We start from the raw sequence: 72,089 nt of genomic DNA on the forward strand, positions 1-72,089 counted from the left end.
TTGACTGCATATTTTCCCTTTCCCAGCTACCTCGCCTCGGAGACGAGCAGCATCGTGATCCGCACATAAGCCAAACAATACAACGAATGCAATCTTCACCGCACGACGCCTATGTACGCAGTTATGAGATAGCACCTTATATCGGCACATTTGTCACCCAGTGGTCCCAATCTACAACTGGTCGTGTCAAAGCACCCATGCTTATCCACCCTCCGCGAGCTTCATGTCATACCATCAAGCAGCATTCTTGTGTTTCTCACACGTATGACCGTGTGTGCCCCCGCTTCTACTGGCTTGGCCTATGCACGTTCTGTGTGACTTTTTGTCAACGGAACTTGCGCTGAAACTTTACTGTGTCGCATGAGGTTGGGCGTGGCATTTACGAATTCTTACTCTCGTCTCCTTGGAATGGCGAGCACTTCGGCATGCACCATCTGCGCCTGCGAGGAAACGCTTGAACACATTCTATGTCATTGCCCAGCATACCAGACCGAACGACGTATTATGGAATCCAAGCTCTGTCAGCCGGATTCACGGCCGCTTACAGAAGAGAAGATCCTGGGACCTTGGCCAATGGCTTCCCATACGCGCAAAGCCGCGAAAGCCCTCTTGTACTTTTTAAGGACCACCAGACTTCACGACCGCTTGTGAAAGAACTGTGCGAGACCATGCTGTGTAGTTTCGAGCTGACTATTCATGCTTCTCTTTCTTACTCCTCTTCTTTTCTATCTCTTTCCGTTCTATTATTTACCCTTTCCCCCACCCCAAGTGTAGGGTAGCCAACCAAGCCAAGCTTGGTTAACCTCCCTGCCTTTCCTGTCTATTTATCTCTCTCTCTCTCTCTTGTCAACTGCTTCAAAGTTTAGAAGCGCCGTAAAAAGCCACTGAGATGTCCTGCGGACTATCTTCAGCCTGTCGACATTCCATCGGAGCATTACTTTCGAGTTGTTTCGCCTCTTCTTGGCCCCTCTCCAACATCCACTACAGGCAAGAAGTGGGGCCCCATTGCGACTGATTGCGCCAACCGCTACTCACTGAACCGAGCCCTGCCAACCAGATGTGCTATGGACGACGCTAATTTTTTGCTTCGAGACCTTATTCTAGTGTGCGGTGCCCCATGGCAATAGCTGACAGACCAAGGTCATACCTTTCTGCTCCACCAAACATAAGCTGATGACCTCGTACCACCCCCCACACACCAACAGGCTTACGTGGAGCTTAAGTTCGCAGACATGTTCTAGAAATACGTGTCAACAGATCATCATGATTGGGACCTTGCACTGACATACGTGACCTTAACGTACAACTCCTCCCGGCACAACATTGCTGGCTACTACATTTTCTACCTTTCATTTTGACACGAACCAACGTTGCCACTGAATACGCCTCTTCCGCCTTCTGCAGAGTCGACCACCGAATACACCCGCGATACTACTGCTCGCTCTGACCACGCCCATCAGCTTACCCGCATCATATTGACGCTTCACAAAAAAAGTCACAGCTTTTGCCGCAAAGGGGAAGGAATGAACATATTAGCAACAATTTGGAGAGTCATGCGTAGAATGGCCAGCAGATCTAAACGTGCCCCGCGTTTCTCACGCACAAATGACCAACAAAACATACTCTCAGGTATGTTTTGTTGGTCATTCGCCGATATTCGCCGATACACGCAAATAGGCGTCTAAGCTGTTACTTCGCTGTATCTGAAAAGCGCGCCCTTTTCGCAAACGTAGACTGTGCAACAATCGCGGTGACGTATATGCGGTCGGTAACTAAAACAGAACCGTTCCGGTGAAAGCCTAAGGCCAGCCAAGACGTACGATCCTATCTACCGTGAGATAAGGACGCGTGAGAAGCGTTGACCTCCGTTGGAGATGAGAGCGTGGCCGCCACGTCGTGACAATGCTGCTACGCGCACTCATTGTGCCTTGTTGCTGGTAATGCTGAAAATACAATAGTCCCCCCCCCCCCCCCCCGAGATGCCCGTGTGCAGCGGTACGGGGTAGATATAGATAGCTTGCCGTTTAAACGTTGGAGGACGTGCTCCTCAGTGGCTCATGTAGAATTCCAGAAAATTTTGCAAAAATCTTATCAAACGGCTGACTATTATTTCTTGTGCAGTACAGAACATAGAAAACGTACCGAATTTCAGCTGCAAAAAAAATGTTACAAACCGTGTATCGGCGAATATTGACAAATTGCAAACACCCCAGCATAGAGGTTTCGATACCATTTCATTCGCGTGGTCTGTCAAAAAGTGTGCATTTTTCGTACATCTATCCAGTGGTACATTTAGGTATTCACTCAGTTCAGCGCTACGCAGCAGTTTCTGAAAGAGAGTAGGTGTGTGCCGCCAGCAGCCATGCCGTAATTCAAATCTATTGTTTCTATTCAATAAACGTTCAGTTTTATCACAAAACCTCTGCGTGATCTCCAGTGCTGTTCTCACACTCTCCTTGTCAGTGCATTAAATGCAACATCATCAGCATAGCAAAACACTCCAACTTCACAGAATTGCAACTGGAAACCTCTTACTTGATCATTATATTCTTTTTCCTACGCAGGGGCTTTAAAAATAAAGTGAACAGCAATGGTGACATAGGCCATCCCTCATTTAAAATGAATGCGTTGTGCGAGTTCCCCATTTACAACCAAACTGGTGTTACAGCTTTGATATGTCATTCGAACCCCTTTACATAAAAGAGAACCGAGGCCAGTATGTTCCAGTATATTGAAAAGTGTGACATTACCAAATTTGAAGGCTTTTAAAAAATCTACTCGTACCATCGATGCACTTCCTGAATGGGCATCGCAGCATTCTACAATACTCCTCGCTACATGTATATTTGTAAATACACTTCTACCTTTGATTCCACAGGTCTGATGTGACCCTACTAAATGCTTAGTTACACTTTGCATCCTACTAGCCAAGACCTTCATAAAAATGTCATATACCACATTTGGAACGGTAAAGGTTTATATCGTTTCACTGTTTTACGCTGTGTTTTATCAGCAGACTTCGTAATCAGCACCATGTGTGCGCACGAAAAAGATGGTGATAAGCGTCCTCTTCAAAAAGCTTCAACAGATACCTGTTGCAGAATTAGAGCATAGTGCGGTTTAAATGCGTTATAAAAGGCAGCTATTGAGCCGTTAGAATCCGGAGATTTCCCGGGTTTCAGGTCGTCTACAGCTTTCTCCGCTTGATTCACCATAATTTCTTTTTTTAACAAATCTGTTTGTTCTCTTTGCAGTTGTGGTACTTCAGGTAAGAAATTTTACTGAAAGTTCGTATTGCAGAGTTTGCGCAAAGCGAAGAGCTTTCTATAGACGGTTTCAAGACTGCAAGCTTTGTGCCCCCCAAAAACTTCCGGTCACATCAATTAAATAAGGTTTGTTCATCATCATCATCATCACCTCATTTACCAGCTCACTATGTCAAAACTGAAAGGAAGTTTTCACGTTTTTTCAACGGTAAGAAAACTCTCTTATTAGTTTTTCAGATAAAATGAACGTCCGTATTGTTCAAAGCGATCTGTTGCAGTTATTATATAGCTGAAAAGAACGTTATTTTAAAATAAATTTTAAATATAATAGAAAGGAAATGTAGAAAATCAGCGGGCTATTTTTTCACACTCTTATTCCCCACCTTTGATATTCTGGCACATTTGTGGACAAAATCGCACAGCCGTGGTGGTCTAGTGGCTAAGGTACTCGACTGCTGACCCGCAGGTCGCGGATTCAAATCCTGGCTGAGGCGGCTGCATTTCCGATGGAGGCGGAACTGTTGTAGGCCCATGCGCTCAGATTTGGGTGCACGTTAAAGAACCCCAGGTAGTCGAAATTTCTGGAGCCCTCCACTACGGCGTCTTTCATAATCTTATGGTGGTTTTGGGACGTTAAACCCCACATATCAATCAGGTGGACAAAATCGGAAGTCATCAAGGGTCTCTGTTTGTAAACAGAGAAAGGGTCTTTAGTAATCTGGAACGCTAGTTTAATTGCATTCCCGTTCCTCACTACAACACCAACATACTCTATTTCACCTATTTCATTGCTACGCGCATAAGTCTTCTCGTCTGAGAGGGCAAGTTTGTTTGGCACCTCTCCTAGAAGAAATTTTTTAGATCGAGCCGAAATTTCGCCCCGTTGTATTTTTTGTATTCTATAGCTTCCAATTTTGCATTGGTTTCTCTCATTTCGTTTATGGACAACCCAGGACTACTTGTTTCTTCAAGTATTATTATGTATAGGTGGAATCGCAAGCAATTTTGTTCCTTACGCCTCTGAAACTTTAATTGGCTTGCTCTTTCTGTTGATTTGATTTTAAAGCATCGTTTGAAGCTTTCCCATTTTTTCGAGCTTGTTCCTGTTCTCTTTGAGTTACCGAATGTCTTATTTTACCCTTTAAAAGTTCAATTATTTCTTATTGCCTTAGAGGCTTTCAATAAACTTCTAAAGCTCCTATTCTACTTTCTTATCAGTCTTGACTCTATATGGAACATGACCAAACTATTATCACTACTATATTTCTTTCACAATGTAGTTTCAGTAACTGAATGCTAGGTCTGAGGTGACGTAAGCTTGTTCAAGCTAAGTGGAACTGCTTACGAGATTAGCAAGATTGTTTAAGTCGTGCAATATATGAGGTTGTGTTACCGGAAGATATACCAGAATTTGTTGTCTCCACCATGAACAACGGTCCGTATAAAGTATCCTGCTTCCTATGCGAGGTGGTCTCTTCCTATAGGTTCCCAATAAAATTTCTACGGAATACCTAAAGCGTGCTCAAAGAGCTCCCACAAAAGGACCTGGTAGACACAGTTTTTTCGACTCTGCTTTACAGAACAATTTATAGGGCGCGATTGGGTAGCAATGTCCTGATACGCGACAAAACGATGTTAGTTCCTGGTGTTTATAAAGTTTTTCTTCAAACTACACACAGGTACACTACCTGTAAAAACATGGCTTGAAGAACGAGGTATGTTTGTGCCGCGGGGAGTGAACTGTAAATTATGCAACAAAGCAGAAGCATTAAAACAAGTTTTCATTGACTCCTGGGACGCTGTGTTTCATTAGGATATTCTGCAGAGAACTTTGAAGAAGGAGCTACGAATTGACGCCCGCGGTATTCGTTTTCTGCCTGTTCAAGGAAATTGTCTCCCGTATGACCTCTTCATGCTTATAGGTCTTCGTATCATATGGATGTCACGTATAGATGTACCAAATGCTGACCTTCAAGCGCCATCGGTTAACGCCATTGTATTGAACAGGTTACAAAGCTAACAGAAGGGCTGGAACACAGAGGGGAAAGCGATGGAATACTTTGTATAATAGACATATTGAAAGCGTTCAAAGTGCATAGGTAAATACAGCCAGCCTTCGCACGCTGGTGGGTCATGTGTGGCATAATCATAAAACTGTATCAACACTGCAATAAAGAAAAAAATGCTTCTCAGTGTCTCAGTGGTCAACGCCTTGCACTCACGTTTCAGAGGATTCAAGTTCGATTCCGCGCACCAAAGTCTTTATTGAGCTTTTTTTTCTTTTTTGCGTTTTCATATATATTGATACGTAAGTATATACGATGCGTAACGGCGACGCTGACGTCGACGCCACAGCCGGTGACAAAATCAAGCCGAGAGTGTTCATGTAATTGGTATGGTAATAAAAACAAAAGCACCATTACAACAAGCGACGCTGCGAAGAACTATTTTGAGTGGATTGCCTCGTTGTTCTCTGGTCCCCAACGCGACGTGCCCGCCTTTCTAAGAAGCTACTGTCTAGTTTCACGGGTTCAAGCCACGTGATTTGAAAAGTAACAGACGTTACGTACGAAACCGTGTTGACAAACTCCACAGCCTCGTCACCTATGCTAACTCATGGCCTTGTCAAGGTATCGAGGCTCAAGCTCTACCACACTCATACTGTGGCCCCCTAGACGCACCAGGTCGTTTATTTTACTACAGGGGGTAGTTTTGCATGATTTTCAATGACATTCTAAACATATAGTGCGACATATTGTAAAGAGGCGCTTAGAAGGACGTTGAAAAAATAGGTGTTTTGGTGTGAGCTCTATTGTGGCTTGCAACTTATTGTTACTGCCAAGTAACATTTCATCGATGGTGCATCTTGGAAATGGCTCGTCTTGAAGCTCACTAATGCTTTCGTTAATAGCTTTCTTTATTGCATGATTGATTAGGCGTGAAGTAAAATTAAGAAACTTTGGGTGCCTGCTGCTGAATATATTATAAAATATAGTGCTGCTGCTTATGACAGACTATCCATGCATCGGTTTAACTGGTGCCTTGAACAAGAATTGCTTTAGTTTGGTGAGTAGCAACTGATGCTTGCCGAATGAGCGTTACTTGTGGAGGCAATGGACATGTTATTTCATAACATAAGCACGTACGGCTTCTATCCACTTTCCTAAACAAACCTGGAGAGCTTGAAAGGTTCGTTCATGTGTAGATGCGAGAAAACTATCGAGGCTGATACAAGGACGTCGAAGGTGGCATCAGGCACCTGACCACACGGGTCATATTGTGCGTGCAGGGAGCGTGTTGTCATACTCCCTATTTGATCGAATAGTGGCCCACTTTTGCTTCGCTTAGCAGAGAACATTATTTATCTCTCCTTTGCGAAGGCATGTGATAATTTTCCAGCAAAAAAAAAACAAGACGCCGCATTCAGCACAGCATGTCAATATATTCTAGGCACTGTAAATTGATTTCACTATTTATTTACCAATATTATTTTGAAATCTATCTTCATAAAGAAATTCAGTATATCTCCGGAATACTACCATGATAGTTTTGTTTCGTTATACAACCCATACCGGTCACAAGCACAATGCATGCTGCCGTAATAGAAACCTTAAACCAGGTATCGTTCCACATAGCTCCAAGTGCACTCCAACAGAGCATAATTTGCTGGCCAAGACGGACTGCCTCGAGGGATGCCAACACATGTAACGCTGTTGTGCTTATTTATACAAATTTAATTGATATATTTTATGCGCATATCCGCATGCCCACCGTCAAAGGTGATTTACAAGCTTTCCAGCGGATGTCGCAGCAGTTCTCTGCGAGCTGTGACCCTGACACAACAGACACCCCAGAAGGCATTCTAGGCCAGCTTATCTGCCGCATATTAAATGCGCTTCCATATGGCAGGCGTCTTGTTAAAGAAATTTTACAGCTTGCAGAGAATTCTTAAATCTAGCCAAAGGTGATGCGACCAAACCACAATTGTTAGGGAGTGGAAGCTCCTGAGAAAGAACAATTTCGAGTAATGGAGTGCCGTTATATTGGGCTTCGTTATCAGTATTCAACTGCTTAAGGCAACATCATTTTTTTTGTGCTCGCAGGCGCCAACATTTCGCCAGACTGTGTTTGCAGGGAAACAAAACATACCGAAGATGGTATGCTGTACAAGATTTACCTCGATTGCATGCGATGGTGCTCCGTCTGACAACTCTCCACGTAGTTTACAAATTTTCTGAACGTTCGCGGATGTTGGTAAAATCTGTTATTTGTTATTATGTGAAACTTCTCGAATTGTAAATCGTAAAAGCATGAAAAAAATTCCCCCAAGCCCTTTTACTCTAAATAACGAAAGTATGAAAATAAATACTCAAAGTGCTAACGTTTCAGTTATACTGGCAAAATGGCGCGATTTTATAAAATTTAATTAAGTTCAGTTTACGTGACGCTGTTACAAAACATAATATTCACCCTGTTTTTCCCGACAAAATTGTGGATTGGATTTACATTGTTTTGTGCGAAAGGAATACGAGCCACTCAGATTAGCGCACGTCTCTCAATTAACGGAATGAAAGAAGTCAGACAAAGATGAAAAACATATTTTCGTAACGTTGTTGTCATGTTTGTTTATTCTGCCTCAGGAACTTAAACACGCATCCTTGGCTCATATGTGAACAACAGCAGAACAGCGATAACTGCTGCCTACCAAAAATTGCATTTCTGAGGTGGATTCATGCGGGTTTCTTCACTGCACCCAAATGCCTCCGAGAACTCAGGCATGTTCCTCAGAGGTACGATGCAGCGAGAACGGAATCGTTCATAGTGTTTGCCTATGATGCCATGCTCAGCGCACCACTTCACACAGTGGTTGATGAAGAACAGTTGATCCGACGTCATGTTGAAACCCACCAGCTTGACGCTCTTGTACTTCTCGGGCAATGAAGCAAACGCCTCGTACGCTGTCCTGGTTCCCACAAAATCAGCTATGTTTTCGGAGTCCACTGTGTCGTCTAAAACATTTTGCTGAGTTGTGGTGAGCTGCGAACAATGGTCAGGTATTGATTACCATCGGTAGAGCGAAAGCTGATTCAAGTATATAAACGAAATGTAAGAAAACAACTGCCAATTTTACTTAAATAAATGACCATCTGTACAGTTATGCGGGATCACTTCTTACTTTCTGACTGCATTTTACATTTATTCTGATGAGCTTTGTTGACTTTAACTGCCTAGACGTAGCGATCCTCGTTGCGTAGGAATAATTAGGTAACATTTCAGATCCTACTGCTTTAGACTATTGGCCGTAAAACAGGTGAGCGCTACCATCATGGGCTCCTTGCTCGGAGTTTTTCAGTGTTTCTGTATCGCAATGTAAATTTGTAAGACCATGAAACACCGTATGCAACTAACCCAAGCGTTTTCATGCGTATGCGTCTACTGTTACACAGCTCATTTAGTCGTTAAAGCTTGAAAACTCAAAGGGAAGCAATTTCATTGTGGTGGTACTCAGACACTACCATAAAACAGTTTATAGCCAGCATCAATTTCTATAAAAAGCTGTTCGTGTAATAAATCACTGGAGGATAAGTGCCAAAAACGGATTAAAAGTATTCGACCGCGAAATAAGACTCAGACAAAGAGAGCGTGAACGACAGCAGAAATACTATAAAATAAACCCTTATCTGGCAAAGTCGAACATTTACACTCCCACCACGTTACCCGCTTTACATGTGAACCGTTTTATTAGCAATCCCAAAAGAATTAACAAGGCTGTTTGGTGGCAGTATATAGCGGTGTTTTACAGTAACACATATATATATTTGGGAGGGAAATAACATGCAAGTGCATTGCCTTTCAGCACACTCATCGCTGTAAACTGCGCAAAGTTAGTCGTGTGTAAGAAACAAGAGAAAAATGGCAGATCCCACGTACAGTGAGAATCGATGATATGCGAAGGACGAAATTGAAATGTTGATATATATCACAGAAAATTAGCACAACGTTACGAGTTGGAAGTAAATTATGCCGTACATGACTTTCTTGTCATGACTAACATGTTTGGAGGTGTCGGTTACCTTTGTCATCTATTCAAGTCACGTGATACCAAATTTAGTATATGTAGAGCTACCGAAATGGCCATGAGCCCCCTAGGAGCGTGGTATGTTGTCATACACTTGCATGACACGCGTGTCAGTATTATCATGTTTGCACCAGTCATATATTTCGTCATCCATTGACGTCAAGTAACATTAAATGTGGTATATGTAAAGCTAGCGAAACGGCCGCGAGAGCATTATGAAGGGCCCAATACACTCCAATGTAGCGTCGACTTGCGCGCACGCTGGGCACAGCGACGCTACTTCAGCAAACCCGAGAACTCTTTAGTCTCACGCCAGCCACGACCACCGTCCGTCGGTGCGGCCCGATGGCAAAGGGCACGAAATGCAACATGCTACATTTTCGCCAATGCATTACCCAGACAACACCGCGTCTCCCTCTTTTCGTGACGGAGGGACGCTGGGCGCGCTGAAACACACATTTTTCAAAGCAAGGCAGCGCGGCGTGCCTGCGAGTATAAGGCTGGACCGACGCCTGGCGGGGCAATGCCGGCGGGCACGCGCACCGAGTCATGTCGAAATATATTGCTGCCTTCACTGTGGCATGTAGTCATGCTCTCACATGGCACGCATCTCATGATTATTATGTTTGCACCAGTGACATACCTTAGTCATTCACTAGCGTCACACTATACCAAATTTGACATATGTGCAGCTGGTGAAACGGCCGTGAGAGCTTAATCAGTGTTGCATGTAGACGTGTTGTTACATGACAGGCATGTCGTGATTGTCATGTTTGGTTGTGTCATTTACCTATGTCGTTCGTTCGCGTCACGTAATATCGTTTGGTACATGTGATGCTAGTGAAATGGCCACGAGCGCATCATGAGCGTAGCATGCAGTCATGTTGTTACATGACACGCATGTCATGTTTATCATTTTTGCACCAGTATCATACCTTCGTGATCCATTCACCTCTAGTAATACCAAATTAGGCATAAGTAAAGCTAGCGAAACAGCCATCAGTGCATCATGAGTGTGGCATGTAGTCATGTTGTTACATGACACGCATGTCATGTTTATCATGTTTGCACCAGTCACATACCTTCGTCATCCATTCACGTTCCGTAATACGAAACTTGGTCTAAGTGAAGTTAGCAAAATGGCTGCCAGCGCATCATGAGTGTGGCATGTAGTCATGATTTTACATGACACGCACCCTATGATTATAATGTTTGCACCAGTCACATACGTTCGTCATCCATTTACATACTGTAATACCAAATTTGGTACAAGTGAAGCTAGCGAGACGGCAGCCAGCACATCATGAGTGTGGCGTGTAGTCATCTTGCTACATGACACGCATCTCATGATTATAATGTTTGCACTAGTCACATACTTTCGTTGTTCATTCACTATTGTGATACCAAATTTGGTATATGTGACGTAAGCGTTACGGCCGCGAGCGCATCATGAGCGCGGCATGTCGTCATGTTGTTAAATGACACACTTGTTATGATTTTCATGTTAGGGCCTGTCGCTTTTGTTCGCCTTGCAATCATGCAATACCATACCAGTTTTGCAACATCTCATGTGAGCGAAACCCCTGCAAGAGCTGCAGGACTAAAAAATGTAAATCTTGACATTCATGACACATATGTCATCATTGTCATGTTATGACTAGTCAAAATACGTTCTTCATACAGTCATGTTATGCCATACCAAGCTTGATATAGACACCATCATCGAAATGGCCAGGAGAACTAGAATTCGTAGATAGATAGATAGATAGATAGATAGATAGATAGATAGATAGATAGATAGATAGATAGATAGATAGATAGATAGATAGATAGATAGATAGATACGCGCTAAGCCACCGAAGTTCGCTAAAAATGCTGCGCATTTATTATCTCTTCTGATCCTTCTTTTCACTTGTCATCTGCTTTGCTTGCTTCGACATGTTGCTAGCTGGTGCACAGATGACGGCTTCGCTAAGCGAAGTTCTAATGTGCGCACGTAATGGCCACACCTTGGGCTGAAACTGTCATGCAGTTAAAGTCTCGAGGCTGCAAAACTAATCGACTTGGGCAATTCACAGTGGCAACGGCACGTCGGCCTTTGCGCCTCCTGGTACAAAGTTTGCGTTAACTGTTGGTTGCGCGCGCTACTCAGGTGGAAATCCCAGGACCAGCAGGGACGACCACATGATTGACATCGGCTACTAGAGAAGTGGCAGCCGTCCCAGCTGCTCACAAGAAAATTGTCTGCTCTCGAATGTAAGGTAATGCTCCTTGAGTTATATTCGGGTGCTCACTGCATTGTTTGGACGGTCATGAATGTGTAGACATGCTCACCCAACCTTTCAACAGGCAATCTATATCCTGGTGAACCCCAAGTTGCAACGCTGCGCACAAGGCTCTAAGTAGTGAAGACCAGTATGTACTATCGTGAGCAATACGACTTCGAACACGCGACCACATGGCTAATAGCCTCAAAACTGAGACAGCGTTATACGTGGATGGCGCTGACGAAAGATGAGGGGAAAGAAGGGCGCTCTTCCGCTTACTGTCGGCAGTCTCGTTTCGGTAATGTTGCCGCAAAACGGCTGCCGAATGCATGTCATTGGCTGCGAAGAATGATAACGCAATACAAAAGAATTTCCACAAAAACAAAAATAGGAATAGGCCTGGCGTATTAAAATTTCCAGTGAGCATCCCCTATATATATTACAAGCATGGCCTGTGCTTAATGGCAGGGTACGTAACAGGGGACATCTCGGCTGCTACATATTCTGATGAGTCACTGCGTCAGGCAGGGTGCTTTGAAGTGAAATCATATCTCGGCTAGCGGTCACCGACAAGCTCCCTCTTTGCAGCAACGATATCGAGGCGGGAGTGGGCCAACAGCTAGCGGAAGCGCAGAGCCCATTCCACATTGTTTCCGATAGCAGCTGATGCAAATCAGCCGATGTAGGGTTCGAGGCTATTCGACGCGTGTTCGAGTGTTCGAACTCATATAGCTTACGATACTACAGTTAAGACAGTTTAGCGTATGAATCAGGATCACGATTCCCAACATCAGAAGAGTCATCTACTCACAACAGATTTATGCGACCTTCGCAAGCAGAGTGCTTTTTCCGTGTAGTCCTTTCTGAAGTCTTCCGTCCAATAACTAATCTTAATGTTATTAAGATCAAACGCACGCATGAACTCGTGGCCAATCACCTGTAATAATAACAAGACAGTGTCAGTGCACATCAATAGCGGCACATAAAATGTAATGTGTACAAGATACGTTGACCAGTCAGCAAAGAAAAAGCTTTCGCTCACAGTACAACTTATACCAAGTTATTTGAGTTCACGTAAAAGAACCCTAGGTGGTCGTAATTTGCGGAGCCCTTCACTACGGCGTCTCCTATACTCATATGGTGGTTTTAGGACATTACATGCCACATATAATTGGCCTATAACGAGATGTGGCGAAGGAAACAAAAGTGCATGAGTAAAGATTATTGTAGTGACCATGACACGAATTTACTGTGAACGCCAACTACACCTTCACGCTTGTACGCTAGTTGATAATCCGCTTGCAAATTCATGTCAATTTGCTTTGGCAGGAACGCATGCAATGCACAGCGACGACCGAACCTTAAGTAAACATCTTTGGCGCCTTACTGCGCATAGCCGCAATGATTAGAGTGCTAGTGGCAGAGTCATGGTAATGAACATGTAACGTTTCTTACATAGCAAGCGGAGCATATAGGCAGCACAGCATGACTGCATGCCATATTGGATTCGCTCGCAGGATTTCAAGCTGGACGGTTGTGCCCTCGCGATCTCCGACATCAGCGTAGCTCCCGCCGACTGGTTCGCCCTCCGCGGTCTCCTGACGCCGTGCAGCTCTCACATTGTGGCACCCCGCCCTTGGACTGCTTCGACCGGATCCCCACTTTCCTATCTCTTTCTTTTTTCTCTCGCTTGGCTGTCTTCTTCTCCGTCTATTTTCTTCTATTTTTTTATCCCTCCTTCCCCCCACCCCTATAAAGCACTGCGCCGTGTCGCCTGAAGGCAGACAGAAATTAGGTGCCTTTTTCCTTTTCATTCTAACCACTACCACCACCACCATATTGGCGAGCGCAGATCATACGTGTGCAACAAAAACCGACAGTTAATGAAAATTAGTGGATGCAAGTCCCGCGGTAGTGGATACTGAGCCACGTACTGGTACCACTGTTCCGTGCAAACACTCGGTCGAACAAGCCTTCTAAACAGTCGCTATATTCCCAGCTAACCTTAATCACGACAGGTAGAAATTCGCCCACCATAGTGATCATTAACTAAGAGAATGCAGATTAAAGCATTGTGTTCCATTACACAAGTCCAGTAGGATCATTGAATGGGTACCTATTTCATTGGCATAATTTCCATTTCAATGAAGCTTCGTGTGTTCTAGAAGCATGAAAACGTAAATATATCAACTGGGACATTTGCTGTGAAGTCGTTAACTATGATGGCATTTGAAATGCCTAAACTATTGATCCTGTGACCGCTTAATGCTGTCGCTTCATCGCCTATATTGCAATGTTTTTAAATGAAAGCGACATTTCCAATATTACTTTATACGAGCTACAAGCAGCTATGCAAATTATAAAAAATAGCGCAAAAATACCGTTCCGACTTTGATGTACGATTGCGCAACTGTAAATTCTAACTCATTTCAGCCATAGGTAATAATCAAATCAAGTGACTTTTCCTCTACTTGCTTTGAAGTGCTTGAGCTATGCGTCTTCTATTTGTGCTACACTGTTCCGCATAAAAGAAGGAGGTGTACGTTTAAGAGTTGGTTTTGTTTGTGAAACATCATAATAAAAAGAACTAACACACAATGATACTAAAGAAAGTACAGCGAATAATACTGAAATATTCGAAGTAGTTGTAATATAAATATGAAGAAAGAAAAATGCACCATAAAATGACTAGCCCGGGGCCAGGGTCTAACCTGCGACCTTGAAATAGCGCGTCCGATGCTCTACCAACTAAGCTATCATGATAGTCATCCCTAGGTCCATATTATAGGGTAAATACTTGCCTATAAAAGTGGAAAAGTTAGTAGGCACCACCTGTTGCCATCATGACGACGGTGGACAACATCCGGTCAGGGGCGTAGCCAGGGTGGGGAGGGGCGCACAAGGCCCGTGCCCCCCCCCCATTCTTTAGCAATGGCATAAAGAGCAATAAATTGCCGTTTTGAGGAGGTGCCCTCCCAAAAATGAAGGTGTCCCCACCTCCCACTCTCGAAACAACTTCTGGCTACGCACCTGCTTCCATTCAATAACTGCTGGCGGCGCTGACTGATGCTCCCTTGTTTATATGCACGTTCACACATTAAAAAGTCGACAGGGGGGATAGCCGCCACAGTAGCTCAGGTGGTAGAGCAGCCCACACGTCATTCGAAGGTCGCAGGTTCAGCTCCTGCCCACAGCATGTTATATTTTTGTTCACTTTTCTTTCTTCACAATTTAATTTCAATTACTTACAATACTTCAATATTATCTCTTATACCTTCATCAGTGTCACTGTCTGTGAGTTCTCATTATTTATGCTTCTCTCCAAAACAAGCCCTTAAGCGTGCTTTTGCTCCCTTCATTTGTAGCGAGGGTCTGGATCTGGCTGACCTGGTGCCTTGAGACAGTATAAGAGGAATAATTAGTCAGCCGCCAGATCGTAGTAAGATCACATTCTATACGTGACGCCAATAGGCAAAATATAAAACATGGCTTATCACCTTTCACGCTTTTTTTAGTAATTGGCGTAACACGAAAGTAAAACGCCTTTTCTCACAGAGTGTTCATAGAGATATAAAATGCTACAGCAACAAATGGCGATGTCATGCAAAGAACAATAAGCAGCTCGAAACTTGCGGCGCACACATCAAGCAGAAAGCACGCCTGAAATTAGCATACACACTTCAAGACAAACTCGGACAAACTAATGTCCCAGCTCGACACTTAAAGCTCGCTGTTTAAATAGAAAGAAAGACGCACGAAGTGAATGCACAGTTTACGCTGGACGAGCGCGAACAACTGTAACAGTTTTTATAATTTGGTTTTGGAGCAGCACGCTTTTTTCGTAAGCGTGGGCGGTGGCAGGGAGCGAAATACTTTCATGCCATTTTTAAACACTGCGACTTCTAAGCAAACTTGCGGTGAAAGCACAGGAGGTACAAAGCACCCGAATCTTGAGATAGGCGTGCGTGTGAGTGAACCAACTAGAGAGCACCTGCACGCACTGTGACCACTCCATGTGGAGGTAGGCGCGCATAGACCGCGTGCTGCGCGGCAGGACTACCTTTGGAGCGCGAGTGCCTTCTGTGCGCCCGCAATGACATCTCGCTACTGATGACGAAACCGCGCTCTGATGACTCCCAGCTGCACATGATTCATAGATATGGCTCACCGTTCAGTGGTTTGCGAAGGTTCGCTCTGGGATTAGTGCTTAGCGTCGCGCGCTGATGAGCGCGAAGTTGCTGCTTCGGCGCCGCTTTCCAGAATAATTCCTTCTTGTACTTTCTGTATAATCTGTATGTACACTCTATGCGACCTCATATCCGAGACGTAAGTACATCAGTGGAGCCGTAGTGAGCACCGGCATAAAATATAACAGTCTTGTGGTAAAGGAGTCTCTCACACTTGCCATAATGGCAATAGTTGGTGCTGACTGATTCTTCCGCCTTTAAATGCACACATATACCATATAGAGTGGATGGGGAGATGGTAGCTCAGTTGGTAGATAATTGGACGCGTGTTCCAAAGTTGCAGGTTCGGTTCCTACCCATGGGAGGTTATCTTTTCGTCCGCCTTTTGTTATTCCTAATACATTACAACTACTTCCAACATTCGAATAAAATACCCTATGCTTTTCTTAGCAGCATTTTAGTTCCAAATAATAGTAATCCGTATGCGCTATTGTGCTTTCCAGCCTGGTGCGTGAGCCGCACTGCTCTTAGAACTCCGTACACAGCGATACAAAATTGACCGAGTAAAGCATACTGCTTTCTGAAACTAGTGTCACAAAAAATATGCGTCCTTACCATTCCAAGGCCACCATAATTGATTGCTAGTGGCACAAAAGGATATAGGACAGGACCACACAGAATTCCTGTTGGTATTATAAGTGTTTCCTCCTCCGGCGTGTAATAAGCGTTCACCTCGTCTTCTCTGTACAATGGAGTCGCCTTGTCGATCCAAAAATAGTGTGCGGAGTGAGAGAGGGCCTTTATCCACGTTGGGAAATATCTATCCAGTGGCACATTTGGGTACGGTTCTGCGGCGAACGATAAACGATTATTTCAGTAACATATACGTCCCGCCACGGCACACATATTGCATGAAAATTGGTGATTGTTGTCTCGTAAGAAATATTATCGCAGTGGAAAAATTGATATCAAAGGTTTCGCAGCACAAGAAGGAGCTATTATATGTAGTAGACTCTATCCGGCCAAGCTATTGGGGACGAATATACTGGCTGGTAGTCGGAGAACAGCGATTATTGTTTTCTGTTGTCGCGCGTGATCTGGTTCAGTGTGTGGCGGCACTGATATGTCATCGTTGGGTGAGTTTTCTCATTGCGAATAAATATGAATCGTAGTCTTCTTACAATGAAACCTAGTGGTAGTTTACGCTTTAACATCCATCGAGAACGTGGGTCGGCTACCAGAAAGCAGGAGGTTCATTGACCATTACACGACATGAACGAGAATGAGTGACGAGAGGTCACTACGAAGGTGTGTAAGAGATCTTGAAGTGAAGTACTTACACGTTTTTTTTATCTACTAGACGCCCAAATGTACTTTTTGCACCTTTTTGAAAAAAAAAACGGTAGCTCGCACACCGTCCATTTGTGTAACGTTCACTCTTTGTACGGCGTGATGACCAAATTGAAGAATTCGTGGGTCTAACGAACTAATTTTCCTCAATCAGCACTCCACTGTAGTGTTAATGATTCGTCAACGTGAACTGAACGTTCAACAAGATGATGTAGTGCTTAGTGTACTCAGCTACAGTGCCTAATCTTGTGGGTTTGATCCCGTAAGCTGCAGTGACATTACAACGAAGCGTAAATTCGAGAGGCTCGCGTGCCTGGCGGAGTCAATGCACGCTGAAGAAAACCACATGGTCGCAGTTTTTGGAGCCCTACATCAAAGCGTGCTGCATAGTCATATAGAGGTTTGGCGTGTAAGACCCCAATATCCTTCGTGTCATCGACCTGAAATAACACACAGGACTTTGAACTAAATTTCGTAAAACAAAGGGTTTGGCCTAAGTCAATATAGCCTTTTTTAACAAAATTACTTCCTTCAGGCATTCGCAGTTAGCACAATCACTTAGAACATCTAGTCGCCTTCATCAGGACCCTATGTTTGTGATGACGCGGCCCACTACGCTAAATTCAAGCAGCATATCACGCCAATATTCATGTGAAAAACATTTTGAAGGTTACTTAATGACATTTTATTGTCTAAATTACGCTGCGACTATGAGACATGCCGAAAGGGGAAACTTCCGAAAGGCTCATATTCAAGAAAAGTCCAGAGAATCGGGAAAAGTCCAGAGGAGCAAAAGCAAGAGTTTGCTGGTATGGCATTATGAGACAGCTTTTCCAGCTAGCTGAAGGTTTAAGAACTGCGAGCGTGTTTTAGGCAGCACTTTCTGTGTTTCTCCGATTCACTGCTCTTGCTTTCAGCGATTGAATTTTGGGATGCGGAGTATATACACCTCGCAAAAGTTATACATAAAACTTTCTCCTTGTTCGCTCGAGTCACAATAAAAGTTTACTCAAAAAGCCTCAGTGGTGAGCTTCAGCCATGTTTTTGGTCACCCTGTGGTGTGTGCGAATACGCACTTTATCGGGATTTTGCGAATGGTCTACATCACTTTTGGCACTCGCATTTGTATGTTTTTAGCATAAATAGTAAGGCTCTTGGGTTTTTCAATGATTAAATAAACCACCTCAGACAGAGTTTCTCCAACAGCAGGTAGCATGGTACACGTGATACACTGGTTGTTCCAGTTAGTGGGCTACCGTATAAATTTTGCGTGGCCCATTTTGGGGACTTCGCAGCAATTCTTGTTTTAACGGGAGGTATCGTCTATAAATGCTGCGGTGGTGAGCAGGAAAGCCGAAGTATCACATTATTTCACACAACACATATTTGCCGTCGGTACACAGTGACATCCAATTTGTAGCCTCTGGCCAAGTATTTTAGTTTCATGCATCTAGTTAGTCGCATGCATTTAGTTGCTGCACTGGTGCCTGAAATCAACAGCTGTTCTTCGTTATCCGTGCAGCGTGTGTTGTGCTCGTGACCAAACATCTATTTTCGCATAGCCAGCCACGCATTCCGGCACTGAGTGTCACGAAGAGCAGAAGGCCAGTGGGGCAGGACTCACCGACAGCCTGAAAACTTAAGCGCTGTGCAGCGCTGCAGGGGACGTGGACAAGTGAGCACGGGTTTTAGGGAGCAATAGAGCTGTTGTTGAAAGGGAGAATGAAAACAAAGGCCCCTGGTGGATGCCTTCTTTCCCCGAACCATGACAGCACGCTTCGCACCCCCTCCTTCTTGAGTCACTTCACAAAATTCTTCTTCGGTGACCTGCATGTGTGGAATGCTACTTTTCAAGTCGACTACCGTAGAGCCCGGCCTTGCTCTCTCGTACGTGTCAACCCTATCAGCTATGCACCGTGTCACCAAGTTTCGTCTTTTGTTAAACCACCAGTTGTTCTGTGGAGCCAGTTCCTCGCAGCGCGCGCGTCCACTCCTCGACTCCGCCCCTGGCGTGACGTGTCATCCGCGTCACTTGTCACTCTGCCGCGTCTTCCACGAGCGAAATTTTCCAACTCTGCCGATATTTACTACAGCGTCCAGTCGCCGCTGTAGAAACCTGTGTTAGGCTCGCGCGGCGGCTACTGCTCCGCTCTTGGAACACAATCGCTTGCATGTGAAACAGGCTTTACAGTTTTTGTCAAAGGATAGAATTTTGGCAAGAAAAATCACAGGAGGGCATGCCTTACATATAGCAGTCAGTTTCGCAGCCTTGTAAATCAGTGAAACAGCAAGTATCAGTCCATATCCTTAAAATTTTGATGTCGCACTTTAGTCTGTGAGCACTGTTCATCAGTTGTATTCACGCCAGTGGCTTTACCGAGGTCATCTGCATAGCTCGTGGCAGTCGTAGGCACCCGATTGCAAACGAAGACGTTATTACTGGAGCATTGTAATCGAAATAAGATGAAACGTTGGTTAGGACGGAACACATCACGACGAGCAAGCGGCTTTAACTCTGCTGCTCTCTCATTAATTTAATGTTACTTATCTGCAATTAACTAATGAATTGACTAAAGTAAACCTAATCAAAAAGCCTCAAGTAAGAACGTAGTACAGACAATGATTCAAGATTGAAATGTTTTCAGCACTTAACGGTACTTATCATTGACAATTCCTGCGAATGGGGACTCTTTGATGACAGCGCAGCGGCTCTGCCGGAGCAGATCATGAACCCTACACAGCGACACCCGTACATGACAGAAGCATTCTTCAAGAGTTTGTGTATAAATGGCTCGGCAGAGCACGCAGGCTCACAGACGCTTATATTCTGAGCAAAATCGCAGCGCTGCCGTGCCTGCACCAATACATCGTAGTTACGTTTCCACAACGCCGAAAACCAGTTGTATATAAAAGTGCTAACGGATGTCACGTTCCGTGCATGCCATATAAAGCGGGCAAATAAAGATGAACACTGACTGTATATCGCTTTGACGAACTCTCCATCCAATCGTCGTCCTGCACTTCCTACGTATGCCGTGATACCGTTCAACGTGTCGATAGCGTCGGCTGCAATCTCGCGGCTGACCCAGCTTGACGAGTTCAACTGATTCGCGAAGGCGTTGCGAATTCTAGACACCATGCGCTTCGTCTGGTGCACCATGCGAGGTGAAACCACTGTTAAAAAAGAAAAACGTCAGGGCACATGCTTACTCAAACCTTGACGACCAATATAGCACTGCATATTCTAGATTAATATTCTCGGAATAAATAGTAGCCAAATATAGGAATGTTCACCACTTTTAGGACAATCCGCCATACCTTGTTATGCTTTTGTCCTAATTAGGCATATGGCTGTGACTTTGGAGGAGATGGAGAGCCTGCTATTTTGTGCCTCACCGAGCACACAATTTATGAGGCCTAAGCCATCCGCTACTTCATGATGAGAAATTGAGTACCAAATTTGTCAGCAAACGGTTGCTACCTTGAACTGAGTCTAAAGCCAGCAGCATTCAACAGCAACCCATCTCCGTGGCAGGTATCTTCTTTTGGCTGTTAGAAAACACCTAGCGTTAGTATCTGTTCATATCATTATTTTGTTTACTTATTTGGTTTTATACAATACTGCAGACAGTAGTCCAAGCCGGGGAGGATGCACATGCACAGACACAAAAAAAAATATCAAGACTTTCTGCGTAGCAAAGCTGACAAAGATGGTAATGAATTCCACGCTGTGATTGGTCGAGGGAAGAATGAATATTTATAATAATTAGTTTTTGCGAATGCAGGTTTGACTCAATGGCTGTGCTTGTGACGTGAGCCTCGACCGATGAGTATTGGAAAGTAATCGTCAGAGTTTATTCCGAGCCCATTAGTATATACTGAAGATAAGAAGTATAAGCGTGCCTGTTTTCTTATTTCATATATTTGCTCTAATTCAGCAAACTGTAGCATATGTGATGATAATCCCGGCTGCGGCGGCTGCATTTCCGATGGAGGCGGAAATGTTGTAGGCCCGTGTGCTCAGATTTGGGTGCACGTTAAAGAACCCCAGGTGGTCTAAATTTCCGGAGCCCTCCACTACGGCGTCTCTCATAATCATATAGTGGTTTTGGGACGTTAAACCCCACATATCAATCAAAGCATATGTGATGATGAATAAAGGCGTCTGAAATGTTTGTAAATGTACTACACTGCTAACCTTTGATCTTTCTCAGAGTCTTTCTATGTTGATTTGTGTATAGGGAACCCAAACAGCACTGCCGTATTCTAAGAAGGTCTAATAATTGTTTTGTATGTCATCAACCTAAGAGAAAAGGAAGGATTCGCTCAACTTGAGTTTCAGCAAGCCTTTTTTTTGGGGGGGGGGGGGGCTATAGAGCATATAATATTTATATGGCTTGATCAGTTAAGACGAGAAGTCAACGTGATTCATAAATATTTGGATGCCTGAACTTCTGCGAGGGGGTTATCTTGTTGATTGATTGATTTGTGGGGTTTAACGTCCCAAAACCACCATATGATTATAAGAGGCGCCGTAGTGGAGGGCTCCGGAAATTTTGACCACCTGGGGTTCTTTAACCTGCACCCAAATCTGAGCACACGGGCCTACAACATTTCCGCCTCCATCGGAAATGCAGCCGCCACAGCCGGGATTCGAACCCGCGACCTGCGGGTCAGCAGCCGAGTACCTTAGCCACTAGACCACCGCGGCGGGGCAGGGGGTTATCTTGTAGACAGTAAGTAAGTTAACGTTTGTTCAATTTGTTATTGGTGTTCATGTGGACAGTTTTCTGAAGGTTTATTACTATTATTCATTTGTTGCGCAATTCTGCCAATTTATTTAAAGTGCTGGTAAAGGTGATTGGATTAAAGACAGAATTTACAGATGTAAACATAACGCAGTCATCTGCGAATAAATTCAAATGAACTGATTGGACCGGTACGTGTTGAATGACATCATTAAAGATGTTCAACAGGAGTGAGCCCAGGACGGTCCCCTTCGGATCTCCTGAGTACACATCTAAAAATCGCGAACTGGACTCGTCTACGTTTACGTACTGTTTTCTATTGGTAAGGTATGTATTAACCAAGTGAATAATGCGCGAAGGTAATCCAATTGCCCTAATTTTAAAGATAATAGCCTATTTGGGGACCTTCGATACAGAAATTATGGTCTGTCTGTCTGATATTTGTCTGTCTGTATGCCATTACCGGTACACTAAACGGCACCAAAGTGGCGAAATGATACTCCGAATGGCCGAGCCCATTCGCAGCGCCCACGAATATTTCTCTACATTCAACGTTCATTCTTGTGTGATTGTCAATTAAAAAGCAATTATTGCGCATATCTGAGGCACCATAAAAACACGTCAATATTCTGTATGTGTCTCGTACTGGAAAAAGCATACAAAATTATAAGGACCATAGAGTTTATCACGTTGCGCTGACTAGGCAACGCTTGCACGAAAAGGCAAGTGCTTGCAACGCTTTGCTTAGACGACACGGTGGTGGCACCTACCCGCCGCCATGCGTTGTACACCTTATCACCTCTAAGACACGTGCGCAGGGCATGCGCGCTTCGTTTTCCAAGATAACTGCCAGATAGCGCTCATGTTTCACGTGTGACGTGACTTGATGCGCTCGAGGCACTCTAACGCAGCGCCTCCAGAATACCATTCACCGATTTTCTTGTGCAGAGCATCAAATAAACGTTTTATTTACTCTCTTCAGGTGCAAGGCTGTCACCTTCCGACGACATTCGCAGTGTAACATGCAGATACGGGGCCAATTTTTTTATTAATAACTTTGAATACACCCCTCTGTCAAACTCCTTGGAAGTGTATTAAAGTATTAAATCAATCTGACCACCTTTGTCAAACACCTTAATAAATTCTTTAACTGTTGTGAATATTTGAGTCACTGTGGAATATCCATGCCTGAAACCGTGTTTTTCCTCGGGTATTACATTTTTTTGTGCTAAAAAGATCATTTATGTATTTTGCTAATATATGCTCAAGCATCTTACACGAACACGAAGTCAGGGAGATAGGACAAAGAACGTTTTTAAAAACTGCAACCCCTTTTGCGACGCGCCAGTCGTCAGGTAACGTGGCCGTATCGATAAACTTCTGAAAAAGTATTGCCAAAAGAGGAACAACCTGTACTGCATATCTTTTAAGGAACGCGTTTGGAATGTTATCCAGTTCTGCAGATTTTATAATGCCGAAGTGCAGGGGATGCTCAATCACGCCTTCAGTAGATATACTAACGGTGTTATTTTCATTATGCTGGGAATCTTCGGAAAGCGACTGTGTCATCGAAGAGCATGGTTTCGTAAAAACGCTTTGAAAAAAAAAAACATCTTGAATGACTCCGCTGTTTTTTTTATCGATAAGAACTTTTGCGAGAATCCTTTTGGGAAAAAACTGCCAAATTTTTGCGAAATTTTCAGTCGCAAAACGACCGAGCTTAACAGTAAAGTAGCGCTATCTCGATTCTTGTAGCTTCAGGTTTAGATCGAGAGTCAAATTAGATATAACAGTCCTGCCGTATTTTTGTTTTCTATAAGGTTTTATTTATTTTTAATAGAATAATTTCTCTAGTTATTTATGGTTTATCTCGACCGATTTTTTTCATTTTATCTGGGATAAGAGTTTCAATGCAGTGCTGACAGCAACTTTTGAGTTTAGTCCATAATGTGTTGACGTTGTCATCGCAGAAAGTAAAAAGGGTGTCTTCTAAATGGAGTATGAAGTTTGAGATATCAGCTGCATTGTAGGTTTTACCTTTTACCACTTTAGGACTACATAAACGAGAATAACCTCATCTTGAGGAGTTCCGGTTCTAGGGTGTAAAGTGGCCGCATATACGCAAAGATCTATCTTCATGTCGGAGAGGCAATAACGCTAACCACCGTGCGTTCACCATGCTCACCAATAAACTCATGAATATGACTTGACACATCTCGTACTTATGGCGACTTACAGAAACAAGTGACGAATAATTTCAATGCGGTTAGTATTTGTCTGATAGCCCGGTGATGGCAGGTGGGTGGTATTCCTTGCAAGGCATCGCCCCTTAACTGAGCGCCACTGTGTCCGCGTGATCACCACGACACGAGTGCGTCGGCAGAAACAGCTGATGCACAGCCGGCACTTGTCTCCTACATTGCTTCAAAATGTCGTGTAAGCGCAACATGCTGCAGCAGCTGTTTTCAAATATCTACTGAAGTGTCAAGCATTGGTTGCCCACACAACACTTCCCTAAACTGAGGGCCGAGCATTCCAGTGCAAGAAGACTATGCTGTTATCGCAAAAACATTACAAAAGCTTTCAATGAAGTATTCTTCTCCTAAACAGTTTTTTTACCGCGTATCATTTGCAAGTGAATACGCCACCGGTGAAAAGAGAGGTGGTCGACAAAAAAGTAATTGTATTAGTACTGTATTTAGAAGATGAACTGTAGAAGCTGAACGTGTCACTTAAAGTTGTCGTTGTGTATTTGTGTGGTACCGAAAGTCGTCGGGGTTTATCAATTAAAGCTGATGCTGTACGCTGAGTGATGCAAATACGTCATTATTTTCGCGCGAATTTTCATGCCTTATCCTCTATTTTACGTTATTAGGCTGGCCATATCCGTAAATACTAGTCATTATATCTGACTCCGGAGAGAACCACCACCATATTTGTTCACCAGAGTTTTGAATACTACTTCAAAAGACCAATGTATTATGTTACAGCCTCAATGCAGCGCCAATATATTCTCTAGCAATTAGAAACTATTTCCGTTTGCTTTTCTTTCACGCCGACCTCCCGCGACGTATACGCTCAACGTAACAATCGCATAGAAATAGCCGATAAGTTCGCAACACAGGAGGGTGCAACTTATCAGTTTAGAGTAAACGTCAAAGCAGGTGTGTGACCACTCGAAATTAGCAAACCTCTGGCACTACGGACACTTGGACGCCAACAATGTCAAAATTGAGGGTGAAAGGAAGAAGTTCGGAGAGAATAAAAGCGTGAGAAAGAGGGTCATTTGGGGGTCTTAGCCATCAAAATGGAATTATGGACTTTCAAACAGTAGAGGAAAGACCAGGCGAGCTACGATCCATGATAAGTTGATCGCTGATAAGCAGTCAAGTAGTATTGTACAGTGCTAAAAAAGTGCAACAAAACTCTCTACTTAGAGCTAGCATGACGATAGTTATAGCGCGAGAACAAAACGACAACACAGAGACAAGAAGGACACGAAAGACACGAGCGCTCGTGTCTTTCGTGTCCTTCTTGTCTCTGTGTCGTTGTTTTGTTCTCGCGCTATAACTATCGTCATGCCATACCAACTAGCCCAAGCCGCCACACTTCTAAGTTAGAGATAGCACAGCAGCCTAGCATAAAATGAGAACTTTTGATTCAAATGCAGATGCTGGAGTAATCCCAACCGTATCTTTACCAAAAACGCGTGATAAATAAATCGTTAAATAGAATAAAAAGAAGAGGTCTGCGGTTTGGCCTCCCTGGCGACCACCTGCTGTGGTATACACTTCCTCACCATAGCAGGGTATTGCACCCTGGTGAAGTTCTTGGTCACTACCTACATGACTACAGCAAATAACCCTTGGCCCTAAATCCGCAGCGGCTGCGAAGCAACTGTCAAAGGTGGTGGTCAGACCTGCCACGCAGTGGAGGGTGTTGAGAATCTGGGTACGGAACGGCAATCATTGGAATCTGAAATTGGTTACGTTCAGCTCTAGAACGCTCTCTATTGACACTAGTCACGCTGGGCTATTCGAAGAATTACAGTGTTAAATAGGATTTAATAAGGGCTCAAGAAACGTAGGAGGAAAAGTGAGAATTATACCGTAGGGGCGGGTTTTTTTTATACAGAAAAATACCGCTGGCCACACAGAGGAATGCTATAGGATCAGTAAGAGGGTGCCAAGTATCATACTTGAGTTTAACAAAAGGTACAAGCTCGAAATAGTAAAGGGCTATGCGTCTAAATCGAAACATGATGATCATTCGGTTGAATGCTTCTATGAAGACGTAGAGTGAGGCATTAATAAAGCAAATACGCAGTATACTATTCTGATGAGCGACTTTAATGTCAATGTAGGCAATAAAAAGGCCGGAGACTATGCAGTGGGGATTATGGCATCGACTCTGGAAATGACAGAGGGTAGGTTTAGCAGAGCTCACAAAACGTAATAATTTACGGATATTGAATACCTTCTTCAGGAGAAGGGCTAACAGTAGGTGAACATGGCGAAGCCCTAATGACAAGATTAAAAATGAAACAGATTTCATAATGTGTGTACACCCAGGCATTGTAAAGGAAGCAGAAGTAGTTGGCAAGATCCGATGCAGTGACGGTAGATTGATAATTGCACGTATTCACCATGAGCTAAAAGAGTAAAAGCATAAACTCTTGCGCAAGAAGCCAATCAATGTGCTCAAAGGAAAAATACATAAATTCACAGGTTCGCTTCAGAACAGATTTGAGGCTCTAAACGAGGTAACCGACGTTAGCGTTGACACAACGAACAATAAACATACTAGTATCATCGAAGCGTGTGCCATGGAAGTAGGAGGATCAGTCACTAGACACGACACTGGAAAACAATCTGAGGAGGCAAATATTTTATCAAGGAACAGCAAACCGTAAGAGCTTCAAACGCAACCGACTATATGAAGCTATTGCCGCTTTCAACGTTAATCAAAAGGCGCAAGCTAGCCGAAACCAGAACGTATAACATGAAGAGAACCGAGAGAGGTGTAAAAACCGACAGAAGCCTAAAAGCTGCGAAAGCAAATTTGTGCATAGGAAAAAATCACAAAGGTATGCATTAACAAAAACAACAATATCAAAACCAAGATGGATAGGAAAGTTGAGGTGGTAGAGGAGTTCCACAGAGAGCTGTACAAGTGCCAAAACTACCAGGATAATATCATAAGAAGCAATAATATCCCAGATGAATTCGACATTCTGCAAGTAGCAACAGGGTGAATAAGCAATGCATATAGGCAAAGCCGTTGGTGACGATAAGTCAACAACTAACCAGCTAAATGATGGCGGACAAAATGTGTAAGAAACACTGGTCATCTTATACACGAATTGTCTCTTGACGGGAAGGGTACCAGAATCTCGGAAGCATGCCAACGTTATTTTAATCTATGCGAAAGCAGACGCCATGGGCTTGAAAAACTACAAGCTGATTAGCTTAGTGTCCGCTTTCTACAAACTATTTACAAAAATAACAGCTAATTCAATTAGAGCGATATTGGAGTCAACTCATGCAAAATACCAAACAAAATTTCACACCGGCTACTCATCAACGGACCATATTCACTATAAATAAGGTAATACAGTAATCCGCGGAATACAACCAGCCCAATTACATAGCTTTCAAGTGTTTAGAAAAAATCTAACAATTCTGAGTACTTCGTATTCAACTATGGGAGAGCACTGAGCCGTCCCGCTAGAAGAAACTAAGCTTCCATAGATTACGAAAAGACAATTGAATAACTCGAGGCATCAGCAGTATTGTAGGCGCTACGGAATGAGGTCATCGATGAACCCTACATAAACATACTGGAAGAAATCTACAGTGCAGACACAGCAACCATAACTCTCTATAAGAAAAGCGACAAAATGCCAATAAAGAAGAATGTAAGGCAGGGAGGCACAATCTCTTTAATGCTATTCACCACGTGTTTACAGCAGGTTTTCAGAACCCTAGATTGCGAACAGTTGGGAATAAGAGTTAATGAAGATTATCTTAACTTGCAATTCACTGTTGACATGGCCTTGATGAGTGGTTCAGGTGATGAATTACCGCTCACAATTACGGAACTGAACACAGAAAGGAGAACAGTAGGTTTGAAAATATTATGCACAAAACTAAATTAATGTGCAAAAGTATTGGCAGAAAATAGTACTTTTCGATAGGTGGAGAGACAGTAGAAGTTGTTAAGAAGTATGTCTAACATTATCTGTAGCCACGGAACCTAACCATGAGAGCAAAATAACTTGAAGGATAAAGATGGGGAGGGTCACATTTAGCGAGAATTTCATAAATAAGAATGGCAAACTGACCCGACCATTAGAGAAAGGTATACAATAGCTGCATCTTGCTGGCACTTACCTACGATGCAGAAACGTGGAGCCTTACAAAGAGGGTTCAGCTTAAATTGAGGACGACGCAGCGAGCGTTATCAAAAATTGTAGGTGTAACTTCAAGAGACAGGAAATGGTAGAGTGGATCAGGGAACAAACCAGGGTTTAAGATATCATTGATAAAATCAACAAGAAGAAATTAACACGGGCCGGGCACGTTGCACGTAGGCAGGATAGCCGCAGGTCATTAAAGTAACGGACTGAATTCCTTGAGAAGGCAAACGCATGAAGGGGAGCTGAAGAGTTAGGTAGGAAGATGAAATAATCACTTCCCAGGTATAACGTTGCCGCAGAAAGCACGAGATCGGATTGATTGGAGGATCATAGAAGAGCGCTTTATCCTGCAGTGGGCGTATTCAGGCTCATGCTGATACTTTACATTGAGCACAATACAGAGCTCACCGCAGAGTCAAGGGCTCCCGGCAAACATCCAAGTAAAGGCCGCTGTCCCTACTTAGTTCGCCCTAAGCTTTGACATGAGCATAGGAAAAAATAAAGAAGAATCAATACATTGAATTCAAAAAAATTCTGAACAAACAGCTTACTAGTGTACACACAAGATTTACACACAAACAAAATTAAAAGTTTACATAACACATTCAAAGAACTGAAGGTCACTTTCGAAGAGATGCAATCAAGCGAAATTGGCTAAATATTCAAAACCTGTGGTACACAACATGCATGCGGATACACCAACATACACTGTACACTAATGCAGTCAAAATTCAAATTTACGAACGAATTAATTAATGGTCGAGGCAAGAACTTTGACTAATTAACTATGAATATCTATACCAAAGGTTAGTAATAAGTTCAATTTTTTTAATAGTCTGCTCTGCTCACCATGAATCTCCATTAATTTGCAAGGGCATCTATCACATTAGATATAGAAATTTGAAAAAAAAAGGCAGCATACAGTGACACAATTATGTGTATGTTGTTTAGGAAAAATTCAATGCAAATTGGCTGTTTGTGACTGCTTTTGATTCAGGAATAGAGGCTTATTCTACACAATATTTATGTCACCGCTTAAGATATTGCCTACGCTCGTTTGCGCAACATTTCTTCACACATTCCACTATTCTCAATATTTCATATAGGTGTCCAAATTTGAAAGCTTCGAAATCAGACATAAATGAAGTGCATAAAAAAGACAGCCTTCGCACAGCCACAGGAGATTAACGGTCTCCACGCGGACCCCCTTTCGATAAACAGGCCCTCATCTACAGGGTAAAATTGTGCACAGCTGTAGAACTTGTTTTTATGCATCGTCGGTCACGCCCCGTACAGGTTGTAACAAAATACTCGTGGGCAAGGCGATGCGAACATTTTGAGATGTTGAAGACTAGAAAAAAAAACAAGTCATCAGAGCACTTCTTCGACTATTCGTATTTACAGAACCAAATTCATCGTCACTAGGGTTGCATAATAAGCTTGGGTGAATGCCATCAGCAATGACCACCATGGTAAAGTAATAACGAGTGCTATTGCATCTGGTACGACAGGCACTGTATAATCGACCTAAATACGCGCGTAATCGCTGCACATGCTATTATTGTACAGGTTAGACATAGCTACGACTGTTTCTTCAACCTCTGCTTTTAATTATTTACCGTAATTCAGAAGGTTGCCCAGCGATGACTAGCGACCATAATTTTTTCACCATTGTGTGAAGGCATTCGCAGGGCGCCCATAATAGTGACTCTTGTGGATTTTCTCTGTCTAGTGGCCCCATTGGCAGTAACGGCCGTGGATCTACAAAAACTAGGGTATTAAAGCTCCTTCACATCGGAACTATTGTCAACGCTTTCTAAATCCTGCGCAAGGAGCCTTTTGTGAAAGAAGCATTCGGCGCGCAAAATCCCCAAATCTCATAATAAAGGGTCAGAGGGAAATCTTTCAGATACCCAACTGAAGGTATTATCCAGTAAAAAGTAAATACGTATATTTGGGGGGGCTGGTACTGGTCTCTGGTCTTTTTTAGATGCATCACGTTTGTAACTATTGAACTGTTGATGTTGATATTTTGGCTTGGCCCTCTCCTTACAGTTGTTCTGTCAGCCAGCTCACGTGCGGCATCATTACAAAGGCAATGTGAGCGGGATAAAGTATGTGCATATACATACCAGTATGAAAGTAGTGGGTTAAAATTGCCAGATTCATGACTTCTTTCACATGCTGGTAGCAAACGTCGCTGGCTAGCTTGCCGCGTAAGAAGTAGTACTGATCAGTGACTTCCACTAGCTGCCTGTAGAAGGTCCAGGCGACCAGGTATCGCAGCCCTTTCAGGCCCACACTCATGGATTTGAAGAGCTTCACGATGATGGTGATTGCGTATGGACGGCTCATAACAGAATCGTATTCCGTATAGGTGCCATTGGTGTGCTTGTAAAAAAAGGTGATCCACTCATCTGGTAAGACGAAGAAATGTCGATTAGCGTCACTGCAGTCATAACATATGCATATATGAAATTCAAGGTACTAGGGCGCTATGCAGGATTCCCTAGCTTCTCAGGCCGACGAGTTCACTCCGAATTCAATTTACGGCGGCTATGGCTACAAGATGATGATGATAAATTGTTTTATTATGGAAAAGGAGGAACTAAGGTCACTGAAGGGAGCGGACCGATGATTAGCTCGTAGTCTTAGGTTTAGCTGGGGTCACGATCTTGTCAGGTGCTCGACTACAACGAACCTCAGAAGCCGCGCTGATTATTATAAAGCAGACCTGGTGCATGCGTTAAAGCTTCAAATTGAATTTACGCAGATCCTGTCAGGAAAGTATCACCTGAAAAGGCTTCTTTTATATGATGGGCTCATTTTTTCACTCACTAACAGAATAAACAAATGAAAGAAGGTGCTACTCGTTTGGAAACACCAACCAACTTCGTCAACCATCCTTGACACGATGACGGGTTGCATGGTAACCAATTGAACGCAGCGCGCTGAGGAGTGGATTGGATTTTTTCCGCACTGATGAGCGCATCCCAAAAAGCGTGTCGTCAGAGCTCGGACAGATCCGAATTTCTCTAGGTCAGGTGATCCTGCATGGCTACGCGCTATGGGCTAAACATGTGAGCGCTGATTTTCAAAAGTGTTTAGGAAGCTCGGTGGCTTATGAGAATGCAACAAGCACAACACAATTTGTTCAGGAAAAAGCAAAATTGTATTGGCCTTAAAATTTAGAAGGCGCTATACTCTGTAAAATATATAAAGAATGCAGATAAAACATAACTGGTTACACAAGATAATAAAAAAGAACAACTAAATATAGAATATTAGCTATCTTTTAAGTTGTGAATTGGCAACGAAAAACTTTTGAAATAAAAGTCTTTGGCAGTTTTTGAAAATTAAATAAAAACATTCACCTACTTGCAGTAACGTACGGTTTTGTGGATTCACCGAGTTTTTCAAAAGGAGTGTACGCCAAGTCTTCAAACGGTGTGATGGTAGTTACCTCGATGGCTTGTACTACAAAAGAAAAACAAGACAGAGAACAAGAAAATAAGTGCAAGTGTTTCTACTCATGTGCCTTTCAGAGAGATGATACAATGCTTTCTGTTCAGAAAATGTGGCTATAATACTATAAATGTCCGTGTAATAATGCCATTTACCCACAGGTTGGGTGTCCTAAGTGCTTTCTAAGTTTTTTCTAAGTAAATTGTCCAAAACGATGTTCTACCAATTCTTTTAAGTGGTTAACTGGTTGCAGCTATGCTTGCCCTTCTTCAGTTTACGTGGGTGCTCAGTTGTTTCACGTAAGCTTTGCCACATCCGTGGGCCTTGCACACACTTATTCCACCTCCTTTAGACTCGAGAGCACAAACAGCACTTGAGAAATCATTGTGTCAAAAGGGCGTTTTTTTGTCCCACATCAATATTAGTCATCAGTCTCGCGGTAATTCTCTTGCACTCTCACCGAGAACCTGGCAGTTCCCGGTTCACACCTACAAGTGGGTTATCAGTGTGACAGAGCATTTTCGATAGTAAAGTCGCTATCACCTAGTTTTCAACAAAAGTAAACCAAGGCAAGTCGGAGGATGATTAATGTGGGACGAAAAGACACCATTTTTCCTTATTCTTTTCTCTTTTTCTAGGAGTGAGCCAAACGCTATATGAGAGTGGTTCTGTGCCATCACGAAATCAATGGTCAATGCCAGTGTCGTAGAAATCAGTTTACCTGTCAATTACCTCATCTTCACTGAAGTACTTGACTCTTAGTTTTACGTTGATATTAGACAAATCGCAAAATATGTAGTAGCGTACGGCCGGTGTATCACTGTTCACGTTGAAGCACCCATTTTTGCACTTGGTAGCCTATATTCACCCCGGAAGCATGTCACCGAACTAGACGTTGATACAGCATACGATAAATCTCATGAAAGGTTTGCATAAAAAAGCTAATTTCATAAAAAAGTGGTGATCAAAATGTGCCCTTTCAAAGCGTACGCGGTCAAGGAAAAGAAAACCGTGTGCGTTCTTAATAATTGTGCGGCCAAAGTTCTCACCTCATTGTTACCTAAGCTCATAATACACTACTACACAGAGGTCAAAAATCAAAGGGGGCAGAGTTCGAAGCTTGATCTTTGAACGTGAGAAGCAGTTATCTTGCTGGCTGCGTGTCTCTCTCCGAATTAAACTGAATGCTGGCTCGACATTCGATTCCTGATGCTGTTGTTAACGCAGCACATCTTTTAGACTGTTCCATCGCCCATATCCCTTTCAGTCACGAATGATGATGTGCTGTCGGAAAAGCGTCAAATTCGCGTGGCATATTTCCAAGACACTCAGCAAACCATTCAAAGTAGGAAAATGAAGTAAAACGTTCTTCCATGTTACTTATGGAAATTCAAGTTAATGAGTGTGCAACTAATTATCTAAGTATTCTGCCACTAGTCAGCTTCAGTACTTTCATAACAAGAACCCTCTGTTAAGACCGAAATTCATGCACAGAATGTTTTTGGTTGTATTTGTTTCAAGTGAAATAAATATTTTTCACGTTGGTCTTGAAATGCGTCACGTCGAACAATCGTCGAACATGGTATTGCATGCAGCAAAGCACAAATTCTGCCTTGTCACAGCCAAGGCACGCCGCAGTTAACGCTGTTCGCGTGTCTTTCAGTGGAATAATGCGTACCGAATGAAGTTGCTTCCACATTCTATGTGCTGCAGACATTCCGGACTGTCGAGAAAGGTCTCCTCAACGCGTCACACGAAATCAGCATGAAATTTTAGCACAGCAAGAGCGCGAAACATGCTTACAGCCGCACTCGGGTAGCGAAGTTTCGCGGTTTGATTTGCAGAGCGTCTGCTCGCGTGGCAGTTGAGGGTGTTGCTCCGCCACGCTTGCATTGGATGGCACCAAGCGCTTTTCAATATGGCAGCAAGCATTGAGCTTGCTGTGCTCTGGTGTATACACTGAAGTCCTTGCCAGGATACATTCCTTCGACGTGGGTGCACCTGCTGCGCACGCTAACGTCATCCATACGCCTTGACTTCAGCCCTTCATTCAAGCATAACAGGAGCCACACCATCCCTCGCGTCCTCCCGCATGAATGAGACCTATCCTTGTGAGCCGATGGCGCACTTGCAACAACCGCCCTATCTCATTCACGCGCAGTCGGGCCTGTCACAACGCCCGCTGTACGAGACCAGCGCTGCATTGTGACAAACCGGAACCTGCAGCGCGTTGAGGCACAGCTGAGCTTCTCACACAGAGAGAAGCGGCCACAGTGTATCGCAGCAAAAGCACGCCTGTGAACTGTTTTCGTTTTAAGTTTCAGCGCGAATAGTTCGAGCGGCCATTGCATCAGTAATACTTGACTGGGGTTCAGAAAAAACATTCCATAGATTGAAGGGTACTCCCTGAGGAAGTCATTGCAAAGCGGAGAGAAGCCTTGGAATAGCGGGCTGCGCTAACATATGTTTCTGGCATCGAATGCAATATTGTATGTATTTTCACTTCCTGACACCTTAATATGATTGCGAGACACTGTAATGAATGACGACGCCAAGTTCAAGAATCTGGTGTTCTTAGACGTGCACTTAGATTACGTCGTACACGGGCCTCTACCATTTTGCATTCATCAAAATGCGAACGGAATAGCTGGCATCAAACAGGCGACTTTCGGGTCAGCTGGCGTCGAAGAGACAGTGCTGTCTCATTTAGTGGTTGCTTTCTCGAAGTTCGGTCAAGCAGGCTGACGCCCTTCCATTGATAAGCATGTGCTGCGTTGCAACCACTCCACTCTCTTGTGCAGTAGGGCACATAGAGGCAAGGGGCAGCTACGTGAATTTCTTTCTGGCGTGTTATATATGTTCTATGCATGGTATGCATGCATGTGGAAGCTGATAAAAGAAAGCACCGCTGCAGCAATACACGTATGGTGTCGCGCTGCTGTGCTTGAAGGCGCGATATAGGCGTTTTCCGCAGATAGTTTTTTTTAGCAAAACTAGATGGTACCACCACATCAAAGCACCATGGCGTGCTCCTCGGTGGCATGGCCGCCATTTGGCGTGTGGCGGACGTTGCCCTGCCGCCTACGGTAGCCCGCGCGCGCAGACTATGCGCGCGCGGGCGAGCGTAGCAAGAATATCGTCTGGTTATATATAAGTGGCTCTTTATTTCAAGATGAAGAAAAGAGAAATGAAAAGACGCTTATTTCTGTCTCTGGTATCGAAGACCCAGCTAAGCGCCAACTCGTTAGCAGTTTGCTGAGCCCGGCCTGCTGCCGGGCGACAATGTGAAACTATGTGAAACACCGGCACTCATCGCCCTGCCTTCCATGTCAACACCTTACCCTAAAACCGCTGTGCCCACATTGCTGGCCTTTGACGCGGGAGTAACGACGAATCAGCCCACCATTAGTGACGATGAGGAAGTTAAAGGGAGAATCCCATTAGATCACGTGTTAAAACGTGGCAGTGATCATTTGCCGCTGCGGAAAACGGTCTATAGATTCCCAGCCACGGCGGTCATACTTCGATGGTGACGAAACACAAAAAACACCCAAGCGTGATTTAGGTGCACATTACAGAATTCCATGCAGTAAAAATTAATCCTACAGTTCACACTTCGGCAGGCCTCGTACCGGAATCTTGTTTGGCAAGTAAAACGGTGCTTCTGAAACACCTTCATTGTAATGAGACAGGGGCAAGAAGAAAACTAAATCTCTCGGTTAGACAAATGAAACGATCAAGCCAATTAAAAGTATATTTATGGTACCGTTGCGAGCGATAACTTTAGAACGCACTTTAGCACAGCAGCCAACGCAAAAAGAAGCTATACCGCATAGAGTGGCTCCAGAAAGCTGAGCTTTAAGTGATCCGCTATTTTACCCATAGCATGAGACATGTGTGTAGCCTAAATAATTTGAACCGAGGCATCCCCACATGAGTTATCTTTACGAGCTCATTTTCAGAAGAGCTACTTCAGCGGCTTAGGCAAACGTGCGCCCACGAACCTCTCAGAGACAAAGCAGCTTTCATTCTAAAAAATAGTTTGCAAATAATGTGTACGTCCTGTCTATCATATGATGAAGTTGTTTAATACTGCCCGTCATAACCTACGATATGGATAAGTCTTGGTCAGATAAAAATAATGTTATATGTGCAACACCTGCATAATCTGCTCTCTTCTTCTACAAACAACCAGTTAAATGCTACAGTACCATTCGCTTCGAAAATGCCGTCAATGACAACACTGGCTCTGTCCCATCAGAGTAGGAGGATACGAGGCCATGCGGGAGGAAGGCTCTGCCACGAAACGCGGAGTTTCTAAGTGGCACTGAACTATTCGAAGAACGGACTTGGCCCGTTTCCACCACTCATTTCCCATAGGTAAATCAGTTATGTTTATGTCTATAAATACTGTTCTGAATATGTTTAAGCAACCTCAACTACAGTAAAGGAAACGCTGCAAGTAGCATGCAGTTGCCTCCCTTCAGTAACTGTTCAATCGTGGTGGACGCACAAACGCGCTGTATAAGCGATTGCTACTTTTGTTTTCACGAAGGCTACATTCTTTATTGAAAACAATCGATATAGAATCAGTAGGGCCACACAACACAAATAATTATGTAGTTGACATACAATAAAGTATGTATGCGTTGCATATCGCTGCATTTATACAGAAATATCTAAATCGTAATAGAATGCGGAGTGCAGGATGTGCAGGGCGAGAAAGATCAAGACATTTTAGTAAGACAAGAATACATAGAAAAAATATATATCACTAAATAGGCCAAGGTGTGGGAACGCCAGAGCTGAGTGTCCATGACCTATCACACAAACAGATGCTGTCCGGATATTTTTCTTGTATTTATATTTGTTGTTTGGACATTTGTGGCCCAGGGTAAACACAATGCGTGCAACACACGGTTGAGTAGAAATGACTTGAATTTTTTCATTGATTTGAAATATATAATAAATACTCCTCCTAGCGCAAAACGTTTTGGTATCCTTATTCAAGTTAGTGTATAATGTAGGCGGCTGAAGCATGATGACGCAGGATTGTGGGTAGCGCAAGGCCCTTATTGATTAGAGATGTCATTCGCTGTCACCATATAGTATTAAATTTCATAATATCTTTCTCGAAGGAACCTGCACACATTTCATGGTATTTAGCGCAAGCTAAAAGATAATCAATAAATAATAACAATGAACTCATCTCACGTCGGTTCTCGTATCGCTGAATCTTCAAGGCGAGTTGCTTGTCCAAAGGCGGCTTCGCACCATACATCGTCACGAATGGGTAGTATTCCTCTATGTCTCGATTATGAGATCGCCACTTATCTAGTTTATTGCTGCGCTCCACCTATTATTGAACAGAAAAAAATAGAACGCCCGTAAGAGACTAATTTGCCGGGAAGTGTCCTGTAGCTTTGCAAGGTTGACAGTACCACACCAACCCCAGAAAACAAGCAATAAAAAACATTTCAACGCTTTCTTCACGACTTGAAAGTGTACGCTCTGGGATAATACCTAATACAAGAAGTCGCATTTTCCACGTTCTACATTTGGTAATTTTATACTGTATGTCAGAAGTAATAAAACTGGGAGCGTTGTGAGGAAATTGTATTTCCAGAGTAATATATTCCCAGTATTTGAAGACTTTCACAGGGCTACCACCAGGAATCGGTTTATTTTCCACAATTTTGTATTCAACTCGTTTTGTATTCAGCTCCTGAGAGTAACAGCGCTGGGGTCGAGGTGTAGACCAACTTCTTTTGATACCCCGGTGGAAAACAAAGAGGGAAGGTGATTCTTTCATGGTGAGAGTGTCAAGGGGGTTATAGTTAATATCAATGATGGGTGGGGTTTAACTTGCTAAACCCACCGCATGCTTACGAGAGGCGCCTTAGTAAAAGGGTGCGGAAATTTTGTTTTTCTGGGGCTTTTTACCTTGCAACAGCCTCAAGCATTTTAGCCTCTATTGAAAATGCGGCTACAGCTGCCAGGGCTCGATCCCGCGACCGGTGGGTCTGAGGCCGAGTACCTTAGTCACTTGACCACCGTGGTGGGCAGGGCTGCAGTTGCCTGAGTGTGATGGGCTGGGGACTACTGTGAAGAATCGACTTGACTCTATTCACCTGAATACTTACAAAATGTGTCATTCACCCGAATATTATAGTGGTAGCGTTAAAGAGCTCATTTCACAGAAATTCCGGTGTCTGCGTCGTTGGTTATTAGCGAAAAAGTGTATTGTGCGTGACGTGAACTAAAACAAATTAAGATGCGAATAAAATAAATAACAATAAATTCTGGGTCCAGATAAGAACTGAACCGTGGTCTAAAGCATGGCAAGCAAGCGCTCGACCACATAGCTGCGAGTCTGTTGAGAATGAGGTTGAAAATAGCTTGCTCGGCTTGGAAGCAGTGGGAGTAACTTGCAATTTACAAAACAACGCGTCCTGTGTACATGCTTCACAATGCATTATGTATTACCGCAGAAATATTTTTTGTGCTAGAAGTGTATATTCCAGAACAAGTGTTTATGAGGACTTCAAGATTTAAAGAGAAGACTTCTCGTGCACCATTGCCCGTTATGAATCATACTACCACAGATGGCAGCCCCATTCGAAAGCTTCACTGATACAGCCCTTTGAAATCAATACGCACCAGGAACAAGTTGAACACGATATTGATATCGCGCTCAAGTCTGGAAGGCGTATTTTAAGGTACACAGTTTTAGGGGCGAAGCTCCTTAAAGCGGCACCCGTTCGTCCCTCGCAGTACGTAACACGTCTTACGCTTTGACCTCCAAGGGGGTGCCGGTGGGAGATTTATCCTGTGCGTTGTTGAACAATAACAAAATCGCAGCGTTCGCGTTAACTAAAAGCCAAATTCTTCTGTCTCTCATTTCCCATTAGCAGCCATTGGCATGTACATTGGGCAGTATCTGACAAGAAAAGGTTGCTACGTTATACTTGCTGGACGTAACCTCCTTTATTTCAGACAGGTTTAGCGAGCGTTGAACCGCAGTGCCATGAATACAGTGAACTAGTATATACCATGAACTCGAAGTGGTTAAAGGTGGGAAGTAGACACGAAGCGCCAGCCTTAAGAAAGTGTGCGTGTGCCACCTCTCTTTTAGTCCTTGGAATGTCTGCTGGATGGCGGTGCTTCTATATGCGGAATATATAATGAAAAGATGTGAGATTGTTGTACTTGGAGTGTTGAATAGATGGACGAATGGACACACAGACAGATGCATGGACGGACGCACGGATAGCTGCACGAACGGATGGACGCATGGGCGGACGCAGGGTGGATGCATGGACGAGCGCATGGGTGGACGCATAGATGGACGCATGGACAGACGGAAGCAAGAACGAATACACGGACGGATGCTTCGCACCCCTCTCCATCATCCACCCCGTGGAAATGCTGCCATTTTTTTACATCAAGGAGTGAGAAAGATTCGTCTTTGTCGCGATTAAAACTGTTCCAAATGACTGTTTAAATAAAATCAAGGTAACAAAGTTGGTTGGGGACTTGTGATTTCTTACGCTGTAGAAAGCATTGTCCAGGCACCCAAGAAAGAAAATGGGTTTTGATGAAGAAACGCTGAGGACCCTAGCTTCAACGCTTTTAACGGTGGTGTTGGCTATGGTCATTGAGATAGAAGCTTCCATAGATGCAGATTTTTTAGCGCGTATAGTAAAACTATTGAGACAAAGTACGTGTTTAGTAGACCGCATTCCTGAGTTTAACAGACCTGTTCTACATTTAATGGAGCTCTCTTGCAAAATATTGGTACGTTCAAGGGTATCTCGGGTCACGACAACTGCAAGTTCAACGGGTGTGCTGGTGAGATGGGATTCCGTATCAGATGGGATCAGGTACTCATCGGTTTCTCGCTGTAGTTTTGATGTCAGCCCGACAATGTTATCGACATTGCACGCATGAGGCACCGTAATTTCACTTAGGGGTGAAATTACCTGGTGCATCTAAATGGACATTCATCGCATCGATAAATTTAAGAAGTCTGACGGCGTAAGGGGAGCTGAGGGCATAGGTGTATTCCAGATTATAAAGTTTCCATTAGGCCATTGAATGTCTATGTTGAACCGTGTTTAAACGTCAGTCAAATGTATCCAGGAAATCGGCCGTTATTTCAAATTGACGCCTTGACCACAGCAAGCAAAGCAATCTAAGCCGAACCAAATAACGAACTAAACAGTTTATAACCATCGTTCCTAAGCAACTACAATAAGCACAGCGTCACAGCCCTCTCAAATTTCTCGCCACCAATAAAGACGCTTCTTGCCTCTTTCTGCCCCCGCCCAGCCTTAATAAACTTGTAATAATCGCCTCTGCTCCTTTTGACATTTCCGCTTTAGAAGAAGTGTAGTTTATAGAAAACACCGGAAAATCAACGTATTTTCAGAATAGAGCCTTGTGAATGTCCTAAATAACTCTGCTAGACAGGAAACTGTGTCAAAGTGACCAGTACGAAGTATTTTTAGACCAAGAATATTTGTCTTCACAAGAGTGGAAAACATAGCTCAGATTCTTGCAAACATCCGCAAGAACAATGATTTCATCACATTGTCAGCTACGCGCAGGATAAACCTCACAATTGTGTTGAAAGGAAAGGCAATGATTTGTGAACCAGCCCAACCAACACCCTCTGATGAAGTTCGAAAAATATATATATATCTGTGTGTGTGTGTGTGTGTGTGTGTGTGTGTGTGTGTGTGTGTGTGTGTGTGTGTGTGTGTGTGTGTGTGTGTGTGTGTGTGTGAGAGAGAGAGAGAGAGAAAGAGAGGAGATAGAGAGAGAGCAAACACAGCAGCTTTAATTCTCTGTATGGTTCAGACTGTGCTGCTGTATGTAAGTGGTGACGTTTCCTTGGCGTCTATGCACACTCGCAAAATCATGTCATGGGAACGATAACGGTCATTCATCGCAGGTATAATACAGTCTTTCCTGCCACACTATACTATTTGATTCGTTTTCGTGATCTATGCTTATCCGAAGGCGAAAAATTATTTTCTCACCGTCACCACTCTCTTGCCGTCCTCAAATTGTTTTTCTTCCAAAACAATGGACAGAATAGCCTCCACTCCAAAGTCGAGGGACCCGCGCACCATCATTTCGACCGGATTGACATTCATCAACCTTGTCTCGTTAAGAAGATCCAGATTCAGTGAAACCATCCACCGCACGAGGTACTTCGTCTACAAATTAAGCAGGTCAAAAACATCAATTAACATAGTGTTACGAGAATTTATTCGTACAGGCACATGGCTAGCGTAAATCACAGCACCATATCAATACATCTATAAGTCTCCATTCGTCAAAGATAATGCAGAAAGTTGCTCAAAAAACTTAGCGTGTGCATCGAAGTAGCGTATGTTCTTTAGAATTTGTAGTCCTTACCCTACAAGCGACCAAAGTCGTTCTGGGATTGAGACGCATGTCAATATATATACGGGTGGTTAAGTGCCGAAGCATGCTTAGTTGTCTGTTAAGCAGACATCAGAGTTCAGAAGCATAAAATTAAGTCATAAATCTGTGTTTCGCACTCTCAGAGGGCTGCGGAATGAAAGAGAGGGCTGCGGTTCAGCATTTTATTTTCAGGTCGGATATACACGTTTCTTAGACATGCACAGTTTAATCGGGAAAAAGCGAACAAAAGTGTAAAACAAAAACGTGAATCGAACTGACAATTCTTTTTATCCAAATTCAGTTGATGTCAAATCACATGATACTGAACTATTGATGTGGGTTTTATAGACATGCCGCTTTTAGATTACAGCCACAGCGTTTCGTTACCGCGCCTTTTGCGAACTGTACATGCGTGTCACAGGAATCTGGCAGCACGTACATGTAGGATTGCTCTAAACATATCTTCTATGACAGATTAAAGATGATTTTGTGTTCGAAGTGTCTAGCACATGCCAGCGAGGCAGCCTTTTAGTCCAAATATATTGATTATCCACCCTGAGAGCATTGAGTAGAGTTAGTTATCACATCGCTTCTGTTCGCAAATGCGACTCCCGTGGCCTTGTAACGCTGTTTAGCTGATGACTCGGATAACGGAAACTTGGATTCGGTCGCTGCATGCACATTATATAAAGGTTCAACCTACGGCCTGTCAAATAGAGTTCGTATGTCAGACGTTTGAGGCCTGACAGCGGAGGGCTTCTTTTCCTTCATACGGCTTTTTTTATATCGCTTTCTTTGTTAAGTAATCATGAATGGTAAGTGCGCCCTTATTCTCTTAAAGACCTGCAGCCATTCACCTTTACACGTAAAGCATTTTTCCCGTAAGCCTCCCGGAAAAATGCCTATTGAGTGCCAGTACCAGCGTCTTAATGGTCACATAATCAAACATGACAGTAGACGCTAGTGACGAGTGACGCCTCGTTTCGCAATAGGATTCACAATGCGCCGCTGGCTTTTTTTTGTTTCCCCTCTGGCATTTTCAGTTCGTTATAGCAGCAGCTATTATTATCGAAAGTGTCTACAAACTTTGTTATCATTATGACCTTCTTTTAAACGATGTGCTAGTTAGAAACAAAAATTTATAACTTTCTATGAAGATGAGACCCGAAAATTGAGCTTACCTCTGGCTCATACGACGACGTGTAAGAAATGCAGGCGTGATACATCGCGGCTGCCTTCTGCCAAGAAAGTTGGTTAGACTTCGGTATTTCCGAAATGAGAAGGTAGGATCGAATGGATAAGTCCAAGTCCCTTTGTACCTGTGAAATTACGCGGTACATTGTTATACCACTTCTACAAAAAATGTTCGCGTGTACAGAAGCGATATGTTATTTCTAAGGCGAGGGTGGGACTTTTCTGAGCAGCGTATAGCCGAAGAAATGTTGCTGCTATACAGTGAATATTCCGACAAACTTTATAGCAAAGTGGCACGGAATACAATTTGTTTAAAGAAAATAGTCTTTCTTGGGGACCTACGACGCAAAAATTTTGGTCTGTCTGTCTGTCTGTCTGTCTGTCTGTCTGTCTGTCTGTCTGTCTGTCTGTCTGTCTGTCTTTCTGCACATCTGTCTGTTTGTCCGCCCTTATCGGTACCGCAAACGACACCAAACCATACCCCAAAAGGTGGAACCCATCCGCAGCGCCCACTGATATTGCTCCAGAATTAGCGTTCATACTTGCGAATGTCAATTAAAAAGCGATTATTGCGCTAATCTGAGGCACTATAACAACACTTCAATATTCTGTGTGTGCCTTTATACTAGAAAAGGCATACATAAGTAATCCTAAGGACCGTAGTGTTTATCACGCTGCGCTGATAATGTAACGCTTGCACGAAAAGGCAAGTGTGTCCAATGCTTTGCTAAGATGACACGGTGGCGGCACCTACCCGTGGCCTTGCATTCTACACCTTCTCATCTCCAAGACAGGCGCACCCGCCGTGCGCTTTCTTTTCCAAGATAACTGCCAGATAGCGCTCACATCTCACAGGTGACGGGGCTCGATGCGCTCGTTCGCCTCCGCTGCGCGCTCGAGGCACTCTGACGCATCACATCCAGAATACCATTCACCGAGTTTCTTGCGCAGAACATCAAACAAACGTTTCGTTCACTCTCTCCAGACGTAAGACTATCTTCTTTCGACGACATTCACATTGTAACATGCAGATACAGGCCAATGTTTTTCGCTAGGGTAAAGTGCAGACATTAGTCTATATATAAAAACATTCATTTTTCTTTAGCCATAGTAAATCGACACCACTCACGTAGATATATTAGTCGGCGCGCATTTATCTTCATGTACAGAACTTAGACAACCAGAACCGTCTCTGCGGTGAGGGTTTAACAGATGGCAAGAATAACTTCTCGAAAGAGAAACTACCGAAATATTCTTCAAGCGAGAAGTTCACTGCAGATTTACAAAAAAAAAAAACAAACGAAGAGTTTTGATATACGGGGCACAACGGTGCCAAATTTTTCACTGAAAATTATGTTGTGTGGGCTTTGTGTAAACCTAAAACATGCTACTGCGTGCGAACATTTTTTAATATGCAAATACTTGAAGCACTAGGTTAGTGTGCCTGCAAAGGATGAATGAATAAATTGGAATCCGGTCGTGCCTGAACGTGTGCGTAATATCAAGAGCAGTGATAAATATTAGCGCTGGAATCAACCGGTCATTTATGAGGATAAAAAGAGCTCATATTCAGACGCAGACACTATTACGTAACTGGTAAGAGTAAGGGTAGAAGTAGGCTCCAAGGTACCAATGCAAGTAAGTGCGTATATTACTTTTCTACGGTACTTTTTAGTGACCCAAAATAGTACAGTATTTCTTTTTCATACAAAACCTCAATTATTTGTGTATTTATTTGTCTTTTATTTATTTATTCATTTATTTATTTCAATACTCTCAAGACGCAATTGTACTTTGTATGGAGGAAGGAGGTATTTAGTTGAATAAATGCATTTAAAACGACATAAACAGCGAACAAAGCAAATAGAACAAAAAAAGTGAAGCAGCGAGTAAATATAATTACACAATCATGTATTAACATCACTCAATTTGATATTTGTCAGAACAAAAACGAACAAAAAGTAACAAAAACAGCACGTATGAAAATACATGGAAGAAATACAATATATATAGCAAAAACTGTAAATAAATCAAGCGAGGCAAATCAGACAGGGATTCATTGTTCCTCGCCATACAAATAGCCCGGCAGCATCGAGTGAACTATGAAATTATTTGTTATTTCGGTAATTTTTGATGCAAGCGGGTTCCACTTGATTATGCCTGATGATGATGCGTAATTTAGAAAATTGTTGGCCCTTGATAAAAAGAGGGCCAACTTGTGTTCATGATACAGGAGGGTTGAGGTATGACGGGCTGCAAAGGTATGAGACGGGATTAATAATTTTATATGTGAGGTTAAACGTTAAAAAACCACCATGAGATGGGGCGGGCGCAGGTTGGGCTTCTGGTACAAAGCGAGTGAACTATATACAAATATTATGTCTGCAAATTGCAAGATTGATACGGCTAAGTTCTGCTTTCAGTAACGAAAACTCATGTAACGTGACTAGAATGGCAAGATAAACTGAGCAGCTTTATTCTGTAAAACATTGAGCATGTTAGCAAGACTGAGTTGGTAAGGTCGCCATATGCATGAAGCGTAATCCAAAGATGGCCGGATCAATGAATCAAAAGCATTCAGTCTTGGACTTCTCTGAGTAAAATGCAAGCACCTTTATTGAGAGCCTTAATAAAAATATGATGCATGTGTGTAGTCTAGCTTACATGCAAAGCGAGTATTACGTCCAAATATCTAAATAGCTTGTTTTTTTTCTACTAAGCTTATGTAAGAGCTAAACCGTGCAGAAGTGATGTTAGTGCGCATTAAGTTTTTCATTTTTTTACAGAAGTTTCCATCTGCCATAAGCTGCACCATTCCTTTAGCCTCGTGAGATTCGCTTGTAGCTTTGAAGTGTCATCTGTGCAAGGTATTTTTCTGTAAAAATTACAATCACCTGCATAGCGACCAATTGAAAAACCTGATTCAAGAGAAGAGGGCCCAGCACACGGCCTCATGACAAACCAGATGTTACTCAGATTGGATGAGATATATAGTAAAGTTTTACTGACGGAAACCTATTGTTCAGAAATTCTTGAATATAAGTAATTGTTTTATGGTCAAGGCTGAGGTGACTTCTTTTTATCATCAGGCAGTTATAAAGAACGCTGCCGCTATCCCTGGGAAAGTCTATGAAAATCACATCGATACAGATTGATATATAAAGAGCTGTGTGCCGCTCTGCCACTAGTTCAAAAAGTTGAATATGAGATGATTACTTTTTTTTAAAACCACCTGGTATGCGAAGAAAGAAACTGTTGTGATTGAGATGACGAATGACCTGGGAGGGTTTGATGTGCTCTGGTAACTTGCGCGAATTGGACGTTAATGAAATTGTCCTATGGTTCTTGGGGTTATTGCTGTTACCTGACCTAAACTACCACATTATCAGAGTTTGAGTCATCTCGTACACTACCAGAGTCATGGGATTGCTAAAAATATACCCAGGCATGTGGGCTGTATGTTGGTGAGTTTTATTAGGAAGTTTCGCGCTGATGTCGTCGGTGCCGCGATTGGTTTTGACGGAAAGTCGGTAGATAGCGCTACCTAATCCATGCTCTGTTATTACGTTTGCAGAAAAAGGACTTTGAATTGGCATATGTTGCATTACGAGAGAATAATTCAGTGCAAGTTTGTTAGTTGATACCTCAGTGAAGCGGTGACTGAATTTCTCAGCAGGGTGTTCTTTAGATAAGGTGCTGCCTTCTTCTCTCACCAATACAGGTGTTGAGTGGTCGTTTTTGGCGTTCAGAGTTTTTAAAAAAAAATTGGTGTCTGTAATTATTAGGCTAGGTAGCGTTTTTTAAAGAATATATATTTGGTTTGAAGAATAATTCTTTTTGCTACAGCTGAAACATATTCGCAGGTTTCCTAATCTAGAAGCCAGTTCGAGCGTCTTGTTTGTCTGTAAACCTTTTTATTTTTCTTCAGCGCACGTTTTATGTCTGGCGTGAACCAGCGGCAATCTGATCTAGAACCTATTGGTAATTTAAAAACATAAGAAGTTTCTGGTTCTTCACGTTTATCCCAGAACAAGCGAAGGTTTTCACTTGTTGTACCCTTGTAAAAGTGTTCAAAAATCAGCTGCGAAAGTTTGTAGCGTACAATGTGTCACGCATGTAGTGCGGTAAAGAGATACCGGGTTATTACTGGTTCTCCACTTTGGTTTTCATTTACTCCCGTTAGCTGCACTAGAGTAATTGTTTTAAATGCATTTTTATTTTGTCGCCTCAGCCTCATCCGATGGAGGAGCAGGGCATATATTCGAAACACATCAAAGAACTCCCAGTAGGCACCTGCTTTGTAGTGCATTTTGTAAACAGGCAGCCCTGTTTATAAGGCCTCCGCAAGAAGAACTAAACCCAGCCAGGATGTTTTCCCTCATCCCTTATACTGTGCTACTTTCTGTGAAATTGGTAATGTGCACGTCGAAAATGAGCTGCCTCACTAAGAGCACGCAAGTTTGGCTAAGCTGTGAGATTCAAATTTGATACTTGAAAATATCAGTCACTGTACAGGAAAACGGCGCGTGTGTGGTTTGATGTGCACAAGCAGATCTTGACCAGCTGGGATGCATGAACATTAAAACTGAAACACATTTTCTGAAAGCCGATTGGACGCCGATGAGCTACCCAGAAGGAAATTTGGGACCACGCACCAATCTCTACGGAACCTTACTGTAAGCCACATTCATAAAGCGTCTCTGGTGACGGTTTCCATTTGTTTATCTACAAGGCATCCTGCAATACTGAAGAACCCATAAGAGATTGCCCACTCTTTGAAGAAGTGGTCAACGCTGCTACTCAGCCAATGTGTGCTTTACGTCGTTCCCGCGATATCCGCTGTTCAATTGTACAGCCAACAAGGGGCCTGTAGTTTGGGCACCATAATATTCATTGGCCCACACATGATTCATTGGCGCACACGTGATGACAGGTCTATATGCTTGAACTGCAACGAAATAGGTTGCATCCGCCGCTATTTTTCACTATCATTCAACATCGTATATTTGTGCGGCATATCCCCGCGCTGCCCCAGTGAACCTTGATGCGCGAAACTCGGCTGCACGACACTACCGCTTGCCGAAACTACAGAACCAAGCGAAGGTCTGTGTAGCATTTGACCCGTCACTAACCTTCGCCGATTAATCGCCGTGCATCATAGGAAAACTAAGTAGTGCAGCTCCCAAAGGCGACACTTCACTGACATACGAAACAGGAAATTATCTGATGGCTGTGGCTACATGACAAAGACGTTTCGATAAAAAAGTAGATGATGTGCCTGTTTGAGCGCTTACAGAAGCTGAAACGCAATGATTAGTAATGAACGTACACTTTTCTCGCAGTCTCGGGAAAGTCCTTACCCCAGCATTATCTCCCGTTCGTGTATCGATGGCGGCACACCTTGCGTTCTTACAATGCATACAGCGTGTGTGAGCTTAGATTAGTCTGAGACCTCAGTTGTTTTTGCAGTTCTGGTTGCCTGACCTCTTGACGTCATCTTACGACCACATCTTTATGAGCACCAATTCTACCCATATCATCTCCTATTTTTGCTCTTTACAGCACTCTATTTGGTCTTTTTATGCTATGCATGACTTCACTATCTAGTCTTCACCACGTTTCTGTGTTATCCTGTTCGCTTTTCGCCAGGTACTGTACATACGCCAAATAACTTCTCCTTTACCAGGGATCATGTGAATTGTCTGGTTACTGCCTCTTTGGACAGTTTTGTTACGTTAAGTGCTCCGCAGCCAGACTCACTTGGGAGTGTTTCCGTAAACCACTCATACAAAAGCACAGTGAACCTCGGATGGCTTGCCAGTATATCACGTTTATTCATAAAATAGCCATCAGGCCTTGGTCACTGATGCGCCGCATTTGCATCAGGAGCCCTGTTGGTATCGCAACACTTCATCGCTTATTTTACTGTATATTTTCCTCAGATCATTCTGCTTCTCATTGCAAGGACCTACGCATAACCTGGTCATGCATATCTATAGTAACGCAGTGCGGCGTCATTTATTAGGAAAAAAAAAACCTTACTCTTCGTTGGGCGCAGCGTCTACTTATGCGAACGCAACTTGCTTTGCCAGTCCCTCAGAGCAGTGAAAAAGAAAGAGCAATATACAGTGCGCCTAAAATATTGAAGCTTCTCCATGGTCTACGCGTCTTCATTGAACCCCCATGTGCAGCGTCAATCCGTAACTGATCATTTTAGTGAAATCACTGGAATGTTCAGCGTGTCGCTCGATGCGCCACCTTTTAGGACAAACTTTATAAGTATAATTTTTCTTTGTTCGAAATGAAGGCAGCTAGAAACGAATTGCGCGTGCATTATTAGCCTATGTTTTGTCTTTTTATGTGTCGAAATTGAACATTGATTATGATTTATCTATATGTAGAATGTAACGTTCCAAAACCCCCATATCATTAAGAGAGACGCTGTTGTGGAGGACTCCAAAAATTTAGACCACCTGGAGTTCTTGAACGTCAACCTAAATCTGAGCACATGGCGCTACAGAAATTTCGCCTTCATCGAAAATGCAGCCGCTGCAGCTGGGATTCAATTTCGCCACCTTCGGGTTAGTAGCCGAGTACCTTGCCACTAAATTACCGTGGCGGGTTAAAGTTGAAGATTACTGACGTCAGAATGAATAGTTATGTAAATATATATATAATAAAAATATATAACGAAGCTCACCAGGAAGAACTTTTTTTGGATGTAATTTTGAGTATCTTAGAATGTGCAAAATTTTGGCATTTACGGAACTTCATCCAAAGTTGCACCTAAAGGGCTAAAACTGAAAAAAAAAACATTTACGTGAGCTGCTTCACATGAGAGAGTATGAGCCGTTTTGTCATATCGGCTACAACTTGCCCGGTTAGTTCCCGATGTGTGTCTCGGGAAATGAATGAATCGCCGTTGTCACAGAATACGCTACACGGTTTGCGATTGCTCGCACAATTCGAACTAGCTGCGCAATTGACAGGGCAAACTTTTCGTCATTTAGTAGAATAACGAAAAATAGCATAGCGAATGCCAGCCTACTACCCCGAAAAATTCAATACTATTGCCCTCGTGGGTATCAAGCAAAAGTGTTTGCAGTCGTTACTTAATGATTGTTTTGAAAGGCTCAGAAAGGCCGCTCTTCTAACTTTCGCTGTGACTGTGCTGCATCTTCCGCGCAGGCCTGGCGTTTTTTTTTTCAGGTTTATCAATGACCTGATGTTTATTGCATCTAGGATGGTACAGAGAAGAATACACATAACAGAGAGACATAATATCGAACACCAACAAGCCCGCAGTGCCTCCTCAGTTGACATCATCAATTACATACTCACATCTTGGTCGACCGAAGATAAGCCAACCATGCCTTCATTGCTCAGACGAAGAATTTGACGGAACAAATCAACCAAAATATTACCCGATACTCTGGTAAAGTATGTGTTGGCCGAACAAAAAGAATAGGTATATTTTCGCATTAGTGTAGGCGACGGCCTCGCACGTGATAGCTGGTTATCCGCCTTTTTTTTCTCTCTCTTATTCGGCCGAAATTCTACTTTGCGTAAGAACACGATAATGCTTCCATTCACTGACCCGCAAACTGTCCACCCCGACATTGCATGACATGTCCCGTGCGTTCGGATAACAGAGTCACAAGCGGGCTAACATTTTCGTTATGATAGCTGTTTTCCGACTTTTTTACTAGATATTTTGTCACTCTTTGGTTTCCAGCTCTCCGCGTTGGGCTTTCTGTTGTTGGGCTCCGTGTTGGAAAAGCGTCTGTTGCCACAAAAAGGACCATACCGTTTATGCTGCCAAGTGTCCAAGCGCCGCCGCGGTGCTCTCGTGGTTCAGGTACGCGGCTGCTGACCTGCAGGTTGCGGGATCGAAGTCCGGCTGCGGTGGCTGCATTTTTGATGGAGGCGAAAATGCTGCAGTCCCGTGTGCTGAGATTTGGGTGCAGGTTATAAAACTCAGGTTGTCTAAATTTTCGGAGTCCTCCATTACGGCGTCTCTCATAATCTTGTGATGGTTTTGTAACGTTAAACCTCACATATTAATCAATAGATCAATGACAATTGACCTGCGAAATTTAACCATTCTTTACGCCGCCGCTGAGTCAGCCCAACAGTGACCACATTCCTGCAGTCAGTGTGAGGCATAATATATGCCGGACTTGTATCCGCTTGCAGTAGCAATAGGGCTATTTTTTATTTAAATCTCTAATAACATGGCATGATTATCTTGGAAGGCATAAACAAGCGTTCTGGAAATGTGAATAAGATAGGGTTCTTTAACGTACACCTATATTTTCCCTTTTTCAGAAATTATGGCTGCCAAAACTGGGTGGGATTCGATGCCGTAAAATGCGGGTTACATATTGAGTGCTGTATTAACTTCACTAGTGGTAGGTGCGATCGAGAATTGAACGCCTTTAACATGTTACGCCCGTCTCGGCACAAACTGCCATTTGCTTGCTAAGGAGAATGCACCGATAAAACACGTAATGGCTGAATTCAATATTGCGAATATATATGCTTAAGAATGCCTTTGAGACTCACAGAACTACGATTCGTGGCGCTCACTGCACAACGATCATTGACGACCTATGATCGTGAGCGCTACTTGGGCTGCTTTGTAATAATTGCATCAAAACGTTTTGATTATGCAATCGTTTTTTATAGTTGAAAAGAATCGCGGAAGTGGATTGCATCACACGAAATCGAGCTTGTCTAAGGGATATTTTCGGAGTAGTTGTCTTGAGTTTCATATGTCCTGCGGCAATGTATTGGGAAAATTCATTCTCCAGTGCGCTGAAAATTCTCGTGTGGCAAACGTCTAGTCGCTAGTGAGATATTAACATCATAAAATAAGTGCACTCATCAACAGTATGCATTTCACATTCAGAAAGGACCAAAATTGTTAAATCGGGATGTTTGTATTAGTTTGTCCGAAGCAGCCTGCATTCATATATAATAAAACTAACACTGTGTGTCAGTATTTTCTGCTTTGGAAATAGTATTTCGCTGATAGCCACTCCAATGCGTTAACTTTGTGATATATTAGGCAAGCAATATTCATCGATGCCAAACAACCACAACCTTACATGAGAGATTTGCAAGTACGATAACATGAAAAAATATAGAATTATTCGTAGAACTAGCAAGCGCCACAGTGTGGGGGGTAAAATCATGGAGATTACACTAAAAAAAAAACCTTCGCATTCGCGTCACTTGATGACACTGCGTGTGTAGCAAGCAAGAGTAAGGTAGCGATTTCATGTGAATTCATGTTTCAATCTAGTGCGAATACACGAAAGACAAAATCAACTGCGGAAACAAGAGCTGTACTACCAACCCTTTTTTTAATAGTCCCGTATAAACGGACACAGAGGATGCCCAGCGATTTATGCTATATCGACTTTTGGACAGGATGGAGTGAAAACACTATAAAACACCAACACGCCCAACGGTCAGTGCTCTCAGAAGGCGCTTAGTAGGAACCAGCTCACACATTCGTGCTTTCGATTGCGGAACTCTCGTAAGCGCATACGCGAAAGAATATTGTTTCTCCTACCACACACATACACACACACACACACACATTTATATATATATATATATATATATATATATATATATATATATATATATATATATGTAGTGGGAGTAATAAATCAATGGGCCAGTGAGTCTTCGTGAAGGTATGGGATATGGCACAACGGGAGCGTTGTCAACAAGGATAAATATATTTATTTCCCAACAGTTTCGGGAGGGGTCCTCCCTTCATCAGGGGATGAGTTATGCTCATCCCCTGATGAAGGGAGGGCCCCTCCCGAAAGTGTTGGGAAATAAATATATTTATCCTTGTTGACAACGCTCCCGTTGTGCCATATCCCATATATATATATATATATATATATATATATATATATATATATATATATATATATATATATATATTCTTAGGTAGTCCACAAGAGAATATTAATGTAATTTTTAAACTGCTGCCTGTTCCATTCGGCCTATATCACATTGTCTGGTCGAGTGAGGGAGAGCCAATTCAACGGACAATATCTCATCCTAGCTGTGCCATCGCACGCTAAGTCAAAATGAAGCATAGTATAACACAGCAAATGAGTAATAAAGGGAATTAAGGGTGAAGGGGGCATTCAAAGCATATATAGGCAGCAACAGAGAAGTGTGAGGGTGAGGAATGATGTCATCATCATCATCAACAGCCTGACAACGCCCACTGGAGGGCAAAAGCCTCTTCTATTATTCGCCAATGAATCCGGCCTTGTGTTTTCCTTTGCTATGTTACACCCGCAAGCTCTTTAATCTCATTAGCCCACCTAATTCTCTGTCTCCCCTTCGTGCGTTTGCCTTCGTTTGGAATCAGATCAGTTACCCTTAAATACCACCGGTTATCCTGCCTGCGTGCTACGTGTCTGGCCCATGTCCACTTTTTTTTCTTGATTTCAACCATGATATCCTTTACCCCGGTTTCTTCTCTGACCCACTTTGCTGTCTTCTTGTCTCTTAAAGTTACACCTATCATTTTCATTTCCATCACTCGCTGCTTAGGACACTAGACTGGGAAGAGTTAGTGATAAAAGTTAATGAAGAGTACCTTAGTAACCTGCGATTCTCTGATGACAATGCCTTCATGAGTAACTCAGGAGACTAACTACAACTCGTGATTTCTGAACTCGTCTTGGAACGCAGAAAAGTAGTTATAAAAATTAGTATGCACAAAACTAAAGTAATGTGCAACAATCTCGGCAGAAAACAACACTTAGTGACACGTAGAGATGTGCTGGAAGTTGTTAAAGAGTATGTATGCTTAGGACAGGTACTAAGCGCGGAGCCGAACCACGAGATTGAAGTAACTAGAAGAATAAGAGTGGGGCAGAGCACATTTGCCATGCACTCTCAAATCATGACTGGTAGATTACCACTACCCCTCAAGAGGAAGGTATATAGAAGTTCCATCTTGCCAGTACTTACCTACGGAGCGGAAACCTGGAGACTTACATAGAGGGCTCAGAAGTGATGTAGGGCTCAGTAAAAGCAAAAGGAAGAGAGAATATGGAAGACGAATGCATACAGAAAGGTATTGGGAGATGGGAGTGAGCGTTAGGATGGTTCACTGAGGGTGAGAAGAAAGAAATGGAGGACGGGGAGAGGTTGATGCACAGCCAATTCCTACATTGTATCGTAAAGTATTTGTATAGCAAAAGTGAGTCAGGGTATTGTGAAGCGATGAGAGATTGAGGCGGGGAAGAGTAGGAGTGAAGGTTAGCACAGTGATGTAAATTATGGTTTAGCTAGGGGGTCGGAAACAAAAGTGATTTTAAAAAGTGTGTGAACGTAATTAGAAGAGAATTCAAGCCTAGAGAAAGCTTAGCGCAGCGTGTTAGGGTATATTGTGGCAAGGAGGTAGAAAAGCGAGTGTGGGCGGGAGGGGAGGGTGAGAAGCAATAGGGAGTAGTAAGAAGGAAAAGGGGAGAAAGCCAACAGCTCAGCTACTTTCTCAGTGTTCGCACCACTAATGCGTAGCTTACTCTATTTTTTAGGTCATGAAGAAGGAAAGATCTTTCCTCGATGAATAAGTCTCTGTGCGTATCTCAGCTCCTTGCGCCCATAAACATGTAATCCAGCTCTATATAAATCCTTATCAGAAGGACGCGCGTACGTGTGACTTTTATTGATCGCGTTGTCGTAGGATTCTGCGTTCAACGCGCATACTTAGCCTCACAGAGAAACTCGCGCATGTACTGTATTGAAGATACTAACAAGTCCCCTTATATAGTGATTAGGCACAGTTCTACATGCTTAAGAAAAATTTCACTTCCGTTGAAAACACTGATATATGTTTGTCGTCGGTAGTGAAGGCTGGCCAGCTATTCTGGCCACTATTATTGTCATTAAACCGGCATGTTGGCGTTCGCTTGCCGGTGAAATGAAACAAAAGGATTACTGAAATATGTTGAGCAATTAAAGCCTCTGTAATCTTTAAATGCAGCATCTGACAAAGGGAATGTAGTAATGCAATCAAAGAAGGAAAATGTTGGTATCATTGCTCACGTACGTCGAAGAAGGTGTTGTAGCCTCGGTATTTTCCACAGACGTGCTTGTAGAAGTCATCGCATGGAGAAACGGTGTAGTCGATACTTTCGCGCAACCAATTTGCCAGTAAGCGGCACGTAAGCCCCGTGCAGTCATTGCTGTCTGAATGAGGAATCGGAACGACATGCGCCTGTCCGCTAGGTGTGCTTTCCGAGGTATTCCTGGCATGCTCTCGATTGTCATCCGATGACCACGATAGCTTGATCGTTGGTGTTTCCGGAATGTCGAGTGTTGTCACTTTGTCAGCCTGTTAGTAAAGGCAGAAAACGTATAATGTAGTTGCAGGTCATTGCGTATATTGTTATTCTCTGGAAACTCTTGTTTCACTGCGCAGAGCTTGTTGCCTAAGAATAGATGGCATTCTAGTTGCGCACCCTTCATATTCGTCAATATTGCCGGCACAAAATGGTTAAAGATACCTACGAAAGTTTCGGAGTTGGCGCTTTACGTGGCAATGCAGTCAACTGTATAGCCTAATGATCGATATATGTTCGTTACTCCTCCGTAATTTCGGAGTATTTATCCCTCATCCTGGTATCAAAATTTTTAGCATGGTGATAATTTTATTGATCACTTGGTCTCTTGTTTCATGGCAGATGACGAGCGTTTGAATGTACCACTTCATAACCGTGTTATAATAAGTAACGCATATTCTGTTGTGCCTAAAATTTATTTTTTCTACTTAATCAGGTAACTGAATTCTTCGTAGCGTTTACAGTTTTTCGTTGAAATATATAAATAATGCTCGAGGTTCGCATGTAGCAATCCAGATGGTCGACCAGATTAAACGCCAACTTGCCACTCTCAACATAAAATAAAATAACGCAGTATAAGTGTTAACCACGAAGTGCAATATCTCTCACACTCTAAGGCGAAAGGGTGTTAAAAGGGTGTGTGGTTCATCCTTTTGGGGACTAATCGGGCTACCACAACCACTAATCTCTTTAAGGACTAACGGCACTGGGTCTAACAGTTAGTCCCCACAGATGAGCTCTAAGAACTAACATTTGGTCCTCACATTTACACCTTAGTGAGTAACCGTTAGTCCCACAATTCACCTCAAAAGACTAACAATAATCTTCACACTTGCATCTTATAGGGCAACTGTTAATCCCCACATTTACACCTTACCGGGCAACCGTTAGTCATCACAGTTGCTCCTTGCCGGACGAATGGTTGGTCCACTCAAATACTCCAATCGGATGAACTTTTTGTCCCAAGTTCAAACATTCTTTTTGTTGATTTTCCGCCAGGCCTGATATTTTTTTCACCTGTTTTTCTGCGCAGTGAGCAACAAATTGCGCAGAAAAGAACACGCGGAAAATTAGTTAGCCACCTATGTGTAACTGCTTTCGCAGTCACGGCAACAACAAACGACAAAAGTGAAGCATCGAAATCTTTGATTTTTCTACATTCACATTGAAGTTTCTCCATTCTTTTAAGTGAACTCATGGTGAAGTGTACAAGTCCAGTCTCGTTGTCAAATCTTTTTCACTCCTTGGGGAGCTCCTCCGACAGAAGCGATAGATGACAGGCATTGCAGACGCCAGCGCACGCAGTCTTCTGCCTGTTGTGTTCCCACGGCTGCACGTACAATAACATAGTAAAAATAGTTAGACACACGTGACAGAAGATGAAGATGCACGCATACGAAAAGTGCACGTTAATATAAAAACAAGCGTTAAAATATGACACACAAATAACTTTACGTTCACATCTCGCACAGTCCTTCTGAAGGAGCTCTGACGAAAGAGATGGATGACAGGCATCGCAGACGCCAGCGCACACAGTCTTCAGCACGGTATGTGCCCACGGCTGCACAATAAGTATGTAAAATAGTGAGTCACACCTGACAGAGGATGACTACAAATGCATATGAGAAATACGTGCAAGATGAAATGAAAACATGCGTGAGATCGGACATGCTACTAATTTCACCGACATGTCACACAACGTCAAAGACTCATTTCGATCCTTGTAGCGCAACAGCATAGGAGCGGCGGCCGGAGCCACAACTCCGCGAACCACCGTGCCACTAAGAAGTCGGTGAGTCGTTAGCGACGTCGCTCAGCTCGAACAAGCGAACGCGAGGCCTAACACGGGGCTGCACGCGGTGTGTTTGCCGCCGGCGAACTTCGAAAGGGAGAGCAAGCGTATAAGCTTGGCCGCTGCTGCGAACAGCGCCGAGCTAGTTTGGAGCTAGCGCCGAAGAAATCGATGGTCATGCGGTCCTTTTAACTCGAGCGAGTGCAGCGCGCAAACGTGAGTCTGCTGCCGCGGCCAGCGGACGGCCCTGAGCTGCTTGCGACCGACTGGCGGGAAGCCACCTGTAATGGCGATCAATTTTCAGTGAGTTCCGACGCTAGCGAAAGCCCCGCTAGCCCGTGCTGGTGCCCTTACAGCGCGCGACATATTACAACCAAGCTCTTTACGAGAACCCGCAACCTGTTTTCGACGACTCTCAACGCAGCGATGAAGTCTCAGCCCAATATTGTCAGCCCGAAGTTCATTGCGGTGGCGAGGACAGGCGATCACTCGATGAGCGAGCTTACGGGAAGCCGACGGCAATGGCGGCATATTTGCAGGTGGTTGCAAAGCACAGGTGAAGTGCAGACGGCGAAGGTGACCTTCGCGATGCATTTCGCGTGTGCGATATTCAACACGACCGAGCTCGTTGCCGGCAAGCGCGATCCGTATTGCACACGCGACAAGTTGAGTAGAATAAAGAATGATAACCTACTTGCCTTAGAATCCAGCGCTGTTTTCTGCCCTGAGTCAGACTGAAGTATATATCCGATAGGCCTGTTCTTCTCGGCAGCCACATTGGCCTTCCCAACCGTTGCTGTCGTGTGTTGGTTGTGACTATCTTGAGCCCAGATATATACAGCGTGGTGGGGACTTGTCGTGGCTTGCTCCAGACTTCATGGGTGCAGTGAAACGCTAAAGCAGCAGCCCACGCTCATTCAAGCGTACACACAAGCACCACGTCGTAATTCGTAGATCGTCGACTTCAGGCGGCCATGGTCGAGCACTCCGAGCGCGAAGCAACGTGACGTCGCCGGCAAAATACGGGGAAAGACTGAGCGAGCAGAGGAGGAGAAGTTCATGTGTTCTGTGGAGAAGGAGGGCTGGTCACCTTGGCAACGCTTTTCGCGCTGCCTGCAATCCCCGGCCGGTTCATTCCTTTGAAGCGTGTTTGGAGCCTAAGTAGTTTCGCGCGGCAAACTTCCCTCTGTGGTTGCTGCTCCACGGTCTATCCATTTATCGCGCGCGCGTATTGGGCTCCGTTACTCCTTTTTCGGGTAATTTTGCTTTAGAGTGCATCATCGATAGAGCACGGTGCCACTCGCAGCAAATAATGTGTAATATGAACATTCGATCACGCAGATAACGTTTGAGCAAGTGCAGGTGCACCTAAATGTAATAGAATGGACGCAATCACCCTTTGTACATTTAGTAAAAAAGCTATGTTGAATTTTTTCGTGTGTCTTGCGCCTGAAAAGAGTGCAATGTATTACGTCCGCTGTAAAGTTGGGTTTACTCTTTCGTACCTTAAGATGGTCTCAAAATTCCTATTGCAGCGATATATCACCTTTTAAACTTTGAAATACTCACTTTTAGAATTATTGTTCTTTATCAATAATCAATTATACTTTCGGTTTATACTATACTTATACTAGGAAGTTCATTTTTGAATTCCTCATTGAAGCTTTGGTAAGTGGTGCATCCTTTTTTGCGCAAGAAATAAGGACAACGTTATTTGTCTCAGAGTCAAAAGCGTGTCGTCTATGAAAATAAAAAAAAACATAAAACCGCATGAAGAATATCATTGCATACATTTTATTGTCGCCCTCTGCTATCCAGCACCACTGCCGTTTTAACTTGATTTTCTTCATCTCGTCAGGTCTGTTTACTGGCTCTACGTTATTTCGCTTTCGAAAAAGAGTAACCTTGTGGGAACTTTAAACGCTGTGCTTTTAGTACCAAAACAAGGGAGAATACTATGTGAATTTTTCTACATATTTAGGTCGGCACTAGTTAATTATTTTTCAAAAAACGCAGCTTCCAGAGTGAGTTTATACTCGGAGTGTTCATCTTTAGTGACGATATTTGCTTTCTGTCTGCCGGAAATAGTTGACACTTATCACGTAAACGGTTATCAGGAAGTTACAGACATGACGTTTGAAGACTTTACGCAATCATAATATTGCTATGGTAGTAGCTACTTGAGCACTTTACGGTATGGTACTCACTGTGGTGCTGTCTTGCTCCGATGACCCACTGGATACCAAATATGCGATTACAAGTAGGCTGCACAGCAATCCTAAGCACACAATGACCAAGCTCGTAAGCAGACCGGTGCTCCAACGGCCTTCTCGGCCCTCCGCAGTGCCGCCCTCGGGAAAACTTTTCCTGTAGAGAGCTCGTCTCTCAGTGTCCTAGAGTCACCAGCGCAAGTAACAGAAATACTCAGTTGCGAACCAGCAGATTGCAGTACCTTGGCATTTTTACCATGACATATTCCTTCTAAACATGGGCACCTTGATGGGATAGTTTTTTTTTTCAATAAGGCTTGTTCACAAGAAATTGAGAAATCAGAAACTACGTGGCGTTTAATTATTTATTATTTTCATCGTTTGTCGTATCTGCTTGAGTAAAACAGAAAGAATCACATTTATTTAAAGAATTCGACGTAAACATCCCTTTCAGCATGTAGTAAACATAAGTCTCGTCGCTCACTGATTGAAAGAAAGTCGACAACTTTTGAGAAGCCGGAGCACTGCCTAGTATAGGCTATTTTACTGAAGGAAGAGGAGCTAGATGTTTTTTTGCGAGAAACGTACCGGGCAGACACGCGAACAGAAAAAAACCAGACACGCCACAGCCAGGTAAAATTTTTGCCAGTCTGTGGGACGTAAGCTCATTGTGTAATAATGTTTCTAGATGTCTTTCTCTTCTATCGGGGTCTCGCTTCTCTTACTACCTAACCCGACCTCCTAGTAAGCCGACCTCCTAGACGATTTACTTTCTGCGTACCTTGGCTTATGTAGCACCAGTGAAAGTAGTGAGATCAAAGCTTTTGATATTTATATTTGTTTCCGAAGTGCGTGGCTACGCCAACGACAGCGTCATGATTCAAGAATTTCTACTACAGTTTGTGATGCATCGCTGTCCTTGTGCTGGTAATTTTGATTGGCTGCAAATAAGGCACATATTGTGAACTATATTCATGTACTCATCGCGATAAGTTTTCTTCTTGTTCGGATTTAAATGCTTGCTAGAGCTCCAACAACGCAGCAATTTATTCCTCTATGGCAGTGAGTGAATTCCCTCGCACCAACAGCACTGCTGTTATAGTTTCCTTGTACCACTGCTACTCTTTCTGTGCAACCAACCCAAATGAGTGCAGCTTTCTTATTGCAACGCGCTTCTTTCAGCGTTCTTGCACAGCTTTTCCTGCTGTCGTCTCTGTGACACAGGCACCGGTGGTGTGCCAGGGCTATTTTATAGGAGCACGTCTTCGTACGTAGCGACACATAGCTCACCCCTTCCCAACGATATTCTATGTCAGCGTTTTCCAAGTCGGAGTAGCTCGTCATTTCTCACGCTTTTGGTCAGCCCATATTTGTTTTGACAAATTAGCGATCAAGTTAGTCATAAAATTTGGTGCCCTTTTGAGGCACGAACACAATCTCGTGTTACAGCATTCCGATACAGCAGAATAGTGCAGAATTGGAGACAGATGTGTGCATTGGTTTGGGTGTCTATTGAAGCAAAAAGGGGGCACTGCTTGAAAGATAGAAAACGACGAGATAGACAGAACATTCATTGTTCTCACAACTGTAAGTTTTATTAAAAATCCCAGCATATCCACGGAGTGATTAATGATGAATAGGGCGAAGCGTCAGTGATGGGGTTCTTTATTATAAGTAGACGTCGCGTCGAGGGCGGCAACGCTCTCAAGAAAATGGCGAGGCTGTTTGCAGGTTTCGAACTACATTTTATAAAAAACATGAAAAGTAAACGAGCACAAAGCCGAAGACAGAACTAAACAAATACAAACAAACGAGCTAACAAAAGGTACTCGCGAGCGTCGCGCTTTAACAGAGAGTGTCTTTAAGCTGACACAGGCTCACCCATCGGGGAGTCGAGCTCTTTGGCCGATTCGATGAGGTGGCGCCAATACGATAGCAGAAAACTGGCTGGGAGAGGTTACCGGCGGCTTGCTGAGAGTAACAAGGAGCTTGGAGTCTTGATGAAGAGGGCTGTCGCAGACAAAAAACGTCAGCGGCCACATTGAGCCCGTCAAAAATACGCGTGGACTGCGTCTCAGGCGTCGACCCGCGGGCCTAATCAGGTAACCTGACTCCGTTGAATGCCCAGCACCTTCGGTACCCTTCTTTTTCTTTCTCTGCCATTCAGGCTCGCCGCAGAGGTGTCCTCTTGCACGTGCGCCAGCGTCTTCCTCCTTCTCTTCTCCCTACGCACACACCAAAGCAGTGCCAATCTTACGTACACATCACAGCGTCCGTCCACCTGTCCATGTGTCTGTCCGTCCATGCCTGTGGATGGACAATTGGACTGAGGCACGGATGCTGGGATGGCCGGACGAAAATACAGACAGATGAACGGAAGCATAGACGAACAGATGGACGGGCGTATGTACAGACAGACAGGAGCACGGACGCACGGATGGGCAAATGCATGGAAAGACGGAAGTATGCATGGAGGGAAGCACAGATCATAAGACAGACGGACGAAGCACAGATGGACAAATGCATGGAGAGACTAACGGACGGGTGAATGGACGGATGGACAGAAGTACGGACGGAACAAAGAACGGACAGACACACAGATGGTTCGACACGCGGACGGACGGAAAAACGCTTCACCCTTTTTATTATCATTCACTTCGTAGATATGCTGTGAAAAGCACTCATTGTAATAACAACCTTGTAATAATCACCTCCGGCTCTGTCGTTTATCATGTGGCAAAGCACGCATTTATAAAGCGTGAAGTAGTGTAGTAATTGTGAAATAGATGCGAGTAAACTAACATGACACAAAACTTATGCCACCTCCAGTTAGGGGAATCATGTGTGGATGGGAAACAGCGGGCGCTAACGCTTACACTGATGGCGACGTTGACGCTGCCACACATCGCGGCGTTGCACAAGAGAGAATCCTTGGGAGGCGCTAAACACGCAGTGATCAACCGCTGTTCCTTATTAGAACATGTCAATCGCTGGTAGTGCCCAGTGAGACACAGAAAACTCTAATTGGAGACAGAAACCCACAATTCGCTTTCAGTCAATGTGTCCGCGGCGATTTTCAGGGGCGAAGCTCCTTAAACTGTGGGTCGTGCGGCCCCAATGTATGCAGTTGTAATAGTAAGTAGCCACCTCTCGCTTAGTTCTTAGAATGCTCGCTGGATAGCGGCACTTGTATTTGACGAATACATGACTAATGATGCGAGATGGCGGTACGTTTAGTGTTCACAAAATGGACGGATGATGGACACTCATACAGACAGACGGGTATACACACAGATGAACGGACAGCCAGGTGTACAGACAGACAGGCAGACAGGCAGACAGACAGGCAGACAGACAGACGACGTAAGGACGCTTCACAGCTTAGAGATAAAACCCCCTAATGCTTCGCCCCACTCATTATTATTCACTCCATGAATATGCTGTGATTTTTACATATCTTTGGTTGCCACCTGTCGGTTAGTTCTTGAAATTTCTGTTGATGGCCTGCTTGTATATGATGAATATATGATGAAAAGTTTTGAGATGGCGGTAAATTTAGTGTTCAGTAGATAAACAGACGGACGGATAGACATACAGATAGACAAATTGACAAAGAAACAGACAGATAGATTAACAGACGGGCAGACAAAAACACAGACAGACGTCCGGATGGACGAAAGAACTGACAGACATACGCACGGACGTGGCCAGCGTACGGACGATTCACGGTTTGAAGATAAAATCCTCCGAAGTTTTGCCCCACTCATCATCATTCTCTCCGTAAATATTGTTTGAATTTTTAATTAAAAAAAACTCCCTAACAGACGCTGCCTGTGTCGGCGTCGCGAGGCTTTAGAATGAAGCATAAGAGAGGAGAGAGAGGGGTAGGGGGCGCGCATGCGCAATGACGGTGTAAACGCCGCAGGTAGGAGAAATTGCGGTTTAGTAAACAGCTGTGATAACCAGAAGAACATTTCTTGTTCCTACCCTACGATGGGAAAAGGGAAAGGTGCCTGAAAAAGTAAGGTGGGATAAAGGAGAGAAAGGGGTGGTTACGAAAAGAAAATTGGAAACGCGCACACACTCAAGCATGGGAATGTCACAGTAATTTAGCAGAGTCTGGTTGACCCCGAAAATTTCAGCAGCGTTTTCGTCGCTTGGTGGCTTGAAGGTTGAACGTTACGTGAGAAATTCTTAGAAGAAACGGGGGCGTAAGCATGGGTTAACAGACGTTTGCTGCGTCAGTGTTAGGAGGCGAGAGAACGGAAGTGTAGGAGAGGAAAGGGGAGGTGATGTACATGCGCATTGAGGGTGTTAGCGCCACTGAGTGGTTTGCCTAGAGGAAGGAGGGGGCAGTGAGCGCAAGCAGATGGTAAGAGATAACTGAAGAGAGTAAGTAACACAAAGCTGTTGAAGAGAGGGAAGGAGGAGAGTTGAGCATGCGCAGTTTGACTGCGGACGCCGCCACCGCCTCGGGATTTAAAGCCGAACAAGAGATGCGTCGTATTTAAAACAACTTGCCGCCGGCAGGGACCCAACGTGCAACGTTTGGATAGCGCACCAGACGCCTTCTTTTTAAGTGTGAATACACTTTATAAGCGACCCCATACCATCCACCGCCGTCGGCGGCGCCCGCAGTCTTCTCTCTATCTTTAAAAGAAAGAGGACTTGGCGGGCCGCAGCGCGACGCTCTACCGAATAAGCTACGGACGCGACGCTGATATCGGTGTCAGTAACGCGCCTTATACCCCCTCCTACTTCGCTCGCTCCTCCGCTCTCCTCGCTCGCTGCAGCTGCGCGCGCACTCCTCTCTCTCGCGCGCCCGCCTTCTCTCTCAGTCTCCCGTCGAGAGCGGGTCGTGAGGGGGAGTAAAGTTAAAATCCGTTGGCATTCCCCAGTGAGTTAATGTAAACTCCCCCGTGTGATAAAATTGCGATTCCCAGGAACCATTACACCATAAAGGCAGCAGAGTGTGAATAATAAATATAATAGTGCGAAATATTAAATACCCCTCATAGCATCACCCTGTGTATTCGCACTTAACCATGTTCAACCTCGGGGAAATGCTTGGGAGTTTTTGTGTTTAGGCGTCGCCTGTCACTCACGCCTTTTTATCGGGTATTTATACGCTTGAATATTATGAATTGCTAGTCAGTGCCACTGCTCTTCTTGGTGGCGACTGTGGAGCTATATTGTATATGTGGTGAAGACTCGACGATGTACATAGGGCTATTATATGACGAAGATGACATTATTATGCAGCAGGTACGGGATCAACAGTCATCGTTTCCTCGCGCACCTAGGAACAACTATACGAAACGGCGTCACGAATAGGTCAGCAAGCAGCACATGGCTGCTATAATACACTTGTTATATGAGCATTTATACCAAGTAAATGCAGAAGAATTCGCGAAGCCTAAATTACCAAATTTAAGAGCGGTGCATTTCAGATCTGCACGTGTATCATCCGAACATTTTCAAGGTTTCGCCGCAATTTATCGTGCATACTCATGTGTTCTTAGTGCTCTGGCCTTTCCATAATTTCGGTTGTTCCGAGCGAATAAAAAAAGTATCTGTTGCGGTGGAGCTCATCGAGACTGCGTTGTTTGGAGACGTTATTTTTCAGCCAAATGTTAGTGCAAAAATTAAATTAACTCACCATGTTCAACAAGACTGCCCGTCAACCTGCGTGGTACAGAAGGAGAGGTCACGCACACTGAAAACCGATGTGGTTTCTCGATGCAAAATTACGAAGCCTATCAAGCCGACCAGATTCGACGAACAGTGGAACGTGCGCGACGCAGAGCGCGAGCATTAAAGATGATGACTGCGTTTGATTGTAGCGCCACACACCTTCACCACAGACAGCCCCACCGTGGTGGTTTAGTCGCTAAGGTACATGGCTGCTGAGCCGCAGGTCACGGATTCAGATCCCGGCTGTGGTGGCTGCAGTTTCGATAGAGGCGAATATGTTGTAGGTCTGAATGCTCAGATTTGGGTGATTGTTAAAGAATTCAGGTGGTCAAAATTTCCAGAGCCCTCTACTACAGCGTATACCAAAATTGTATAGTGAATTTGTGACGTGAAACCCCACATATCAACCAATCAACACCACAAACAGGGCAACAGATTTGACAGTAATAAATGATGGATCTTACCTCTTAGACCCCCGGGTCCTATAAACACACACGAAGTGCAGCTACAGGCTGTGACAGAAATAACTCAGACTGTCAGAGAAGTGGGGGAAGTATCTAAGATAGAGCAGCTCGGAGCTTTTCAAAGTGCAGAGCAAGATGGCTGTCACAGCAGTTAATAAGAATCAAGGCACTCTAGTTATTAACTGAAAAGCAGCGCCCTCGCGCGGTGCTGTTCTCACGAGTGTCGTTAGTCATGTCTGGGATTTGGTGAATGGTACGTTCGAATCATAATGACTCGGTTCGTTCTGGGCTCTCGTAGGACCCAGTCGTTCATGGCTATCTATCTATTGCTGGTGCCTTACAACTGCTAGTCGGTCGGATATATTTAGTTGTATTAAATAACAAATGAGAAAAAGACAACGCCGACACCATATATTTGATGCAACTTTACTGACTAAATATTATCGTGGCAGCTGTCATACTTTTTTCGTAACAAAAATTTTCAACTAATTACTTACAAAGTGGGTCTTGCCTACCATTCATGTGTCACCCTAAGCTATGCGCTATCTTCGCGTTCCAAATACCTGGCCCCAAGACTATTCTAAAAAAGGTAATGCAAACACGTGAACGACTGAAACTTCAGGACACCGAAAACTACTATAGAGTCTTTAATTCTTATGGGATTGTTAAAAGAAAAAAAGAGAAAAGTGAGCTCCGCAACAGTCTGTATCAGAGTGTGACACCTCAACAGTAGCTCTCAAGGAATGGAAGTAAGGAGGGATTAAAAGGATAGGATTAAAATTTATACATAGAGAGAGGAAGGAGAGAGTAAATCACCGGGACAACAAGCGACGGAAGTAAAGAGGAGGCAGGAAAGATGGAAACTGTCGCAGGAGTCCGAGGACGGGGCACCACTCAGCGAGAGCTCTTGTCGGCGGCAGGCGATGGCGTAGGGGGAGCCCAGTCAGCCAGAGCTGCGCTGTCGTCGTAGATTGCTTGGACACAACCAGTCTACACAAAATACAGTGAGCGAGACGAGTCTTTACTTCGTACTTGAACACCACAAACGTTGGTGGTGTCCTGACCTCCCTCTTGTGTCCGTGTGTGCACGTGCTATCTGTTTCTGTGTTTCTCTAACTGAGTGGCTCACATATCTGAATGCATTGCACCCTAATCCACATACCTATAATCGGAGTCAGCTACTTATTTCGTGTTATTAGCCTGTAGGCATCCGGTAAAGCAGTTTTCCAAACTTGATGGTAGCGCCTAAACACTTGATGGTAGTGAATTGGCCCAGCAAAAGCGAGTCTTCCAATGCGTAGCCTAGCGAGTAGACGCTGCAAAACCAGGCTTGCCCCCGCATATTACTTTCTTTTTTTAGTTGTGAGCAGGCGGCTCACGGCTGAGTATGTAAGGACAAGGAGAAAAACTTCATTCATTCCAAGAGGGAAAGGTGCGGTGGTGGAGTGCCAGAGGAGCCTACCCAGCGTAGGTCTCAACTACCCTCTTGGCCCAATCCAAGATCAAGATCTGGTCCTGGACTTCGGGCGCCGAGCTGCACATAGCAGCCTCCCACTGCTCCTTACTATTAATGTGTAGAGAATTGGGTAGTAGGTTTCGAGGAGTACGTAAGCGCCTAAGAAGCGTTCTTTGAAAACGTGCTAAAGAGGGCACTGAAACTTCAGCGTCTCAATGTGTTCAGCGAGAGTTTCCTTTTCTTGGTATCCATGGCGGTCCGTACCAAGAATGATCAGGCGGCCCAGAAAGCTTCGTCGCACTCTCTGGTTCACTGTCGGGTGCCTATGGCAAGCCGTCAGTGCATCGGAAAAGAAGGAGCAGTTGTACGCAGCTGCTCCGCGCTTTCGAGCCAGCGCGAGAAAAGAAGACGCCAGCAATAAGGACAGCGTCAGTGGACGTCCACGCCAGACCAGCGATAAAAGAAAATGTGGGAAACGAAGGGCCGCACGCCTTCCTACAATGCTCTGAAAACCCGCCTCGATTTTTTAGCTCATCTGTGAGAAGCCTCCAGGAACGACGAGATTTTTTTAGGCACTGTAATACTTTTTGGAACTATATGAATGATGTACGACGGAGATAAAAGGAAATGAAGAGGGAGCATGAGTGAAGGATGCTTTGCTGCAGTGAACGAGGATTCGGCCAACATGCATGTATGAAGCTAAATCTTCAAAAGTGTTTATTATTTGGAAGATGTACATTGAAGTGACATGAAGATAGGTGTGTCCCGAAGAAAAACACTTGCTTTCGAACATCAAGATGCTCATAATATCAGACGGTTCATACGTGCTAGCTTCACAGAGATTACACAGTTTAACAGAGTAAATATAGAAAGAACTGTTTATATTGACCGTGTTCACTTTTTATTGTCTTTAGGCCATGTATGTAAGACATCGTGTCGTCTGCATTGCTTTGGTGACGAATTGCTCAATATACGCAATTTTGGGGCTATTCAGTTGGTAATTAAGTCAAATAAATCCAAAAAAATCTGTCTGAAAGCTATAGTTGGGGCTGAAACGATTCAAACTTGCACGTCTCCGGCGGAGAAGCATCCCTTTGTGACCATCGGGTGATCTTGTAACCCGCTATGAGCTAAGATGTAGCAACATAAGCAGATTTCTTTATTTCAGCGTCATAGCCTGAACCATTTGACAGACTTTCTGGTGTCGGCTTGTGGTAGCGGGAATGTGGCAGCAGCTGCTCTATTCACTGATCGATGAAATGGCTCAGGAATAACATGCATGCGGTGCCTCGTCGAGCAGAAAATGAGGTTTTAGCTATACTTCACTCCCACGTAATGTTTAGATTATTTATCTATTTCAGTCTATCTCGAGCTTTCTTTCATGAAAACTGATTTTACGATCACAACCTGCAGTGCCAAAGCCCCCACAAGTAACAGGGTTTAAGCGAAACAACCTCTCTCACGCGATTGCGTTATAACTGTGAATATTTGCTTCATACACTAGCGACCTCTTAAGGGGCCCTTCTCCCAGTGGGTATCGGTCACTGTGTAGGACAATCATCATCATAAGCTAAATCGCCCCCTGGTCACATGATTTAATACGTCAACTCAAAATATTATCTGTTGTTAAGATAAAAGCACTATATTTTCTATATTTGAGTAAGCATCTATAACAATCATATTTAATGTTCCACAATATTTCACGAGACTACTCAATTCTCCACTAAATCCCACTGTGTGTTTGAGCCACGGGAGAATGTGAACAAGAACAGGATATCGCCACAGAGCCACTCCGGCTACTTTACATCTTTGCTAGTTTTCTAACAAGGATGAAGCACCTAGTGCTCTAAATCGTTACCTACTTTTTCTAAACACACAGGATGAAGCAACGAATCAATACTTTTATTGTGTAACTGCCCCAACTTACCGAGGAAAAAAAAAAACATTCCTCAAGCGTCCTTGAAAAAAGTTACATTGAATTTCGTTGTTTATAATATTCTTTTTCTGGCATGGCAGCCTCCCTAATAGATCGTGGTCACCGGAGCACCGCTTCCACTGTGGAAAGATCTTTAATTAAATCAGCACGATTTTGAATGGAAATCTCTAATTCAGTAAAATAATTTATTCGAACCCTTTATGTTGCGTTGGATATACAGTTTGTTTGTGATACATTCTACCTAATTATTTCTTTCTTGGCCAGTTAGGGTGTGAGACAGACACACACACATCATCATCATCATCATCGTCATCATCAATATAATCATCATCATCATCATCGATATCATCATCAATATCATCATCATCATCATCATCATCATTGTTCCCTCGTTTCATGGTCGATCTACTGTAGCGAAACACACCGTTTGACTTTCCGGCAACGAAGGACAACGCACCTGCGATCACCTTCTTGGCTCCTGGATGGTCCACACGGACTCAGCTGAAGCATGGTGATGTGAATTGTTTCCTGAAATATTTATTCACACTAAGAAAAGCCACTCGGTAGACGACTGAATGCTGTAAGACGACTTGTAAAATGAATCCTGATCTAATTTTGCTTGCATTATCGCAAAAACGCGTACAACAATCAATCTGTAACCATTTTACTAAGCCACACATTAGTGCTCATTTGGTAAGGCGAACTGTTCTTGCAAAGCACCGGGTGGCTCCATAGTGAAAAGCTTCTCTGACCCGCAGGATGCTATGGTTTGATTCCGGCCTCAGTGATTTTTAATATTTGCTTCTATTTAGATATTTCAATTATAGACAACGATGCCACTAGCTTCTGCACGCTATCACTTTATCATTTTGAAAGTTTGAGTTGATACACGAAATGAATCAACTCGGACCCTTGCCGTGGGTATGCGCTACACGCACGTGCTTCTGAGGCGCAGGTCACTGGCGATTAGTATGCCATCGCGTAGCGACACTTCTGTCATGACCTGTGGATAGCGGTCGTTATACACTAAAATGGTCATGCGCCAACTTGAATATACGGGAGCTTCATGACAGAGATTCACGTCAGTTTGTTGTTGTGCAGTGATAATAACCACGCAGGTTCAAGTGCTATAACTCTCTGATAGGCCTTGCTAAGATAATGTCTCGTCGGGTTATCTGGCTGCGCAAGAACAAATGTTACCACCCGAAAATCACTACAGAGTGATCCTGAGAGTGAAAGAACGGATGTTACCACCCTATCTCCTCAACGGAGTAATCTGTGATATCCGTAGTGGTCGATGCTGCCTCGTCTTATGAACATAAGTATTCTCCCACTTATGCTGACTGCTTTGCAAAGTTTCCCTCTCCACTTGGCATGCAAACTAAGCACGTCTGTCGCCAGCTCGTGTAAGAAGGCATACAGTAAAGCAGGTCTTTCAGTCTTATGTGGGAAGTCTTACCTGCTGGCGCTTTTTTTATATAAACAAGGCAGTACTGTATTCTTCTCTAGGTTTTCGTGCTGGTAAGGTAATTTTGTCACATTTTAACCAATGTTTACCTAATAGTCAATGAACGCGTTCTTTTTAGTGAGCTGCAAGAGACGCCCTTGTAGCTTCTGCATGGCTACATGGTCTTGCTTGTGCAACCACTGGTTGGCTCCCACTGTTTGTGGTGACTCTCGTAGACTGCTGTCTAGATACACGTCTGGATTTTTTTTCTTTCTTGCGCTTTCATATATATAGATACGTATAACTATACGGTGCATGACATCGAAGCCGACGTGGACGCCCACGCCGACACGGGTGGTGAAATCCAGCTGATAGGGTCTTTATAATTGCTATCGCAATAAAACGACGCAGTTAAAGCATGGCGTCCGAGATTTCACGTCAGTGTGAAATCTCAGAGGACATCGTTAGAGGTTCTCAAATTCAGTAAAAAACCCTAGTGACGATAGAATTACCGAGTCACCGAAACAGCAATTTTCATTGCCTTTAGCTTTGGGATCGCGTGCGACAGCTCGTTGGCGGAATGGCGAAGCTTACACATGCACCAATAGTGTTTCGCCGCTAACTATACTCTGTTTCAAGGATTCCGTGTAGTGGAGGTAAGTTTACGCAATCTTCGAGCGCACATTTTTTCCAAATCGGCTTGTAGCATACATGTTCCGATCCCGTTACGTTGCGACATGCGATCTGAGTGATAATTTTGCTCTTGCATAGAAACAATTTATGTGACTGTGATACAAGAGAAAGACTTCTCATTTGTTAGTGTTATAAGATGCAATAAAAGAAAAGAGAACACAACTATCTCAAATATGCATGCAGTTTTGACTTCAAAAATACTATCGGTGAGACATCACCTAAAATTGTACATGTAGTCGGCACAGCCATGCACTCCGCAGTGGCGTGGTGGCACAGGCACTGGGTCCGAAAAACATGGAAACACTGCCAGAAGCAGTGTTCGCCAATCTATAATTCATCAAAGAGTTGCTGCGTGCTGTGTAGCTTGCAAGCTTCGAAATGATGCTCCTACTAATATGTCGCAAAACTAGAATGGTATGACATGTTCTAATAGCGAAGACAAGCGACAGACCATAACACGTATGCATAGCATGAAGGATTGTGTGCCTTACATTTTCAGTTTCATTATGTGTGTTATATTTCTTTTGCATGTGAACTAAGGTGCTAACATGTGTCTCTGACATTATTTGTGCCAATTAATTACATTTCCAGGTGCCTACGAAGGCCACATAAGTTCTGTGGCAGTGACCTCCCAGGTGCCGGAGCCTCAAGCAGCATTTCGCCGATCTCCACAAGGCGTTCATGAGATAAACACAGCGCCACACTTTCACAGTGCTATGATTATTATTTATGTTTAAACATTTCGTTCTAAAATTGCTGTTACATTGTGTTTTGTGCCACCATCCTGTGGCTTAGGTGGAGCTCGTGAAATTACGGTGTAGTCACCTCATTTGTGTACCATCAACACTGCAATGTCACCATTCACAGCTGGAGCATACAGACAAATAAAAAAAATATATTGATTGTAGCAGGGCTGGTGCGTATAATAATGCTTCTCTATTGATAATAATAACTTTATAAGTTCTTTAGGTCTTGCATGGAACACTGCATTAATGTGTTGCAATGTAACCACCATTTATGATCGCTAGCATGTTAATTTAGTAGTTTTGTAATGTATTTTATTTGAAAGGTAATTTTGCTTCCGCATCACGACAATTAGAAAGATGCCGATGATTCAATTCCTCATTAAGTAACTTCTTAACACAATTTTTTCTTTCAAGCCTTTGTTTACTCATCAAGGCTGTTTCAGATAGCAAACATATTTCACCTTCATGCAACATATTAAGAATGAAATATTCATATATATTTCTTCACAGTACTTGCTTTTGCAAACAACGTGAATGGCCAATTGCTTTTACTCGAGATCTAGGGTGTCCATTTGATCTTTGCAAGATGCAGCAGATGGATGCATGGTTTCTGCATTATGCTGATTTCTGTAAGCTGCTTATCGGGTAATTTAGCATGATATGGCACTTTCCGTAAGCTGCGTATGTCCGCATCTTTCCGCACGATATGGCGCTTTCCGTAAGCTGCGGATGTCCGCATCTTTTCGCATGATATGGCGCTTTCCGTAAGCTGCGGATGTTCGCATCTTTCCGCATGATGCGGCTTTCCGTAGTCCAATAATTGCGTATGTACGGATCCGTATATGCGGAACGT

General features: G+C 43.6%; 1 protein-coding gene across 1 annotated transcript; it reads right to left on the minus strand.

Annotated features, from left to right (window-relative positions):
- Positions 1-7,896: 7,896 nt before the first annotated feature.
- Positions 7,897-56,010, minus strand: LOC142803337 (neprilysin-1-like). The gene is made up of 10 exons (XM_075888453.1): positions 55,676-56,010; positions 54,507-54,791; positions 42,397-42,534; positions 40,825-41,004; positions 36,995-37,136; positions 31,694-31,792; positions 30,448-30,732; positions 16,415-16,647; positions 12,424-12,549; positions 7,897-8,303 (listed from the first exon to the last, which is right to left on the minus strand). Exons 1-10 carry the CDS (start codon positions 55,691-55,693, stop codon positions 7,968-7,970), a joined length of 1,842 nt encoding a protein of 613 aa, XP_075744568.1. The 5' UTR covers positions 55,694-56,010; the 3' UTR covers positions 7,897-7,967.
- Between the last annotated feature and the right edge of the window lie 16,079 nt (positions 56,011-72,089).

Source organism: Rhipicephalus microplus, chromosome 3, assembly GCF_043290135.1.
Source record: "Rhipicephalus microplus isolate Deutch F79 chromosome 3, USDA_Rmic, whole genome shotgun sequence".
NCBI lineage: Eukaryota > Metazoa > Arthropoda > Arachnida > Ixodida > Ixodidae > Rhipicephalus > Rhipicephalus microplus.

What these genes read in the sequence shown, in the direction of transcription:
- LOC142803337 (XM_075888453.1), bottom strand. An exon ending in AAAACCGTACGTTACTGCAA is followed by an intron (nt 30,733 to 31,693) that starts GTAGGTGAATGT and finishes TCGTCTTACCAG; the next exon opens with ATGAGTGGATCACCTTTTTT. An exon ending in AACCCACTACTTTCATACTG is followed by an intron (nt 16,648 to 30,447) that starts GTATGTATATGC and finishes CGTTCGCCGCAG; the next exon opens with AACCGTACCCAAATGTGCCA.